This window comes from Oncorhynchus kisutch, linkage group LG5 (genome assembly GCF_002021735.2).
Source record: "Oncorhynchus kisutch isolate 150728-3 linkage group LG5, Okis_V2, whole genome shotgun sequence".
NCBI lineage: Eukaryota > Metazoa > Chordata > Actinopteri > Salmoniformes > Salmonidae > Oncorhynchus > Oncorhynchus kisutch.
This window is the reverse complement of record NC_034178.2, coordinates 5,776,634-5,848,087: the sequence shown is the minus strand read 5'-3', so window position 1 is coordinate 5,848,087 and position 71,454 is coordinate 5,776,634. Positions and strand designations below refer to the sequence as shown.

Below are 71,454 nucleotides of genomic sequence, written 5' to 3'. Positions count from 1 at the left end.
GAACCATCAAGCGCTATGATGAAACTGGCTCTCATTAGGACCGCCACAGGAAAGGAAGACCCAGAGTTACCTCTGCTGCAGAGGATATGTTCATTAGAGTTACCAGCCTCATAAATTGCATTCCTAAGAAATGCTTCACAGAGTTCAAGTAACAGACACATCTCAACATCAACTGTTCAGAGGATACTGCATGAACCAGTCCTTCATGGTCGGATTTCTGCAAAGAAACCACTACTAAAGGACGCCAATAATAAGAAGAGACTTGCTTAGGCCTAGAAACACAAGCAATAGACATTAGACCAGTGGAAATCTGTCCATTTGTCTGATCAGCCAAATTTTAGATTTTGGTTCCAACCGCCGTGTCTTTGTGAGATAAAGAGTAGGTGAATGGATGATCTCCGCATATGTAGTTCCCAGCGTGAATCATGGAGAAGGAGGTGTGATGGTATGGACGTGCTTTACTGGTGACACTGTCTGGGATTTATTTAGAATTCAAGCACACTTAACCAGCATGGCTACCACAGCATTCTGCAGGGATCCGCCATCCCATCTGGTTTGCAATTAGTGGAACTCTCATTTGTTTTCAGGACAGGACAATGACCCAACACACCTCCAGGCTGTGTAAGGGCTATTTGAACAAGAAGGAGAGTGATGAGTGCTGCATCAGATGACCTGGCCTCCACAATCACCCGACCTCAACCCAATTGAGATGGTTTGGGATGAGTTTGACCGCAGAGTGAAGGAAAAGCAGCCAACAAGTGCTCAGCATACGTGGGAACTCCTTCAAGACTGTTGGAAAAACATTCCAGGTGAAGCTGGTTGAGAGATCACCAAAAGTGTACAAAGCTGACATCAAGGCAACGGGTGGCAACTTTGAAGAATCTCAAATATATAATATATTTTGATTAGTTAATTATAGATAAAACGTATCGGTGCTCATTGGCCATTGGACATAAACATTAAGTTGGATATCGCAAACTCAACAATGAGTGGTTTGGAAGGAATCAGTGGCTAACTGCAAGCATTGCAATGCAATCATTAGCCTGCTATTCACTGGAGTGGCTGTGTAGTCCCAAGTCTAAGATTAAGGGTCTCTTTTCCTAGTTTAAAATCATAAACATTCAACATTGGCCATGCTGTCAATTAAGCATTATTTGTGCCGCGCTCAAAACAACTGTTAACTCGGAACTGCAAAATCTGACTTTAGTAAGTTCAAGACATCTGGGAACTTGGGAAAAATGAGCTACGACTGGGAAAATACGTTTTGAACTTTCATCCAGCTCGGAATTGTACATTCGGAACTTAGGCCTCATTCTAGAGCTACGACCTGAAGATCACTGACGTCATCATGATTCAAGCTTTTTGTTGTTGTTGAGTTCCCAGTTTTCTTGAAAGCACCATGAATCCAGAGGATACCAGACTTTGATAACAAAGTTTGATGACAAAATTTGCCCACGTTGGACAGCCGCGCCACCTTCCTGTTCAAGTGAGCACAGCACAACAAGGTGAGTCCAAAAAGGTATTGTATGCTGCTACATAAATGACGTAATATGGCAGAGAGATATATATACTGTAGCTAAGAAAGTAAGCTGTTAGCAGACCATGTGCCTCACCGAATGAATGAACTATTCCACTACCAGACAAGGCTTTGCTGATAGCCAGGTGCAGCAGTGGTACTGATGTTGGGACAGCTTTATGTAGGCTCTAACAGTATGTGGGCACAATCTTTCACTGTTATAGTGCAATTCATGTATTGTTTAGTGTTGTGTAGTGGTTTTGTTGGCATGCATCCAACATTTTTTCTTTTCTTTGCCCCAACAAGGTATACAAACTAAAATTGTCATTTATCATATCCCCTGTATCTTATCCCACTCTATCATATTCTGGGCATTATATTCCCCTCTATCATATTCCCCTCTATCATAATCCTCTCGCTCATATTCCCCTCTATCATATCCCCCTTTCTCATATTCTGGGAATTATATTCCTCTCGATCATATTCCCCTCTATCATATTCTCTCTTTCATATTCCTTCTATCATATTCCCCTCTGTCACGAGGGACAAGGTGTGTGAGGAAGAATCAGGCGCAGAGAGCAGAGAGTTCCACAGGAAGAAGTGCACTTTAATTCGGGACCACAGCACAGGGCGCGAAAAATTATGGACCAACCCAAAACACAGGGTACCAGGTCCAGAGCACGAACACGCCTAATAACACACAAACGTAACACAAGAATAATCCCGCACAAAACAAGGGCAGGTATACTAACTTTAAATAAGGAAGCCCATCAAGCAAACACAAATAGACACAGGTGCAACTAATAAGACAAAACAAACAGAAAATGAAAAAGGGATCGGTGGTGGCTAGTAGGCCGGTGACGACGACCGCCGAGCACCGCCCGAATAGGCAGGGGAGCCAACTTCGACGGAAGTCGTGACAGTACCCCCCCCCCCCCCCTGACATGCGGCTCAATGCAGCGCGCCGCCACCGGCCCGAGGGCGAGGCGCCGGGCGATCCGGGTGGAGGCGGTGGACGTCTCTCAGGAGTGAAGGGTCCAAAATGTCCCCCACCGGTACCCAGCACCTCTCCTCCGGACCGTAACCCTCCCAGTCCACGAGGTACTGTAGGCCCATCACCCGGAGTCTTGAGTCCAGAATGCCACTTACTGTGTATGCCGGAGACCCCTCAATGTCCAGAGGGGGCGGAGGGACCTCAGGCACCTCACCTTCTTGAAGGGGACCAGCCACCACCGGCCTGAGGAGAGACACATGAAACAAGGGGTTAATACGATAATACGTAGGAAGTTGTAACCTGTAACACACCTCGTTTATTTTCCTCAGGACTTTAAATGGCCCCACACACTGCGGCCCCAGCTTCCGGTTGGGCATGCGGAGGGGCAGGTTTTGTGTCGAGAGCCAGACCCGGTCCCCCGGTGCGAACACGGGGGAGCACGGGGGAGCACTGTGGTGCTGGTCAGCGCTCTTCTTCTGCCTTCCCCCCGCCAGTCTCAGCGATTCCTGGATGGCTTTCCAGGTGTCCTTTGAGCGTTGTACCCATTCCTCTACCGCTGGAGCCTCGGTCTGGCTCTGACGTCATGGGGCCAGGACCGGCTGGTAGCCCAACACACATTGAAGAGAGGACATTATTCGTTGAGGAGAGGCGGAAGGAGTTCTGAGCGAGCTCAGCCCAAGGAACATACCTCGCCCACTCACCTGGCCGGTCCCGGCAATATGACAGCAGAAACCTGCCTACATCCTGGTTTACTCGCTCCACCTGCCCATTACTCTTGGGGTGGAAGACATGGGTAAACAGGCCCTCCGCAGTCTGCAGGGCTGTAGGGAGACCGATCCACAACGACCAGGATCGTAGTACTTCCTTGGGACGGGGGAAGGTCGGTGAGGAAGTCCACCGATAAGTGGGTCCACGGCCGTTGTGAAACGGGGAGGGGCTGTAACTTTCCTCTAGGCAAGTGTCGAGGAGCCTTGCTCTGAATGCACACCTAGCAGGAGGAGACATATAATCTCACGTCCTTAGCCAACGTGGGCCACCAGTATCTCCCCCTAAGACTCTGCACTGTCCTCTCGATGCCAGGATTACCCGAGGAGGGTAGAGTATGGGCCCAACGTATTAGTTTATCACGGACCCCCCTCGGCACGTACTGAGCCCCTGCTGGACACTGAGGGGGGGCCGGCTCTAACCGTGATGCCCTCTCTATCTCCGCGTCCACCTACCATACTACCGGTGCCACGAGACATGAAGGTGGAAGGATGGGGGTCGGCTCGACGGACCGCTCCTCGGTATCATAGAGACGGGACAGCGCGTCGGCTTTAGTGTTTTGGGAGCCTGGCCGGTATGAGATGGTGAAACGAAACCGGGTAAAGAACATGGCCCACCTAGCTTGACGCGGATTCAGTCTCCTCGCTGCCTGGATATACTCGAGATTACGATGGTCAGTCCAGATGAGAAAAGGGTGCTTAGCCCCCTCAAGCCAATGTCTCCACACCTTCAGAGCCTTGACTACAGCTAACGACTCCCGGTCCCCCACGTCATAGTTTCGCTCCGCCGGACTGAGCTTCCTCGAAAAGAAGGCACAAGGGCAGAGCTTTGGTGACACGCCCGAGCGCTGGGACAGCACGGCCCCGACCCCAGCCTCGGACGTGTCCACCTCCACTATGAACGCTACAGAGGGGTCAGGATGCGCCAACAACATTTAAATTACTATTTTTATCATCAATAAAGTACCTGAAAACAGGGGAGAAATAATCACGAGAGTGATACGGTGTTGTATTCTCAATTTAACGTTTAGTTGAATGAGAAAAAGACCGCGATTTTCCCCAGGAATATGGGTGGAGACCAGAGCAATCGATCTCCGGCTCATAGATTAAGAGCATTTCGTAGATCACAGATTAACACTTTTAGGCACTACAAAATCAAGTAATCAATATAACATTTACACATTACTCTCACAATTCGTACCCTTTGACAGATTTGAACTTTAACACAATTATATGAATGTTATCAATCTTTATCAACTGATACTGAATGCATCTTTTTAACCTTAGATGTTTTAAGATCCTCACATACTATGAACTTACTAATACTTTTTAATGTATAACAGGCTATGACTATTTCCTTTAACCTGTCACACTCTCCCCGACACAATAAATGTTGTCCCAACATTACCAACATTGTCTTCTTCGACAGTCCGTATGCACTGGACCTAGAAAATCCTCTTCTGTAAGGTAGTACTTGAGCAGAGGTCAAGGGTCACAGTTCAAATATAACTAACAAGTTATATTCACAGTCCATATCTGTTGACCAGCTATATAACATAAGCAGTATTTTCTCATACTATTGATCAACAGTCCATACATTTTAATGATCTATATGCATAGTCTGCAAATTGTCTCTTTTGACAGTCTGTGAAATCAGACAGTAGTCCATGGTCAAACATGTCAACTCTGTAGTCTCATGTTTGCTGAAGCCCATACATGTAAGGTGGCTGAAAGTAACATTGCTGTAGTGATGGCAGCCATGGAACCAGTCCTGGTGCAGAGTAGACAGGGAACAACTGTGGCTGTACTGTAGCAGGAAGGGATACCAAGCTGATCATAGGTGATACGTCTTGGAGGGTGTCTCTCTCTTTGTGGCAGTGGGTAGGCTGGTTCCTCAGGTTCAGCAGCATCAGTATATGAAGGAAAGGCACTTGGTGGACGATCATCAGGCAAATTTTCATCAGGCAAGTTACTCTCCTCAGCAGGCAGGTCTTTAACTGTTGTTGTCTCCTCCAGCCGCTTTTCAACAAGAAGCTGTGCTGGTAGCGTATCAGGGACTGGCACTGCAACTGTCTGTTTCACTGTTGGGGGCCTGTGTTCCCACTCTCTCGCTGGTTCAGCATTCCTCTCCTCAGGTACTGTAGGAGATGTGGGAACCTGTAGCGGCTCATGATGAAGGTCATATTCATCCCCACTATCTTCATCAGAATCTAGAGTCTGTGATGCAGGCTGGTGTCTCCTCGTTTTCTGACTTCTGTCCACTTTGGTCATTTCTGGTTGTGTCTCAAAAGGTAAGTGGTCACAGGACATGAGCAGATTTCTGTGCAGGACCCTGGAGCGTCCCCTACCCTTTTCTGGTCTCAATTCATAAATCGGCAGGTCTGAACCCATTTGTCTCACCACTGTGTGAATTGTATCTTCCCAATAGTTACGGAGTTTTCCTGGTCCTCCTCTTGGTGTCAGGTTTTTAATCAGAACTCGCTCGCCAGGCTGTAGCACTGAACTCCTAACTTTAGTGTCATAGTACTTCTTACTTCTTTCAGCGGCTTTCTGAGCATTTTCATTTGCAATGGCGTATGCTTCTTCCATCCCTCGTTTCCAGTTCTCCACGTATTCTCGCTGGTTACTGGAACCTGCCTCTGTGCACAATCCAAAGAGCATATCAACTGGAAGCCTGGGTGATCTCCCAAACAGAAGATAAAATGGTGAATAGCCAGTCACTTCGCAACGGGTGCAGTTATAGGCATAAACCAGTTTGTTCAGAGACTCCTTCCAATTTGACTTTTGTGTCTCAGTTAGTGTCTTTAACATTTGCAACAATGTTCTGTTCATGCGTTCCGCTTGACCGTTTCCCATCGGGTGATAGGGTGTTGTCCTGGACCCCGCCATGCCACTGAGTTTCTTTAACTGATGGAACAACTGATTTTCAAATTCTCCCTCTTGGTCATGGTGGATGCGGGACGGGAACCCAAACTTCAGGGCAAAGTCATTGAAGATGAGATTTGCAGCAGTTTTACCTGACTTTGATGTGGTGGCGTAGGCTTGAGTGAACCGTGTAAAATGATCAACAATCACGAGGATGTACTCATATCCCCCTTTGCATCTGTCGAGATGAAGGAAGTCAATACATACCAGTTCAAATGGCTGTGTTGTCACAATGTTTGTCAGAGGAGCTCTTGTTGCATGGGCTGGCTTTTTCTGCTTGACACAGCTACAAGTTTTAGTCACATAGTGCTCGATGTCAGATTGCATATATGGCCAGAAGAAGCGGTCACGTACTAGTGATACAGTGCGGTCAGTACCTTGGTGTCCCATGTTATTGTGCAACTCTTCCATCACTTTACCTTTGTACTGCTCTGGTAGAACTAACTGCTTGCGGGCTGTAGTGATTCTGTACAGAATGCCATCACTGTCTATTGTCAATTTGTCCCATTCTCTGAATAGGCATTTTGTCTTTGGACTGAATTTCTTTTGCTCTTTAACTGGCGGTTTGGAACCAGACAGTTTGAAATTGAGCACAGGACGGATGACCGGATCAGATTCTTGTGCTTCTCTTATCCCATCTTTTGGGATCGAGCTGGTTGTTGCAGTGGTTGTCTCACCTTCAGCTGATACTGCCATAGATGCAGCTGAAAATGACCAAGGTACAACAGCCTCTTTCTGTACCTCAACTGCTTGTATCGTGGCGGCGATGGTGTCTGGTGGAAGCTCCTCAGAACATTCTCTCATCAGTGACTCTACATCCAGTGGCATCCTTGACAAAGCATCTGCATCACCGTTCTCTCTGCCTGGCCTGTACTTTATTGTAAAGTGGAAATCAGCCAAGTCTGCAACCCACCTGGAAGTGGTTGCGTTCAGTTTTGCAGTAGACAGAATGTAGCAGAGCGGGTTGTTATCGCTGTATACAGTGAAGGTCGGAGCATAGTACAAATAGTCATGGAACTTATCAGTGATTGCCCATTTTAGAGCTAGAAATTCTAGCTTGCTCGAGTGGTAGTGATAGTTCTTCTCAGCTGCTGTTAAGGTTCGAGAGCCATAAGCAATGACCCTAAGCTTCACCTCTTGCTTTTGATAAAGAACTGCTCCCAAGCCTTGGTGTGACGCATCAGTGTGTACAACAAATGGCTGAGTGAAATCAGGGAAACCTAAAACTGGTGGGTGAAGCAAACACTCAATCAGCTGTTCAAGTGCCTGTTGATGCTGGTCAGTCCACAGGATTGGCTTGTTTGAGGGCACCACATGACTTACTTTCTTTGTTTTTGTTTTCCGTGGGTGGTCAGGTAATTTCTCTGAATCTGCTTTCAGGAGGTCATACAGGCAGCAGGCACTCCTAGAAAAGTCTTTGATGTACTGTCTGTAGTAAGTGAGTAAACCAAGCATTTTTCTGAGCTGGCCCACAGTCTCTGGTCTGATTTCTTTCAATGCTCTTACTGCTTCAAAATCGGCTGGGTCAACTCGGCTGCCCTCTGCAGACACTATTCTGCCCAAATAACGGACCTGGGGTTTAAAGAGATCACACTTACTTGGCTTGAGTTTAATGCCATACTCTCTGAGACGCTGCAAAACTTTTCGCACATCATTCACATGGCTGTCGAATGTTTTACTGAAAACTAGCGTGTCGTCCAGATAAGGAATGCAGATGTTATCCCGGAGCCCTTCCAAACACTCCTCCATACACCGCTGAAAAGCTGCAGGAGCGTTCATGAGGCCGAATGGCATACGTATCCACTCATAGAGTCCCCATGGGGTCACAAATGCTGTCAGTGGTCTGCTCTCTTCAGAGATGAACCCCTGGTGATACGCTTTCCCCTGATCTAAGAGGGAGAACCAGGAATTACCCCCTAAACTGTCCATGATGTCTTGGACCCGAGGGATGGGCTGGCGGTCGGGATGTGTCTTTCTGTTCAGGTCTCTGTAATCTATACACAACCGGAGGGTCCCGTCCTTCTTACGAACGCACACGACAGGTGAAGAATATGAAGAGTTTGACTTCCTAACCCAGCCCTGGACTATGAGGTCATAAATGTAACCCTTCATCTCCTGATACAGTGGCCTGGGCACTGACATGTATGTGCGCTTTACTGGTTCAGAGTCCTTTAGAGAAATAGTCATTTTCAATCGTTCAATGCAGCCAATGTCATTGTCTGATCTGGAGAAGGAGTGACACTCTTCTCTAAGCATTTGCCTAACAACCTCTCTCTGTTCTTCGGTTAGGTGAGTAAAATCTACTGGTGGATCCCACTGTTCAGTAGCAGTACATGGGGTTCGAACGCTGGTGTGATTCACTGTGGCTGGGGTGACAGTTTTTTCAAAGACTTGGGCAGGTAACACAGTCATAATGGTTTGTACTGTACCGATTATTGTGCGTCCTAGCAGGGCAATGTCGTGGTCAGTGGGGTTAGAGACATCAAGCAGGATAACTGGAAAAACAGCTTTCCTGACTCTGACTAGTGTGTCAAAGAACTCAAGGTCGTCTGGCCACTGCGGGTTCAGGTCTGGCTGGAAAAGCATTGTCATGTCATCTTTGAAAGGCTGGGAAGCTACACGGCACTCAATCTGAATGCTACTGTGTTTTGGTACATCAACCTTCTCTTTCTTGGTTTTCACTGCGTATTCATCTGTCTGTTCTGCGCTAACAGCCTGTATAAAAGCTCTCACCTTGTTTCTATTGAGGCTTGGGAAAGCTGTTTTTACTGTACTGTATCGTTTAGTCTTTTCGGTCATTGTCAGGATGTGCTCGATAACATTGAAACCTTTGATGGGATGTGATAGGTGACAGCCTTTCATTACCAGCACCGGGATGATCAGTTCCTTTGTTTGGTCAGTTTCAGAGGCTAGCCGAAAAGTTGTTTCAATCCATCCCAGGTACGGCATTTCAGTCCCATTTGCTGCTTAGATCATCAGGTGAGTCCAGAATTTCTGAAACATCTCTCAGCCTTGCGTTTGGGAGAGATTCCTCTTTCCATCGTTCATCAATGACCGATACCTGAGAGCCTGTGTCCCATAGAGCTTGGAGGTGGTGGCGATTCAGGTGACACTCAATAAGGCACTGTCTGCCTACTAGCGAGGTGACCTTACGGGGGTGGCAACCTTGAGCTAGGGATGGTAAGGAGTGGGCATTTTCCTCTGTACAGGAAAACCTTTCACTATTAGAGTAAATTTTCAGGTGAGTGCATTTTTCCTTATGTTTAGTCCAATGTTGGTTTTTACATACTTTGGAACAGTACAGTGTCTCTTTACATGATGAACATTGTTTCAGGTTCTCAAATGAATCTGCTCTGGCACAATTTGCACATTCCTGGGACTTTTTGGTAGCTACGGTTAACACTCGTCCCTCAGCGGTAACCCGTTTCCGTTTAAAGGGGCCTCCCTTACATCCAGCTTGAAAATGTTCTCCACTCCCACATCGGAAGCAGTGTGTGCAGCGTGCATCTGTTCTGGCCTGCTGGCAGACAAAACACCTCCTTGGAGCTTGAGCAGAGTGGTTGGTATACCGGTTAGGTGCATATTGATGCTGCGCAGGGTCAGGTGCTTGGGACCGACTGTAGTTGCTGTAATACTGCTGCTGGGAAACAGGTGGCTGGGGGTCCCTATTTGGCCTCCTAACTGGGGGTGGGGCATAGGCACAAGGCGGTGACTGAAACATAGGCTGCTGTAATGTCTCTTTAATCTGAGCAATCTCTGCACTGAGACCTTTTAGAGAAGCTACACCTGTCTTAAGTTCAGCTAACTCTGTTAACAGTCCTGCGGATATCGTAGTTTTGGCTTCCTTCACAGGACACTTTGCAGATGGCGTATCTTCTAACTGGACTACACTTACAGTTGTAGCAGGCTGTGGGGCATTAAACCGCTTTTTGTTTCGTCTTTCTATCTCATTAGCCCAAGCAATGTTAAGCTTCTCTAGCAAAACCTCATCTGATGTTTTGCTCTCTAGCAGGAGAGGCTGCATGTCAATCCTGATACTGTCACTCTGGAGACCCGTAAGGACTGTGTGAAAACACATGCTCTGGACTAGAGCAGGGTCATACTTAAGCCCTGATTCTGACTCCTGGGATGCAAACAGTACTTTTTGCCTCAAATCTAAAACGCGCATCAGGAAACTTTGAGGGGTCTCCTTGCTATGCTGTGCTGCTGAAGCTAGCTGTTTGTAAAGCTCTGTTGCACTCTTCTCTTGGAAGTGGGAACGCAGGATACATCTAAGTGTGGGAAGAGTTAGCTGGGGTTTACCTTCCAAGTAGCTGCGTAGCTGTGATCCTGGAGAAATAGCCCTGACTACTGCGTCTACTATTTCTACCTCAGGATATCCTCTGTTAAGTCCATTTTCAATCTGATGGACAAGGCTGGAAAAAATTAGTTTTTCTTTCTGGCCCGGTTCACCTATCTGACCAGAAATTTTAAACTCTTTGCGCCAGTATGAGCTGGGCTGTGCATTGGGTGAGAGCGGCACGCTCCCCTGAAGATTGGCATGTTGTTGGGGCTGACGCAGAGAATCACTGGCTTTGGCTGCAATAATCTGCTCAGTTCCCACCCCTTGTTGTGGAGTTACAGTTCTCAATTCCTCTATTCTGTGATGTGTTCCGGCTGGTTCAATATCATGGTCAATTTGCCCTGTTTTGTTATCTATGCCACTGATCATCTCTGTCATTTCGTCTCTAAGTAGCAACAATTCCGACATGCCGCCATCTTCTAACTCTGCAACTTCCCCTCTTTCAAGGAACATCATAATGCGAGTCATTAATGCTATGCGGGATTTGTCTTTAATATCTCTTCTCTGTTCGCCTGATATTTCAAGGAAATCACATATCTCTAGTAATTTGTCTTTAGTCAGGGTGTGCAATTCTCCTACTACCTCTTCCTGTAGTTCTTCCAAGGCACTTGTCATGTTGACAGAACAGGAGGAACTTTTACTGTGCAGGAGTTGACTCTGAATTAGATGGTCCTTACTGTCTCTGATGGTCGATCAATGGCCTCAGTTGACACGTACTTAACCACTAACTTCCAACTTCCCTCGAACAGCAACACTTTCCTCACTGCAGCCTGCCTGAGTTGTTATGTGGAGATTTAGCTGGCTCGGAATTCAGCGACCAGGGTGTGGAAACTGGACATCTGAGCAGAAATCTCAGCGGAGCCTCCAAAAATGTTACGCCCCTGAAAACAGGGGAGAAATAATCACGAGAGTGATACGGTGTTGTATTCTCAATTTAACGTTTAGTTGAATCAGTTTCACAAAAGTAACACATTACAAAACAACAGAAAAACCATTATACAAATAACACAGCAAAATATCTTATTAACAACGTACATGTTCATTCACAATCGACATAAAATGGCAGCTACTCTCAGTACGATGCTATTCTTCACTTCAACCGAGCAGGGCTAATATTACTCTCTTCAAACTTAACTCTAACTTCCTCAAAACGTTACTAAGACACACCTTAAACACTCTTGACATGTTAGTGAGTTATAACATTTAAATTACTATTTTTATCATCAATAAAGTACCTGAAAACAGGGGAGAAATAATCACGAGAGTGATACGGTGTTGTATTCTCAATTTAACGTTTAGTTGAATGAGAAAAAGACCGCGATTTTCCCCAGGAATATGGGTGGAGACCAGAGCAATCGATCTCCGGCTCATAGATTAAGAGCATTTCGTAGATCACAGATTAACACTTTTAGGCACTACAAAATCAAGTAATCAATATAACATTTACACATTACTCTCACAATTCGTACCCTTTGACAGATTTGAACTTTAACACAATTATATGAATGTTATCAATCTTTATCAACTGATACTGAATGCATCTTTTTAACCTTAGATGTTTTAAGATCCTCACATACTATGAACTTACTAATACTTTTTAATGTATAACAGGCTATGACTATTTCCTTTAACCTGTCACACAGCCACCTGAACAAAAACACGGGTAAAACTCCGGTAGTAATTGGCAAACCCTAAAAACCGCTGCACCTCTTTCACCGTGGTCGGAGTCAGCCAATTATTAACAGCTGTAACGCAGTCACACGGAAACGGCCTGTTTGAAGAACACACATTTCTCAGACTTGACATACAGGTCATGCTCCAGCAGTCGCCCAAGTACCTTACGCACCAGAGACATGTGTGCCGCGTGAATAGCAGAAGAGATCAGGATTCTTCAACCCATATGGCATGACGCGGTACTCAGAATGACTAGATGTAGTACTAAATGTGGTTTTCCACTCATCTCCTCCCCGGATACGCACCAGATTATACGCACTCCTCAGGTCCAGTTTTGTGAAGAAGCGCGTCCCGTGAAATGATTCCACTGCCATAGCGATGAGAGGTAGTGGGTAACTAAACCCCACTGGGATAGAATTTAGACCTCGATAATCAATGAACGGCGCAGACCTCCCTCCTTTTTATTCACAAAAAAAGAAGCTTCAGGAGACGGGTGATGCGGAGGGCCGAATGTACCCCTGTCCCAGCGATTCAGCAACATACTGTATGTCTCCATAGCTGTCTCCTCCTGGGACAATGGGTACACGTGACTCCTAGGAAGTGTAGCGCCTTCCTCTTACTGAAGGCGATAGCCAAATCGGCATATTCAGAGGGAATGCGCACGGTGGAAACCTGGTCTGGACTCTCCACCGTAGTCGCACCAACGGAAACTCCTATACAACTGCCTGAACACTCCTCTGACCACCCTCTAAGAGCCCCCTGTCGCCAGGAAATCACCGGATTGTGATGAGCTAGCCAGGGAATTCCCAACACCACTGGAAACCCAGGTGAATTGATAAGGAACAGACTAATCCGCTCCTTATGAGCCCCTGCATTACCATGTCCAGTGGCACCGTGGCCTCCCTGACCACTCCTGACCCTAATGGTCGGCTATCTAAGGAGTGCACGGGGAAAGGTAGGTCTAACGACACCAGGGGAATCCCTAGCCTTAACGCGAGCCCACGATCCATTAAGTTCCCAGCTGCGCCTGAATTGACTAGCGCCTTATGCTGTAGAGAGGGAGAAAATCCAGGGAAAGAGGTTAACACAAGCATATGACCGACAGGAAGCTCTGGTTGAGTCTGGTGCTGACTCACCTGGGGTGACCGAGTAGTGCTCCGCCTGCCCTCCCGACTACCAGCTGAGTTCCTCCAGCACCGGTCGGCCGTGTGTCCTCGCTGACCACAACTGGTGCAGGAAGAAACTCCTCCTCCGGGTCCCCCTCGATGCAGCCCCCCTAACTACATGGGGATGGGAGCAGGAGGGCCTGGGGGTGGAAACAACAGGGCCTGTTCCGGACGCCCGCGGGCAGCCAGCAGGTTGTCCAGATGAATGGACATGTCTATAAGTTCATCCAAACTGAGGGTGGTGTCCCGACACGCTAGCTCCCTGCGGACGTCCTCCCTGAGGCTACATCGGAAATGGTCCATCAAAGCCCTGTCGTTCCACCCTGCTCCTGCGGCCAAGGTCCTGAACTCCAGGGCAAAGTCCTGCGCGCTCCTACGCTCCTGTCGCAGGTGGAACAGCCTTTCACCCGCTGCACGACCCTCTGGTGGGTGATTGAACACAGCTCGGAATAGGCGGGTGAACTATGGGTAGTGATCCCTCGCCGAGTCTGGGCCATTCCACACTGCGTTTGCCCACTCCAGGGCTTGTCCTGTCAGACAGGAGATGAGGACGCTCACGCTCTCCTCCCCTGAGGGAGTAGGACGAACGGTCGCCAGGTATAGTTCTAGTTGGAGGAGGAACCCCTGACACAGCCGCCGTCCCATCATACTCCCTAGGGAGCGCCAGACGCAGAGCCCCGGAGCCAGATGCTGAAGCAGGGGTAGGAGATGCTGGTGGAGGGGGTGCTGGAGATGAGGTAGGAAGGCCACTCCTCTCCCATCGGTCCATCCTCTCCATCATCAGATCCTTCGCAGATCCTATTTGGTGGAGAATGCTGGTGTGATGGAGGACCCTCTCCTCCATCGATGGGATAGGAGGTGCGGCTGCTTCTGCTGATTCCAATCACGGGATGCGGGAGTCTGTCACGAGGGACTAGGTGTGTGAGGAAGAATCAGGCGCAGAGAGCAGAGAGTTCCACAGGAAGAAGTGCACTTTAATTCGGGACCAAAAGCAATGCCCACAACACAGGGCGCAGAAAAATATGGAACAACCCAAAACACAGGGTACCAGGTCCAGAGCACGAACACACCTAACAACACACAAACGTAACACAAGAATAATCCTGCACAAAACATGGGCGGGTATACTAACTTTAAATAAGGAAGCCCATCAAGCAAACACAAATAGACACAGGTGCAACTAATAAGACAAAACAAACAGAAAACGAAAAAGGGATCGGTGGCGGCTAGCAGGCCGGTGACGACGACTGCCGAGCCCCGCCCGAACAGGCAGAGGAGCAAACTTTGGCGGAAGTCGTGACACGCTCTATCATATTCGCTCTATCATAATCATCTCTATCATATTCCCCTCTGTCATGTTCATCTCTATCATAATTTAAGGACCGACGCCGGAGATGAGAAGCAGGTACTGGGAGTTAAACATTTAAATGGGGAATAGACACAGAACAAGACAGGAACAGCTTCAGCACACTGGTAAACAAGGACAGATGACTCTTATTGCAGAAACAGGGAACAGAGAGGGGAACCCAACAGATATGGGCAAGGTAACGACAGAGGTGAGCTGGAGTGACACATATTCCTGTCTATCATTTCCCTCTATCATATTCCCCTCTATCATAATCCTCTCTATCATATTCCCTCTATCATATTCCCCTCTATCATATTCCTCTCTATCATTTTCCCTCTATCATATTCCCCACTATCATATTCCCCTCTATCATATTCCTCTCTATCATTTTCCCTCTATCATATTCCCCTATATCATATTCCCATCTATCAAATTCCTCTCTATCATATTCTTCTCTTTTATATTTCTCTATATCATGTTCCCCTCCATCATATTCCCCTATATCATATTCCTCTCATTCATGTTCCTCTCTATCATATTCCTCTCTTTCATATTACTCTCTATCATATTCCCCTATATCATATTCCTCTCATTCATATTCCTCTCTATCATATTCCCTCTATCATTTCTCTCTCTATCATATTCCTCTCTAACATATTCCCTCTATCATTTCCCTCTCTATCATATTCCTGTCTATCATATTCCTTAAATATCATATTACTCTCTATCATGTTACCCTCTATCATATTTATTATATATCATATTCTCTCTTTCATTTTCCCCACTGTCAAATTCCTCTCCATCATATTCCTCTCCATCATATTCACCTATATCATTTTCCTTGCTATCATATTCCCCTCTATCATGTTCACCTCTATCATTTTCCTTGCTATCATATTCCCTTCTATCCTATTCCTCTGTATCATATTCCGTTAATCATATTCCCCTCTTTCATGTTCATCTCTATCATATTCCCCTCTATCATATTCCCCTCTATAAAATTCCTCTCTGTCATTTTCCCCTCTATCACTTTCAACTATATCATATTCCCCTATATCATATTCCCCTCTATCGTTTTCCCTCTATCATATTCCCCTCTATCATGTTCATCTCTATCATATTCCCCTCTATCATATTCCCCTCTATAAAATTCCTCTCTGTCATTTTCCCCTCTATCACTTTCAACTATATCATATTCCCCTCTATCGTTTTCCCTCTATCATATTCCCTCTCTATCATTTTCAACTAAATCATATTCCCCTCTATCGTTTTCCCTCTATCATGTTTTAAGGACTGACACCGGAGATGAAAAGCAGGTACAGGGAGTCAAACATTTAATTGTGAACAGACATAGAACAAGACAGGAACAGTGTCAGCACACTGGTAAACAAGGACATATGACAATCAATACAGAAGCAGGGAACAGAGAGTGGAACCCGACAGATATGGGGAAGGTAATGACAGAGGTGATTGAGTCCAGGTGAGAACAATAATCGCTGACCCGCAAGATGGGGGACGGCAGGTGTGAGTAATGATGATGGCAGAAGCGATCAATAGTGGGGAGCTTGACGCCCTCGACAGACAGGGGAAGATAGGTAGCAGGAGTGACACATATTCCCTCTATCATTTCAATCTCTATCATATTCCTGTCTATCATATTCCTTAAATGTCATATTACCCTCTATCATATTTATTATATATCATATTCCCCTCTATCATATTCCTGTCTATCATTTTCCTTAAATATCATATTACCCTCAATCATATTTCTCTCTATCATTTCCCTCTCTATCACATTCCCCTCTATCATATTCCACTCTATAATATTCCCCTCTATCATCTGACTCTATCGTATGACTCATTTTCCCCTCTATCATATTCCCCTCTATCTTATTACATTCCTCTATATCATATTCCTGTCATATACGTCTCTATTGTATTCCTCTCTCATATTCCTCTATTTCATTTCCCCTCTATCTTATGACTCTAAATCATATTCCCCTCTATCATATTCCCCTCTTATTACATTCCTCTATATCATATTCCTCTATTTCATATTCCCTCTATCATATTCCCCTCTTATTACATTCCTCTATATCATATTCCTCTGTCAAATACCTCTCTATGGTAATCCTCTATCATAATCCTCTATTTCATACTCCCTTGGTCATATTCCCCTCTATCATGTGCCTCTATCATATTCCCTCTATCGTATGACTCTATATCATATTCCACTCTAGCATTTTCATCTGTATCATCATCCCTTTATCATATTTCCCTTCATCATATACCTCTCTATCGTATTCCCCTCTATCATATTCCTCTCTATCGTATTCCCCTCTATCATATTCCTCTCTGTCATATTCATCTCTATCAATTTCCTCTCTAACAAACTCCGCTCTACCCTCCATCTACTCCCCCTCCCTTTCCGTCCTCCTCATCTCAGAATAGCTCCGCTCCATCGGGTAGATTTGGAATTCCACATTTGAACAGTGCAAAAATCCCCAGATTTGTGAAATGTAAACATTGTGTGTTTATACTGTGTTATACAGTATGCCTTGACAAAAATCAAACAGAGAGTAAATCTTTTTTAGATTTTATTTATTGCATTTTTCATTGCAGGCAAAAATACAGTATCCCGCCCTGCTCTCTCTCTCTAATACCCAGTCTACTCATCCATCTTCAAGCTTTCATCCTTTCCCTGCTCTTCTATCACCCTCTCAGTTCCACCTCCAGCTGGCTCCCTCTTTTTCTTCTTCTCTAGTCTCTTCCTCTCCTCTTTCCTCATCTTTTCTCTCTTCTTCTCCTCCTTTTCTTGAATCTTTCTCTCCATCTCCAAGAACTCAGCTTGAGCTTTCTCTCTCTTTTTCAGCTCCTCAGAACACTTCTTCTCTTTCTTAATCCTGTCTTTCATCATGTCATTATGTATCTTCATCAGCCCCTCTAACCTCTTTTTCTCTGCCTTTTCCTTCTCTTTTCTTTCCTTCTCTCTCTTTTTCTGTTCTAACTTCTCCCTCTTTTTCTCAGCCTTCATGACTTTCTTCTGCTCTTTCTCTCTCTCATTCATCTCTTTCTTCTCCCTCTTTTTGTTCTCCTCCTCCTTGTTTTTCTTCTCCTTTCTCTCTTTCTCGTCATCTTTCAACTTCTTATGCAGTTTCTTATTTTTCTCTTTTTCCTTCATCTTCAAAAATGGGATTTTCTGCATGTGGTTCATGACCAGAAAGCCCACTCTTCCAAGGATGGTCTCTGCTCTCTCTGCTGAAACCATCCCATTGGAGCTCTTGGAATGGGCACAGTCCACCTCACGCTTCAATCCCTCCCTCTGTCTCACCTCCTCCTTGACGTTCCTCTCTTCACTCTCAATGCCTATCCAATAATCCTGACAGGAAGACATTGACTCTAGATGTAATATTGTTCCAATGTGTCACATTCAATACACATTTGAGTGATCGACAAACAATGATGACCTCATGGGGCACACAATTTGGAGGACAGTAATAAAGGTCCTTTGTTTTTTTGTATCCCCATTATATTTTACAATACCCATAGATGTTATTCCTGGGTCCATAATAAAAGTAATACAAATGTTAACTCTAGTGAGGGGTGATGTTTCATACTATGAGCAAAGAGGTTGTGGTCAATTCCAGTCAATTCAGAAGAACTCTAAAATTCCAATTCTCTTCAATGCTTTGAATTGAAATGGAACTGACCCCCATCCCTATAAAATAGTAGTGTGAAATAGGACACCTACCTTTGCCTCTTCCAGGGTCCAGGTCCTGGGTTCATCATTGTGGGTTGCCAGAGTTAAGTTAACATCTGGGTCCAGCTGGTGAGTGTGAGGGCAGAGATCCACCTCTTCACTAGGGCCCTTCACTTTCTGCTCTGGCTCCTTGTGGTCCTTGTCATGGATGCATCCCAGGATTGGAGGAATTGCTCGGACAGGGCTTTTATCACCTGTCAGTTCCTCTCTCTTGACAGTGGGTGCAACTGCACTTGCCTCGGTGTCAACTGAGCACTCTGTGTTGTCCTCAACTGTTTCCTCTGGCAGTTGGTGGTCATTGTTGTTGTGGATGCATGGCAGAACTGAAGGACTTTTATCTTCCCAAGTGTAAATGGCAACAGTAGCTGTGCCTGAAGTGTTCTCTGTAGCACCTGAGACCTCATAGGCATCCTCTACTGTCTGCTCTGGAGGCATGAAGTCATCGTCAAAGACTGGTGGCAGGCATGGAGGCAGCACTGAAGGAAGACTTCTGGCTGCCCATCGGTTCTCTCTCTTGACAGTGGCTGTGTCTGCAGTGGCCTCTTTGGCAACTTGGCACTCTGTGGCTGAAACAGCAGGCTGGGAGGTTTCCGGGACAATGAATGAATTGCCAACGAACCGCTGAGCCAGTGGTGGGAGGGAGAAAGGATAGAATCTGTCCTCTTCCTTTATATTAGATATTGCCACTGGAACTGAGAGCTCAGTGGTTCCCTCTACTGTCTGCTGTGGTGGAATGGAGTCATCGTTGAAGAAGTGTGGCAGGTATCGATGCAGCATTGAGGAAAGATGTGTATCTGTCAATAAGTCCTCTCTTTTACCAGTAGATACATCTGCTGTGGCCTCTGTGGCAACTGGGCACTCAGCAGGGACAAAGTATGAAAATACAATGAACCGCTGTGCATCCTGAGCGCGTATGGCCAATGGAGAGGGAGGATGTAACATGGTTGGTATAGGCCTCCGATTGGTGATAGCCAGCGGTGGGAGGGAGTCAATACAGGGAGCCATGAACTCAGTGAGTGGACGGTTGGTCACATCTCTCACATTCTGCGGGAGAAAAGAAACAGACATGTTGAAAGTGATCACATTCACGACATACATACTTTATGAGTCAACGCTATTTACTTATACATCACATATACAGTGCCGTCGGAAAGTATTCAGACCCCTTCACTTTTTCCACATTTTGTTACCTTACAGCCTTATTCAAAAATGTAATAAATAGTTTTTTCCCCTCATCAATCTACACACAATAGCCCATCATGGCAAAGCACAAACAGATTTGTTCCATATTCATTACAAATCAAATGTGAAATATCACATTTACATAAGTATCCAGACCCTTTACTCAGTACGTTGTTGAAGCACCTTTGGCAGCGATTACAGCATAGAATCTTCTTGGGTATTACGCTACAAGCTTGGAAATCTTGTGTTTGGGGAATTCTCCCATTCTTAGCAGAATCCAAGTTAGGTTGGATGGGGATATTTTCTGCACAGCTATTTTCCGGTCTCTCCAGAGATGTTTGATCAGGTACAAGTCCAGTCTCTGGATGGGCCAATAAAGGAGATTCAGAGACTTGTCCCGAAGAAACTTCTGCGTTGTCTTGGCTATGTACATAGGGTCATTGTTCTGTTGGAAGGTGACTCTTCACCACACTCTGAGGTCCTGATTGTTCTGGAGCAGGTTGTCATCAAGGATCTCTCTGTACTTTGCTCTGTTCATCTTTGCCTAGATCCTGACTAGTCTCCCATTCCCTGCAATTGAAAAACATCCCCACAGCATGATGCTGCCACCACCACCATGCTTCACCGAAAGGGTGGTGGCAGATTTACTCCAGATGTGACCCTTGGCATTAGGGCAAAAGAGTTCAATTCAATTCAGACCAGAGCATCTTGTTTCTCATGGTCTGAGAGACTTCAGGTGCCTTTTGGCAAACTCCAAGCAGGCTGTCTTGTGCCTTATTGTGCCTTCTCCTTCTGGAAGGTTCTCCCATCTCCACAGAGGAACTCTAGAGCTCTGTCACAGTCACCATCTGGTTCTTGGTCACCTCCCTGACCAAGGCCCTTCTCCCCCGATTGCTCAGTTTGGCTGGGCGGCCAGCTCTAGGAAGAGTCTTGGTGGTTCCAAACATCTTCCATTTAAGAACGATGGAGAACAGTGCGTTCTTGGGGACCTTCAATGTTGAGGAGAGGTTTTGTACCCTTCCCCAGATCTGTGCCTCGACACAATCCTGTTTCGGAGTTCTACGGAGAATTCCTTCAACCTCATGGTTTGTTGTTTGCTCTGACCTGAACTGTCAACTGTGGGACCTTATATAGACAGGTGTGTGCCTTTCCAACTCATGTCCAATCAGTTGAAAATACAACTGGTGGATTCCAGTCATGTTGCAGAAACATCTCAAGGATGATCAGTGGAAACAGGATGAACATGAGCTAATTTCCAGTCTCATAGCAAAGGGTCTGAATACTTACGTAAAAAAGGTATTTCAACATTTCTAAAAACCTGTATTTGCTTTGTCAATATGGGGTATTGTTTGTAGATATTCAATCAATTTTAAAATAAGGCTATTACGTAAAACATTTGACATTTTAGACATTTAGCAGATGTTTTTATCCAGAACGACTTACAATTAGTGCATTCAACTTAAGGTAACTAGGTGGGACAACCATATAATCCTGATATGAAGGTCTACGAGAGATCGCTTGGTCTAGTTATTTGTATTTATTTAAGACAACCATAAGAACTGAGGACTATGTCCATAACAATACTCAAACAGAGAGACAGACACGATAGAACACGAGAAAAGATGTCAGACAAAATATTGTTAGCTTACAATTCATGGCATATTGCACATTTTGCCCGTATATGGACATGTATATTTCCTTAAATCAATATTGTTCAATAGAACTCTAGTCAACGTTGTCAAAGTTGGTCTTGTTACCTCCTCAATCAGGCTTGGCATTTTCCTCGTCTCAAACCAAATCCTCTTCATCTCCTTCTCCTGCTCCCTCTGGATCTGTCTCACCAGAGCCAACCTGGCTCCCAGCTCCATCATGTAGTCTGTCTGGATCTCCCTTTCCTTCAACTGACACTCAGCCCTCCTCTGTGTCAGCGTTGAACCCTCCATGTCTTCCTCCTAGCTAACAATAACTCTGAAAAATACATAACGTTGTAGTAAGTGGCGTGTTGCTCACCAAAGAATAATGCATCTCTTTACAATGTGCACACATTTTCTTCCCATTTACTTACAATGAAGCAAGTGACAATCCTGATCCAGAGATGATTACGCAATAGGCCTATCTGAATTACTAGTAAAAAGTTGGCTACTGGAAACGCGACCAAGTTCAAATCAATCACATTTCTGCTGTTCCTATCATTATGTGCACAATATCCTTTATGACATCATCATTGTGATGCAAGGCGTTGCCATTGGAGATGACAAAGCACAACACAGACTTAAAAAATAAAACTTCAGTCTCTCTCTGTACGTTACTACTGAGGCTTATCCACCCCCCCCCCCACACTCCATATTGGGCCTGGTTTTCACAAAACACACTAATCACTTATATCATATCATTCAAAAAAGGTTTGGGGTAGAAAATGACTCTGTATCCATGCAGGACCTAACTTATTGTACAGTTTCATATATTGTATAAAACAAGGAGGTCAATACTCCAGTCTTCTCTTTGAGTGCCCCTGTGTGCACCTTCATGTAAAGAGGTCTATCAATTCAACCATTTGAAATGGATGACCATTCATTTAAGAAACACTGATTTTCATTAGCAATTTAGCAACTACAAATTAGGTAGGTCGACTTTTTTTTTTTACATAACCTTCCCTTTTGGTACATATTTATTCAGATAATTGATTACAATATCGGTTGTTATTAACACAGAGAGAGGGTTTACTTTCATCAATATAATGCATTTGCCATTAGCCTGGCTCACTACAACAACTAACATGTCATCTCAGGTGTCAGGATGAACCATTTACTCACAAAAATTGGATTCAAACAAACTGTCTCTCGTCAACAGTTTCACTTGTCACCATGATTGCATGTTAGGTTTAAATAAAAGGTAATATAAGTACACAAGTCATTTGAAAAGTAGTTATTCTACAGAAACATAGTTATACAGTAAGTTATATTACAACCTACCTCTCCAGTAAGCAGCGTGTTCTCTCTCTCTAATGAAATAGGACATTAATAATCTGTCAGTAGTTAGTTGAATCAGTACCTTTACACTGTTCTGTTTGTCTGTACAACAGCTAACCTCCCAGAATCAGAATCTTGTGATGTCACAATGAAGGCCTCATTGCCATGACTACCCACAGAAGCTCTCATGTGTAGTCAAATGCTGGAACAATTCACTTTTTTAGCCTATGCAGCACAGTCATAACTGATATTTGCATTGAATCCATGTAACCACATTTTTTATTCAAATAAAATGCTCTACCTCATATCAAATGGTTGACCATTCATAATACAGGTGTTTTGACTAATTCAAAGTCAATATGTTTTAGATATCACAACTAGCATCCAGGTTTACTTAGGTTATTTGTTTGATCTCAGCCTACCACTAATGTCAATGTTTACCAGTCAAACGTTTGGACACACCTACTCATTCAAGGTTTTTTTCTCTTTTTTTCTACATTGTAGAATAATAGTGAAGACATCAGGAAAATCAGGAAAATGTCAAGAACTTTGAAAGATCCCCCCCCCAACCCCTCTTGTACGCTGCTGCTACTCTGTGTTTATCATATATGCATAGTCACTTTAAATATACATTCATGTACATACTTCCTCAATTGTCCCGACCAACCAGTGCTCCCGCACATTGGCTAAACGGGTTATCTGCATTATGTCCCGCCACCCTCCACCAGTCAACCCCTATTTTACTCTACTGCTACTCTCTGTTCATCATATATGCACAGTCACTTTAATCATATCTACATGTACATACTACCTCAATCAGCCTGACTAACAGGTATGTAGCCTCGCTACTGTTATTTTTCACTGTCTTTTTACTGTTGTTTTATTTCTTTACTTACCTATTGTTCACCTAATACCTTTCTTGCACTATTGGTTAGAGCCTGTAAGTAAGCATTTCACAAGCTCAACACCTGTTGTATTCAGCGCACGTGACAAATAGACTTTGATTTGATTTGAAGAACCATCAAGCGCTATGATGAAACTGGCTCTCATGAGGACCGCCACAGGAAAGGAAGACCCAGAGTTACCTCTGCTGCAGAGGATACGTTCATTAGAGTTACCAGCCTCATAAATTGCATTCCAAGAAATGCTTCACGGAGTTCAAGTAACAGACACATCTCAACATCAACTGTTCAGAGGAGACTGCATGAATCAGTCCTTCATGGTTGAATTTCTGCAAAGAAACCACTACTAAAGGACACCAATAATAAGAAGAGACTTGCTTGGGCCTAGAAACACAAGCAATAGACATTAGACCAGTGGAAATCTGTCCATTTGTCTGATCAGTCCAAATTTTAGATTTTGGTTCCAACCGGTGTCTTTGTGAGATAAAGAGTAGGTGAATGGATGATCTCCGCATATGTAGTTCCCAGCGTGAATCATGGAGAAGGAGGTGTGATGGTATGGACGTGCTTTACTGGTGACACTGTCTGGGATTTATTTAGAATTCAAGCACACTTAACCAGCATGGCTACCACAGCATTCTGCAGGGATCCGTCATCCCATCTGGTTTGCACTTAGTGGAACTCTCATTTGTTTTCAACAGGACAATGACCCAACACACCTCCAGGCTGTGTAAGGGCTATTTGAACAAGAAGGAGAGTGATGAGTGCTGCATCAGATGACCTGGCAGATGACCACAATCACCCGACCTCAACCCAATTGAGATGGTTTGGGATGAGTTTGACCACAGAGTGAAGGAAGACTGTTGGAAAAGCATTCCAGGTGTAGCTGGTTGAGAGATCGTAAAAAGTGTACAAAGCTGACATCAAGGCAACGGGTGGCAACTTTGAAGAATCTCAAATATATCATATATTTTGATTTGTTAATTATAGATAAAACGTATCGGTGCTCATTGGCCATTGGACATAAACATTAAGTTGGATATCGTAAACTCAACAATGAGTGGTTTGGAAGGAATCAGTGGCTAACTGCAAGCATTGCCATGCAATCATTAGCCTGCTATTCACTGGAGTGGCTGTGTAGTCCCAAGTCTAAGATTAAGGGTCTCTTTTCCTAGTTTAAAATCATAAACATTCAACATTGGCCATGCTGTCAATGAAGCATTATTTGTGCCGCGCTCAAAACAACTGTTAACTCGGAACTGCAAAATCTGACTTTAGTAAGTTCAAGACATCTGGGAACTCGGGAAAAATGAGCTACGGCTGGGAAAATACGTTTTGAACTTTCATCCAGCTCAGAATTGTACATTCGGAACTCAGGCCTCATTCTAGAGCTACGACCTGAAGATCACTGACGTCATCATGATTCAAGCTTTTTGATGTTGTTGAGTTCCCAGTTTTCTTGAAAGCCCCATGAATCCAGAGGATACCAGACTTTGATAACAAAGTTTGATGACAAAATTTTCCCACGATGGACAGCCGCGCCACCTTCCTGTTCAAGTGAGCACAGCACAACAAGGTGAGTCCAAAAATGTATTGTATGCTGCTACATAAATGACGTAATATGGCAGAGAGATATATATACTGTAGCTAAGAAAGTAAGCTGTTAGCAGACCATGTGCCTCACCGAATGAATGAACTATTCCACTACCAGACAAGGCTTTGCTGATAGCCAGGTGCAGCAGTGGTACTGATGTTGGGACAGCTTTATGTAGGCTCTAACAGTATGTGGGCACAATCTTTCACTGTTATAGTGCAATTCATGTATTGTTTAGTGTTGTGTAGTGGTTTTGTTGGTATGCATCCAACATTTTTTCTTTTCTTTGCCCCAACAAGGTATACAAACTAAAATTGTCACTTATCATATTCCCTGTATCTTATCCCCCTCTATCATATTCTGGGCATTATATTCCCCTCTATCATATTCCCCTCTATCATAATCCTCTCGCTCATATTCCCCTCTATCATATCCCCCTTTCTCATATTCTGGGAATTATATTCCTCTCGATCATATTCCCCTCTATCATATTCTCTCTTTCATATTCCTTCTATCATATTCCCCTCTGTCACGAGGGACAAGGTGTGTGAGGAAGAATCAGGCGCAGAGAGCAGAGAGTTCCACAGGAAGAAGTGCACTTTAATTCGGGACCACAGCACAGGGCGCGAAAAATTATGGACCAACCCAAAACACAGGGTACCAGGTCCAGAGCACGAACACACCTAATAACACAAACGTAACACAAGAATAATCCCGCACAAAACAAGGGCAGGTATACTAACTTTAAATAAGGAAGCCCATCAAGCAAACACAAATAGACACAGGTGCAACTAATAAGACAAAACAAACAGAAAATGAAAAAGGGATCGGTGGTGGCTAGTAGGCCGGTGACGACGACCGCCGAGCACCGCCCGAATAGGCGTAAGTATTCAGACCCTTTGCTTTGAGACTGGAAATTAGCTCATGTTCATCCTGTTTCCACTGATCATCCTTGATTTGTTTCTGCAACAGGGAGGGGGGGCTGATGAAGATACATAATGACATGATGAAAGACAGGATTAAGAAAGAGAAGAAGTGTTCTGAGGAGCTGAAAAAGAGAGAGAAAGCTCAAGCTGAGTTCTTGGAGATGGAGAGAAAGATTCAAGAAAAGGAGGAGAAGAAGAGAGAAAAGATGAGGAAAGAGGAGAGGAAGAGACTAGAGAAGAAGAAAAAGAGGGAGCCAGCTGGAGGTGGAACTGAGAGGGTGATAGAAGAGCAGGGAAAGGATGAAAGCTTGAAGATGGATGAGTAGACTGGGTATTAGAGAGAGAGAGCAGGGCGGGATACTGTATTTTTGCATGCAATGAAAAATGCAATAAAAAAATCTATAAAAAAGGTTTACTCTCTGTTTGATTTTTGTCAAGGCATACTGTATAACACAGTATAAACACACAATGTTTACATTTCACAAATCTGGGGAGTGTTGCACTGTTAAAATGTGGAATTCCAAATATACCCGATGGAGTGGAGCTATTCTGAGATGAGGAGGACGGAAAGGGAGGGGGAGTGGAAGGAGGATAGAGATGAATATGATACAGAGGAATATGATATAGGGGAATATGATCTAGAGGAATATGATCGAGGGGAATATGATAGAGAGGAATATGAAAGAGGGGAATACGATAGAGGAATATGATAGAGGGGAATGTGATAGAGAGGAATATGTGTCACTCCTGCTATCTTTCTTCCCCCCTGTCTGTCGAGGGCGCCAAGCAACCCAGCATTGATCGCTTCTGTCATCATCATTACGCACACCTGCCTTTCCCCATCTTGCGGGTCAGCGATTATTGTTCTCACCTGGACTCAATCGCCTCTGTCATTACAGTGGAACCCATATCTGTCGGGTTCCACTCTCTGTTCCCTGTTTCTGCATTGAAAGTCATCTGTCCTTGTTTACCAGTGTGCTGAAGCTGTTCCTGTCTTGTTCTATGTCTGTTCACAATTAAATATTTGACTCCCCGTACCTGCATCTCATCTCCGGCTTCGGTCCTTAAATTATGATAGAGATGAACATGATAGAGAGGGATACTATAGAGTATATACACTGCTCAAAAAAATAAAGGGAACATTAAAATAACACATCCTAGATAAGAATGAATGAAATATTCTTATTAAATACTTTTTTCTTTACATAGTTGAATGTGCTGACAACAAAATCACACAAAAATTATCAATGGAAATCAAATTTATCAACCCATGGAGGTCTGGATTTGGAGTCACACTCAAAATTAAAGTGGAAAACCACACTACAGGCTGATCCAACTTTGATGTAATGTCCTTAAAACAAGTCAAAATGAGGCTCAGTAGTGTGTGTGGCCTCCACGTGCCTGTATCACCTCCCTACAACGCCTGGGCATGCTCCTGATGAGGTGGCGGATGGTCTCCTGAGGGATCTCCTCCCAGACCTGGACTAAAGCATCCGCCAACTCCTGGACAGTCTGTGGTGCAACGTGGCGTTGGTGGATGGAGCGAGACATGATGTCCCAGATGTGCTCAATTGGATTCAGGTCTGGGGAACGGGCGGGCCAGTCCATAGCATCAATGCCTTCCTCTTGCCGGAACTGCTGACACACTCCAGCCACATGTGGTCTAGCATTGTCTTGCATTAGGAGGAACCCAGGGCCAACCGCACCAGCATATGGTCTCACAAGGGGTCTGAGGATCTCATCTCGGTACCTAATGGCAGTCAGGCTACCTCTGGCGAGCACATGGAGGGCTGTGCGGCCCCCCAAAGAAATGCCACCCCACACCATGACTGACCCACCACCAAACCGGTCATGCTGGAGGATGTTGCAGGCAGCAGAACTTTCTCCACGGCGTCTCCAGACTCTGTCACATGTGCTCAGTGTGAACCTGCTTTCATCTGTGAAGAGCACAGGGCACCAGTGGCGAATTTGCCAATCTTGGTGTTCTCTGGCAAATGCCAAACGTCCTGCATGGTGTTGGGCTGTAAGCACAACCCCCACCTGTGGACGTCGGGCCCGCATACCACCCTCATGGAGTCTGTTTCTGACCGTTTGAGCAGACACATGCACATTTGTGGCCTACTGGAGGTAATTTTGCAGGGCTCTGGCAGTGCTCCTCCTGCTCCTCCTTGCACAAAGGTGGAGGTAGCGGTCCTGCTGCTGGGTTGTTGCCCTCCTACGGCCTCCTCCACGTCTCCTGATGTACTGGCCTGTCTCCTGGTAGCGCCTCCATGCTCTGGACACTACGCTGACAGACACAGCAAACCTTCTTGCCACAGCTCGCATTGAGGGGAATATGACGGAAGAAATATGATAGAGCGGAATATGATATATAAGGAAAATGCATATTCCCAGAATTATATTCCCCTCTAGCATATTCCCGGAATTATATTCCCCTCTAGCATATTCCTTAAATATCAAATTATCCTCTAGCATATTCCCGGAATTATATTCCCCTCTAGCATATTCCCGGAATTATATTCCCCTCTATCATATTCCTTAAATATCAAATTATCCTCTAGCATATTCCCCTCTAGCATATTCCCCTCTAGCATATTCCCCTCTAGCATATTCCCCTCTAGCATATTCCCCTCTAGCATATTCCCCTCTAGCATATTCCCCTCTAGCATATTCCCCTCTAGCATATTCCCCTCTAGCATATGATAGTTAAATGTGACAGACTAAAGGTCAGTGACAACTTTCAGTGTGGGAGTGGGGGGAAAAGCTACAACACAACTGAATAAAGGATGGGTTTTATTATCCATACAGTATAGATAGGAAATATCTAATAAACAAATGATTCGAACTAATTATTTGGATTGGAGATTACGGCTTTAGACTGTTGATATGAATCCACACATTCAGGTCAGCAAGCACTAAATAAGTGTCCAGCATGCTCTAGAGGTTATTACAAGTAACTACACATATCACACCATAACAGCTAACATAGGTTCTCACTCCCGCTCCTCCCTTCCTCCTCTCCCTCGTCTCCTCTGTTCTTCCTCTATTCCTCCGCCTCCTCTCAGCGGCTCCAGCTGGATAGTGACGTCGAGGTGACCTCTCACTGGGAGGGAGGGAAAGGGGGAACAGAGGAGGATGAGATGGAGAGCAGGAATGGAAGAGGTAGAGGAGGCAGAAAGCCTGGTCTAAATATTGTTTTAAAGGGAAGAGAAGGGGGGGGGGGAAGAGGGGGAGGGCAGCTGTGTCCGACACCCCATACCTACACCTGCAACAGGTAGGCCAAGGGGCGGGACCTGAGGGTGAGACTCATAACATGATAGGGGAGGCAGATGAAGAAGGGGTGGAGCTGGAGTCAAGGATGGGAGGGTGTTCCTACAAGCCCCCTGCCAGCAAGAGGAAGAGCAGGGAGGAAGTCTGTCCACAGAGCACTTCCGGGTCATTGGGTCGCATCCGATGAGATTAGATCCCCCTCTATAATGTAAAGCAGTTTGAGTACTGGGGTGTTCTTTGTATAAATCCAAGGTGGAACCTCCAGGGGCTAGCCTCCTCTCAGGGGACAGTCTGCTCTGGGCTGCCTGGGAAAGGTGTTCCTCTGTGGGACAGAGGAGAGAACAAGAGGCCCCGGAAGAGATCTCCTTATGGTAGAGATGGACAGATCGGCTCTCCTTATCATCTCCCACCTCTTCCTCTAGCTCGGCCTTCTCCCTCCTTTCCTTCTTAAAGTCATGATGAAGAGAACCTTTTTCTCCCTTTCCTCCTTCCCTCTTGGTAGACCTTGTTAAGTCAAGACAGATTGTGAATAGCTAGCCATGGTTCAGACCACTGTCGCTGTCTGGGAGGGGGGATACAGGACTGGTCCACTGGACTCAGCTCACATGGGGAGAATCTGCTGCTGCTGCCACTCCCCCTCTTACCTGTGATGAGATAAGAAAGTATGAGACAGGTTCCTGAGATGTTTAACACCTTCCTTCCCTCCCTCCCTCTAACCTGATCCTCTGAAATTGAACACATTCTCTCCCTCAAGTGAGTTGGGTGAACCCGTCTTGATGATGATGTCAGAGGGTGACATGCAGGTGATGCGTCGGGAGACGGCAGAACGTTCAGGTAGCGCCTCGTCACCGGTCCTCCGCTCACACCCATCTCCATAGTGATGATGATGACGACACGGCCTTTGGCGCGGCATGCGTCCAGTAGCACCTGGGGTATGTAATGGTCAGTTATAATCATTTCACCACACACACGGTCTTGTATAACTAACCTTTTGGGGGGACACAATTCACCCCCATTCAAAATACTATTTTCCCTAACCTTAACCCAAAAATCTAACCCAAAACCTAATTCGAACCTTAACCCTAGCATTTGACCTTGTGGGGATCAACAAAATGTCTCCATTTGGTCAATTTTTTGTTTGTTTACTATTCTTGTGGGGACTTCTGGTCCCCACAAGTATAGTTAAACACATCCACACACACACCCCTCCTCCCTCCTGACCTGTAGTGTAGGCTGGTGCTGTGCATTGATAGTGTAGACCATAGCTGAAGCTCCAGAGTAGTCCTCCATACTGGGGTCAGCTCCAGCTGAGAGGAGAGTAGAGGCTAGCTGAGCTCCAGCCCTCTCCATACAGGAATACATCAGAGTTGTACGGCCTGACCGGTCCTGGGCATTAGGGTCTACCTGGGTGGGGAAAGATAAGATGGGGTTAGGATGTAGGTAGGCACACACACACACACAGTGGGTGTTTAGGACCCACCTGTTTAGAATAGAGTAGGATAGAATCCCACAAGGGAAAATTAAACCTACAGAGCTCTCCTTTAAAAGCAGACACAGACCTGGTTGTCTAGTAGGTATCTGAGCAGTTTCAGGGTTCCAGGTTCAGTGGGTTCCCCTCTCAGGGCATTACACACGGCCAGGAGAGGAGTCTCTCCTCCTGGGTTTCTCTCGTTGACCTGGGCACCCCCTCCAGGAGCAGCCTAACGAGGCAAAGCTTCCCCAGCCTCGCTGCTCCAATCAGGGGACTGCCGTCTGGCAGGAGGTCCTGGGGGACCGACATGGTCTGAAGGAGAGGAAAAGGTAGAGAGAGATAGTAAGAAATAGAGAGAGAGGCAGTCAGACAGGCGAAAGTCAAATAGTGAGTTAGCATCTAAACGTACCTGGGTTGTCTGAGGTCCTGGGTTGATTGTTAAGGTTTCACTCCAGACCAAGTGGAGATCCACACATCACATATTGGCAACAGACAACTTCAGCCGACTGGACACTGATACACATCCTCTTCGCTCCGTCTCACTCCGTTCTACCTCTCTCCTGTACGAGGAGCGTGGGTCCTGTCTCAGGTGAAGGGCAGGCGTGGGTAACGGTGAGCGTTCAAAGTTGTCAATGGTTTTCAGCTCTAAAGGTCACCTGTTGCTGAGTCTCCACACTACAAAAGGCTCTGGGAAGGACTGATAGAAGTCAGCTTTGAACAGCCTTCATCTGGCAGACCACCGCCTGAGTTCAAACAGCCTAGAGGGGTGTGTGTGCAGAAACGGCACTCGAAATCAAATTTTATTGGTCACATACACATATTTAGCAGATGTTATTACGGGTGTAGCGAAATTCTTGTCACACACACAAAAAAATAAATAAAAAATACTGCAAAGTTGCTTAGGAGCTAGAAGCAGAGCTGCCATGTCTGTCGACGCCATCTTGTCAGAACACAGACTTGTGGAAAAAGACCTGTGGATATGGAGGAATGTTTGGAAGCACTCTGGTAATGACTTTACAGGCTGTTCTGCCGTTGGATAGGCCTGTAGACACACACACACACACACACACACACACACTTCCTTTGCCTTCTTCGTCAGCAGTGTGAGAGAGCAAACTAATTGAGGTCATGGAACCAGAAGCCTCGAATAAAATGTGTTGAAAGAACTAAATGTCTTGGCAAAAGCAGTGAAGTAGTTTTATTTTGATGTATCTACAACGAGAGGGACACAGAAAAAAAAAACAGATGACTCGATGAAAAACCTAAAACAAATTACATTTATTGATGCAAGACTTCCCACCTTTTTCTCAATAATCAACTTTTTAATCAGTCTCTAAAGAAACGTTATTACAACATAAAACGTACAAATAGGAAACGTTTTATTACTACACTAGACATTTAGGAGCGGAAACTAGCCTATCGGGAAATACAAAGCAAACCCAGGAGGCAGTTCCTCACAATGTTTCATCCAGATTGGCATGATACCGTGTTGTCCCCTTAGATTATGGTCCCCCTGCTTTTGAAAAGAACCTGAATATAGCAATGTTCCAAACAAATGGAATCATTTATATACACAGCACTGCAAGAGATCGGTCAGTTTTCTCTTTCAGTTGGATCTTCAAATCAACGAGGCACCCAATCCAAAAAGGGGTTAACAGAATTTAAAAACACAGGATCATTGTAATGGACTAAATGTTCTGAAATACTGGCACCGGGAAACAGACTGCCTCGTCTTCAATACTGCTTTGTCACCAGAGAAAAACATGGTCTGCATCTCAGTCCAAAGTGGCTTCCTCTCCTCACGTCATCTCTTCTTTCACATCAGTGCAGGTGAAAGGAGAGGAGAAGACTCTCCTTTAGACTTTCGAGATGGATACACCCCAAGGAACAGAAACATGTTTCCTTACCCTCCGTCCCCCCCTCCTTTCAACCCTCCCAGAATGAAACAGTATTACACATCACCATAGAAACACAGAAATGACCAACAATGTGACAACGTTGATTTTACATACAGGAGAGGCGTTTGCACCGGTGCAGAGTTTGACACCTCATGATCAGAAGGGACAAACTAGGGCCAGGAGGTTTGCCTGAACAGGTCACATGGTCAGGGAACACAACTTGAAAAAGGTAGCGCCATAGAGAATGATAGAGGCCTATAGTGGCCAAAATGCTGTGTTAGTGTGGGCAGCACCATTTAGGGCTTCCACCATCTTAATGTAGGCAACTGGATGGGGATTCTTATGGGTTGTAGCCACAATGGTACTGCCCATGCTGTCACATATATAAAGGAGTCCTCGATCGGTATGGGCAAAGCAGAAAGGTCAAATGAAGGTCATGAGTAGGGCCGTGAGTTTTTCCTGAGCACATGAAAAGACAAGGACCACAGGAGGTCAGTGGGACACCTTAATTGGGGACGGCAGGCTTGTGGTAATGGCTGGAGCAGAATCAGTGAGATGTTATCAGACAGATCAAACGTGGTGGTTCCACGCTCCATTCCAGACATTATGAGCCATCCTCCCCTCAGCAGCCTCCACTGACAAGGGCACATAAAAAGTCATAGCCCTAGTTATGGTAAGTAAATATATCTCACATTTTAGAAACAGAAACAGTTTCACGGTTTGTTTTCCTAGAATTATCCTCTTCCAACAATAACAGAAACACTTTGCACTGGTGCCAACTAGGGCACATCCTAAATGGCACCCTATTCCCTATGTAGTGCACTACTTTTGGCTTCAGTAGGGCACTATATATAGGGAATTGGGTGCATTTCAGAATTGCCCTTAGTGAATATGGTTCAGAGTTGAACCTATACAGCAGTATCTCAAACTACACCAGAAGCCCCCTCCTTAACACTCTGCATCTCATTAAGAACCTGCGTTTTTACATCCTTTCTCAATTCAAATACACAAAACAAATCCTTAATAGAAAACCTTATTTTCTTTTCATCTATCGTTACTAGGGACAGGAGATTTCCCTAACAGCTTGACCTGGTCAGGAAACACTCTGGACTCTAACGTTAGTTGTAGCTCCCTAAGTAATGATCCAATATAGAGGGTTGCTCCTGGCCCTAGTTGTGTCAGAGATAAACAGTGAGGTACTGTAAAAACACACACCGTCTCTTTTCATACCCAGTTGGTCTGAATCAACTCATTTCTCATCAGTCATCGGTTGTGACGGAAATATCAAAACATGTCATGATATCAAAATTCCCTTTACAGTATTTACAACAAACCAAAAGACAGACGGAGACGTCACAAAGGGAGAGAGAGAGCGGTGGTTGGGGAGGGGGGTGGCGTAGGTAGGCCGACTGGTTGGTTGGGGGGGGGGGGGGTGGCGTAGGTAGGCCGACTGGTTGGTTGGGGAGGGGGGTGGCGTAGGTAGGCCGACTGGTTGGTTGGGGAGGGGGGTGGCGTAGGTAGGCCGACTGGTTGGTTGGGGAGGGGGGTGGCGTAGGTAGGCCGACTGGTTGGTTGTGTGTGTAAGGACAAATGTTGTCCTTTTGGGGGATCTTAACAGGCAGTTACCATGGCAACTGCCAAACCGCCTACTGATTGGCTCAGCTCTGTTACAAGAGTCCTTTAAGCATCCAATCAGAATAATTTCACAGAAGGTCAGAACTGCCCTCTGGGTAAAAAATACAATCAAAACAAAAACCAGACACTTCCAAGATGTCTTCCTCTAGGAGATGGATGCTGATTGGTGCAGAGTGTTTCCAGAGTGTGCAGACAGAACAGGTTGACAATAAGTCTGTCTCAATGGAAAATTAAACAAATAAATACAACTGTGCATCCTCTGCATGTTCAGGGTCACTTAGTCTACTACAGAGAATACACCTTCTCAGGGGGATGGAGAGGGACATTACTATGAGAGTTACAATTTAAAGTACCATGATGGACCAAGGTGCTGCCCTCTGACTGGGCAAAGAGGGGGCAGTAGATCGTGTATATCCTGTGGGATTTTCCTTAAGGAGACTAGCGAAGGTTCACCATCCTGTGAAGTTACTAACGAAGAGGTCATCAAAAACTCCAGAAATTAAATCCTACATTTTAAAATAACCAGAATCATCATAACAATATTATTAATCAGAACAATAAAATATTATAAAAGAATAGCAATAATACATTACATACAGAGTAATGGAAAACATCACAACACTTGTGTTTTTTAAATGTATACAGAGTGAACGGGGGGTGGGGGGACGACACTTCCATGTCTAGGTCCCAAATGACACCCTATTCCTCTAAAGTAGTGCACTACATAGGGAAAAGGGGATCATTCGAGATCCTGTTCCACTACATAGGGAAAAGGGGATCATTCGAGATCCTGTTCCGCCCCTGTATCCATTAGAAACACATAAAAACATCAAAATAAAAGCGAATGCCAATGTAAATGTTTGTCGAGCTTCCAGACAGTTACTGACAGAACCCTACCATGCTGTGTCCTGAAGGGTGTCCATGTTATCCAGTCTCTCCATCATCCCCTCTCTCATTGTCCAGAGCCTGACAAGAAGTCAGAGAGGCAGGGGGCGGGGTTAGAGAGTAGGGACTTCCTGTGTCTCTGTTTCCTGTCTATGCCACAGACAGCGTCGGGAAGCTCCGCCTTCACTAGAGGCCCAGCATGCCCCAGGGCTGTCCTAGAAGCCTGGGTAGCGGTGAGAGTTCCGGGGGGGGGGGGGGGGGGTGAGGTGGGAAAGGCAGAATGAGTCCGATCCAAGGTGAGGGGTTGGGAAATCCAGGTGGAAAGGTACAAAAACAAAATAACCAAAAGAAAATACAAAAATAAAGAAATTAAAATTACACACTCATCGTCATGTTGGGTGAATACTGTGAAGAGAGAAGGGGGGGGGGGGGGGGGGGGGAGTGGTAGACATGAGTGAAAAATGTAACCTCTACAACATTACATACCAGGTCACCCACCCTGGTTCTTGTGGGGTCAAGGTACAAGGGTCAGGGTTCATCGGCCAGCAGTACTCACACTTTCACTTTGGAATGGGTTGAGGAAGTTTCCACCCATCTCCCCATCGTCCCGCGGCGTCCCGGGAGGGTTGCTCATACCCCCCATGTTGTTAGGAGAGTTCTGGATAGATAGATAGAGAGTAAGATAACTCTACAAATATGTTGTACCACAAGTTATTTGCTCAGCAGCACCAAGACATGTCCCCTTGACTGTAAACCCTGTCGGTTTGAGAGATTCAAGTCAAATGTTGTAGAAAAGGGGATTTATATTCACCTTTGGCAACCCGTCCATGTCCCCAGAGCCTGAGAGAGATGAGATTCAAAACAGTTAAATCCATGCACTGAACATTATGTCACCCTTACGACTGCATTATAACAGGTGTTCATAACCCTGTCACCCACCTAGTGAGCCATTCATGTGGTGAGGTTCCATGGCTCCCATAGCTCCCATCGGTCCATCAGGCCCCGGGCCCATAGGGAACTGGAAGAGACACACACACACACAACATAACATAAAGATGTCTCAGTGACTGGACCTTTAGTCTGGTTTTATTGCCCTCTCTAATCAGCAGGGGGATAAAGTCATACTGTATCGTGGTGTCACGCTGCGTGACGTCACGCGGTGGAATACGACGTGTAATGTGACTCACGTTGGGTCTGTTTCCTCCTGGTCCTATAGGGTTCATCATAGTGTAGATGTTTTCACTGGAGTTGTTGGAGTCTGGGGGAGACGAACACAATAGTACAACATTAGTCCACAGAGAGAGAGAGGCAACACACATAGTGTCTAAATATAGTACTGGGGCTGGGGGGGGAGGCTTATTTAAGGGACGCACCACCTGGGCTGGGCATGATGGGAGTTCCGGGTGGCCCCCCTCCTCCTGGAGGACCCTGGGAAACAGTTCAAAAAGGTCAATAAGAACAGTGCACACAATTTCCCATTTCCACAGCTAAGGAACAGTTTTATAAGTGACAAGTTATTGAAAACACTGACGGTTGGCTACTCACCACATAGTGGCCGGGAGATGAGGAGGAGTATTGTATCTGTGATGAGAGAAGGGAAACTAGAGGTTAGGGGGTCATAGTTACCGCCAGGAGAGACTCAACTAACCAGTAGTTCTTTCCTCCAGCAACATGAGGTCAGTATAGTACCTTTTCAGGCAACATGTTCAAATAATAACAATCCTTTTAATGAATCATCTAATCTATGACAAATTGAGCTAGGAGGAAACAACTTACTGAGTTAGCATTGGGACCAGGCCACGGCCCTCTACCACCAGGTCCCCTGAGAGACAGAGAGAAACTGTAAGTATAGGAAACACTGCCATAAACCAAGAAAACAACAGTTCAACATTCATGATGTCGATATTTAACCATGAAGCTGGTGCTATGGGATAGACTGTATTTCTCCCTATGGAGGGAACACTTACATGTTCATCCCAGGCATAGGACCACCCATGGAGTTAGGAGGGGGTCTCATACCTCCGTAGTTCTACATAGAGAAGAGATACAGTGTCAAAACTATAGAGTGTGTGTGTGTGTGTGTGTATGCGTGCGCACGCACTTACCTGTGGACCCATGGGCCCCATTCCTCTTGGAGCGTTCATTCTCATTGGCCCGCCCATATTAGGATGTCCTACAGGAGAAAAGATGACAAGAACACAGTCTTAACTACCAGTGTGTGTTGGTGTTAACATGAAGATACTATGTGATGGTCTAATGGATAATTCGATTCACTTAGCAAACGCTTTTATCCAATGAAACGGTCACCTCCACACCTAATCCACATATGGCCAGTCTGAACCTGGAAGGCAGGGTTTATGGTAGGCAACAGACTAAACTCTCCTCTAACCTCATTAACTGGGACCCCTGTTAGGTTAAATGGTCATCTCTTAATTTGAACCTGTAATCTCAAGCCAAAACACACACAGAGACCCACACTATCCTATCTTCCACCCAGATGACCCCCTAGATCTGTAAGGTCCTGGGGGCACCGTCATTCTCAGAGAGGAACGACACTTGGAAAAACTGCAAGCTTCCATAAAAACACAAGCATGAATAATGTGTACACACACACACCTTGTGGTCTGGTGGGGTCCATGCTGTTTGGCAGGAGAGGCTGAGAACCAGGGATTCCCCCGGGAGGCTGAGGGAAACAGATGGTCGAGAGAAAGGGCGATGGTGAGTATGGACCACCAGCACATACCTACCTGGAAGTTGCATGTTCAGCTGTATAGGTGAGCGTGTGGTCCATACCTGATTTGGCATTCGGAGTGAGGGGCGGGGTCCACCTGGAAACCGTGGTGACATGAAAGGCTAAGAGAGACCGAGAGAGAGAGTTTGTCATTCCGACTGAAAAGGAGCAGAGCAGACAGATGATGGACAGAGTGTGAATGGAGGATGAGGAGGAAGGGGGGGTGAGAACACAGAAAACTAAAACAATGAGCCGGCTCATTAACAAGGTATTTTACAGAGGATTAGCTCTCCTCCTTTAGCCTTACATGTAGATCAGTGTGTGGGTTTTGTCTGTCCTGTGCACATGCTCAGTGTGTAGGTCCACAGTGGCTCCTCTTGTTTTATTGATGAGGTGTTGGTGGAGTGTGTCTGTGTGGAGGCTAAAGCTCCCTCCCCCAGAACAGCTCCAGAGGAGAGAGTCAATTATTAATCTCTCTCTCTCTGTGTGTGTGTGTGTTACCTGTCCATGTGGTCCCATGCCGTGGGGGGGCTGTGCGTGAGGAGACTGCTGGGAGCCTGGCGGACCCTGAGAGATGGGAAGAGTGACATCAGAGAGAGGGAGGAGCTAACACAATTACACCTTCAGGAGCAAGGGATGGGATGTGGCAGAGAAGCTAGGCAGTAGCCAATCAGAACACGGAGAGGGAGAGGAGGCCGTTTTTCCTAATCCATGGTAAGAGGGTGTCTTCACCACTAGAGGGCAATGTTGACACAGCTAAAACGCACAGCTCAGAACGAGTGGATCAAAGGAGCCTACAGCATGATTGGTCGCCGTCCATCTCACACTGTTCAACATCAGGACATGCAACTAGACTGACGAACTGCAGAGACTGCATGTATGACTTCAGGTTTGTTTTGTGAGTTATGTGCATCTTCTATTTAAAAATAATTATTGGCGAACACCAAAACACACACACGATAATAGCAACACAGGCATATTTGCAGCAAACAGCTCTTGCTAATGATAAGGCCACTTGTACAAAAAGGACAACACAGGCGCACACACACCCTCCTCCCTCACTTGTGTTATAAATAGCACTTCCGTGCCTCTCCTCTCTTTTCTCGCTCTCTCACTACTCTTGCCATCTCCCACTCTCACCTACTTCCTCCCTTGCATTATTTCATTCCAGCTCTCTCTCTAGTTCTCTTCCACTCTCTCTCGCTCTCTAGACAAACAATGAAGTGGTAGCCACAGAAACAAACACATTGAGGCCCCTCTCTCTCCCCCTCTCTCCGTTCCACCTTATCGTCGCTGCTGCCAAATGCCAGTGCTGTCCATCACACTGTCTGGCCGTGTGTGTGTGTGATATATATATATATATATATAGAGCGAGAGAAGAGGAGTGTGGGATCATTGGAGGTGGAGAGAAAGAGGTGAAAAAGTGTGAGGAGATGTAAGAAGAGATGGAATAAAGTAATGGTTGGTGTAGATGCTTGGAGGAGTGGAGGGAGGGATGACAAGAGGGAGTTTAACTATGCGTAAAGTGGGGGGGCGAGGGAGGTAGCAGAAGAGAGGGATGAAGAGGTGTACTACCTGGAAGAATCCAGGCGGCATGGGTCCTCCTGGCATACCATCATTAGGAGGCATATTCCCCATCACAGGACTGGGGGCTGCTGCCGCACTCTGCAACACACACGCGTTAAAAGATGAAGCACACAATCACACACACACACACACACAAATAGATGCATTGGGTCTCCCTCCATCTCGCTCCTTCTCATTCCCCTTAAACCCCTCTCCCTCCCCAAACATCTGTACTCCTCCTTCTCACCCTCTCCCCTCCCCTCGGCCCTAACCTCCCCTCCCTCCCTCCCTCCCTCCCACGGCCCTAACCTCCCCCCCCCCTCGGCCCTAACCTCCCCCCCCTCGGCCCTAACCTCCCCTCCCCTCCCACGGCCCTAACCTAACCTCCCCTCCCTCCCTCCCTCCCTCCCTCCCACGGCCCTAACCTCCCCTCCCCTCCCCTCCCTCGGCCCTAACCTCCCCTCCCCTCCCTCCCTCGGCCCTAACCTCCCCTCCCACGGCCCTAACCTCCCCTCCCCTCCCCTCCCTCGGCCCTAACCTCCCCTCCCCTCCCTCCCTCCCTCCCACGGCCCTAACCTCCCCTCCCTCCCACGGCCCTAACCTCCCCTCCCTCCCTCCCACGGCCCTAACCTCCCCTCCCACGGCCCTAACCTCCCCTCCCTCCCTCCCACGGCCCTAACCTCCCCTCCCACGGCCCTAACCTCCCCTCCCCTCCCTCCCTCCCTCCCTCCCACGGCCCTAACCTCCCCTCCCCTCCCTCCCTCCCTCCCTCCCACGGCCCTAACCTCCCCTCCCTCCCTCCCTCCCTCCCTCCCACGGCCCTAACCTCCCTCCCTCCCTCCCTCCCACGGCCCTAACCTCCCCTCCCTCCCTCCCTCCCACGGCCCTAACCTCCCCTCCCTCCCTCCCTCCCACGGCCCTAACCTCCCCTCTCTCCCTCCCTCCCACGGCCCTAACCTCCCCTCCCCTCCCTCCCTCCCACGGCCCTAACCTCCCCTCCTCCCTCCCTCCCACGGCCCTAACCTCCCCTCCCTCCCTCCCTCCCACGGCCCTAAACCTCCCCTCCCTCCCTCCCTCCTCCACGGCCCTAACCTCCCCTCCTCCCTCCCTCCCTCCCACGGCCCTAACCTCCCCTCCCTCCTCCCTCCCTCCCACGCCCTACCCTCCCTCCCCCCTCCCTCCCTCCCACGGCCCTAACCTCCCTCCCTCCCTCCCTCCCTCCCACGCCCTAACCGCCCCTCCCGCCCTCCCTCCCTCCACGGCCCTAACCATCCACTCCACCTCCCTCCCTCCCTACCCACGGCCCTAAACCTCCACCCTCCCTCCCTCCCTCCACGGCCTAACTACCTCCCATCCCTCCCTCCCTCCCACGGCCCTAACCTCCCTCCTCCCTCCCTCCCTCCTCCTCCCACGGCCCTAACCTCCCCTCCCCTCCCTCCCTCCCTCCCTCCCACGGCCCTAACCTCCCCCCCCTCCCTCCCACGTCCCTAACCTCCCTCCCTCCCTCCCTCCCACTGCCCTAACCGCCCTCCCTCCCTCCCTCCCACGGCCCTAACCTCCCCTCCCTCCCACGCCCTAACTCCCACGGCCCTAACCTCCCTCCCTCCCACGGCCCTACCTCCCCTCCCTCCCACGGCCCTAACCTCCCCTCCCTCCCTCCCCTCCCACGGCCCTAACCTCCCTCCCATCCCTCGGCCCTAACCTCCCCTCCCTCCCTCCCTCCCCTCCCACGGCCCTAACCTCCCCTCCCCTCCCTCCCTCCCACGGCCCTAAACCTCCCCTCCCACGGCCCTAACCTCCCCTCCCTCCCTCCCACAGGCCCTAACCTCCCCTCCCTCCCTCCCACGGCCCTAACCTCCCTCCCGTCCCTCCCCTCCCACGGCCCTAACCTCCCCTCCTCCCTCCCACGGCCCTAACCTCCCCTCCTCCCTCCCACGGCCCTAACCTCCCCTCCCTCCCACGGCCTAACCTCCCCTCCCGCCCTCCTCCCTCGGCCCTAACCCTCCCCTCCCTCCCCTCCCTCCCACGGCCCTAACCTCCCCTCCCTCCCTCCCTCCCTCCCACGGCCCTAACCTCCCCTCCCTCCCTCCCTCCTCCCACGGCCCGAACCTCCCTCCCTCCCTCCCTCCCTCCCTCACCACGGCCCTAACCTCCCCTCCCACGCCCTAACCTCCCCCTCCCTCCCTCCCACGGACCGAACCTCACCTCCCTCCCCTCCCACAGCCCTAACCGCCCCCTCCCTCCCTCCCACGCCCTAACCTCCCCTCCCTCCCTCCCTCCCACGGCCCTAACCTCCCCTCCCCTCCCTCCCTCTCCCACGGCCCTAACCTCCCCTCCCTCCCTCCCTCCCTCCCCTCCCACGGCCCTAACCTCCCCTCCCTCCCTCCAGTCCCTCCTCCCTCCCACGGCCCTAACCTCCCCTCCCTCCCACGGCCCTAACCTCCCCTCCCACGGCCCTAACCTCCCCTCCCCTCCCTCCCTCCCTCCCTCGCCACGGCCCTAACCTCCCCTCCCCCCCTCCCTCCCTCCCCTCCCCCCTCCCACTGCCCAACCTCCCCTCCCTCCTCCCTCCCTCCCTCCCACGGCCCTAACCTCCCCTCCCCCTTCCCTCCCTCCCACAAGCCCTAACCTCCCCGTCGCCTCCCTCGCCTCCCACGGCCCTAACCATCCCTCTCTCCCGCCCTCCCAACGGCCCTAACCTCCCTCCTCCCTCCCTCCCTCCCACAGCCCTAAACCTCCCCTCCCTCCCTCCCACGGCCCTAAACTTCCTCGCCTCCACGGCCCGAACCTCCCCCCCTCCCTCCCTCCCTCCCACGGCCCTAACCTCCCCTCCCTCCCTCCCCTCCCCGGCCCTAACCTCCCTCCCTCCCTCCCTCCCACGGCCCTAACCTCCCTCCTCCCTCCCTCCCATCCCTCCCTCCCACCGGCCCTAACCTCCCCTCCCTCCCTCCCTCCTCCCTCCCTCCCACGGCCCTACCATTCACCCCTCCTCCCACGGCCCTAACCTTCCCCTCCCACGGCCCTACCTCCCCTCCCCTCCCTCCCTCCCCCTCCCTCCACGGGGGGGGATGGGCCCTAACCTCCCCGTCCCGCCCTGCCCTCCCTCCTCCCACGGCCCTAACCTCCCCTCCCGCCCGCCCTCCCTCCTCCCACGGCCCTAACCTCCCCTCCCTCCCGCCCTCCCACGCCCTAACCGCCCCCCCCTCCCTCCCCTCCCACGGCCCTAACCTCCCCTCTCTCCCTCCCTCCCACGGCCCGAACCTCCCCTCCCCTCCCTCCCGCCCGCCCTCCCTCCCACGGCCCTAACCTCCCCTCCCTCCCTCCCTCCCACGGCCCTAACCTCCCCTCCCTCCCCTCCCGCCCACGTCCCTAAACCTCCCTCCCTCCCACGGCCCTAACCTCCCCTCCCTCCCTCCCTCCCTCCCACGGCCCTAACCTCCCCTCCCTCCCTCCCTCCCACGGCCCGAACCATCACCTCCCCTCCCTCCCTCCCTCCCACGGCCCTAACCGCCCCTCTCCCTCCCTCCCTCCCAACGGCCCTAACCTCCTCCCCTCCCTCCCACGGCCCTAACCTCGCCCCTCCCTCCCACGGACCCTAACCTCCCCTCCCTCCTCCCCTCCCACGGCCCTAACCTCCCCTCCCCCCCACGGCCCTAACCTCCCCTCCTCCCTCCCACGGCCCTAACCTCTCCCTCCCTCCCACGGCCCTAACCTCCCCTCCCCCCCTCCCTCCCACGGCCCTAACCTCCCCTCCCTCCCTCGGCCCTAACCTCCCCTCCCTCCCTCCCTCCCACGGCCCTAACCTCCCCCTCCCTCCCTCCCTCCCTCCCTCCCACGGCCCTAACCTCCCCTCCCCACGGCCCTAACCCTCCCCTCCCTCCCTCTCCACGGCCCTAACCTCCCCTCCCTCCCTCCCCTCCCACGGCCCTAACCTCCCCTCCCACGGCCCTAACCTCCCCTCCCTCCCTCCACCACGGACCTAACCGTCCCCTCCCCTCCCTCCCTCCACAGCCCTAACCTCCCCTCCCTCCCTCCCACGGCCCTAACCTCCCCTCCCTCCCTCCCACGGCCCTAACCTCCCCTCCCTCCCTCCCTCCCACGGCCCTACTAACCTCCCCTCCCTCCCTCCCTCCCTCCCTCCCACGGCCCTAACCTCCCCTCCCTCCCTCCCACGGCCCTAACCTCCCCTCCCTCCCACTGCCCTAACCTCCCTCCCTCCCTCCCTCCCTCCCACGGCCCTAACCTCCCCTCCCTCCCTCCCTCCCTCCCTCCCACGGCCCTAACCTCCCCTCCCTCCCTCCCACGGCCCTAACCTCCCCTCCCTCCCTCCCACGGCCCTAACCTCCCCTCCCTCCCTCCCACGGCCCTAACCTCCCCTCCCTCAGTTCTTCCCTGTTGCTCTCACTTCCTTTTGCTCACTCCTTCTCCCTCATCTCTTGCAGTAGTTAGTCGAAGCTGTTGCTATGGAGACGAGTCCTTTGCTCCCTGTCCCTCTAGCATCCCCCTCTCAGAAAGAGAGAGAGAGGTAGGGGAGAGAGACAGAGTGACAAGTTTTCCGTAACAACCTCTAACCAGGATCTAGCCACCCTATATATGGTATAGTGGTGAGAACTCCACCTATCATACCAGAGGGCAAGGTTAGTTTCGAAATACCACTAACCAGGCTACTGGCATCATGCTTGACATCGACAAAACACGGATAAATCCTAAATATCAATGACAAAGCTGTACATCAATACAGCTACATGGTTGACTATCACCCACACAAACAGAAATACATGTCAACACACACACAGAAATACATGTCAACACACACACACACAGAAATTCATGTCAACACACACACACAGAAATACATGTCAACACACACACACACAGAAATACATGTCAACACACACACAGAAATACATGTCAACACACACACACACAGAAATTCATGTCAACACACACACAGTGACAATCATCAAGTTTGCGGACGACACAACAGTGGTAGGATTGATTATCAACAACGACGAGACGGCCTACAGGGAGGAGGTGAGGGCCCTCGGAGTGTGGTGTCAGGAAAATAACCTCACACTCAACATCAACAAAACTAAGGAGATGATTGTGGACTTCAGGAAACAGCAGAGGGAACACCCCCCCTATCCACATTGATGGAACAGTAGTGGAGAGGGTAGTAAGTTTTAAGTTCCTCGGCGTACACATCACAGACAAACTGAATTGGTCCACCCACACAGCCAGCATCGTGAAGAAGAAAGGATGCTGAAGAAATTCGGCTTGTCACCAAAAGCACTCACAAACTTCTACAGATGCACAATCGAGAGCATCCTGTCGGGCTGTATCACCGCCTGGTACGGCAACTGCTCCGCCCACAACCATAAGGCTCTCCAGAGGGTAGTGAGGTCTGCACAACGCATCACCGGGGGCAAACTACCTGCCCTCCAGGACACCTACACCACCCGATGTCACAGGAAGGCCATAAAGATCATCAAGGACAACAACCACCCGAGCCACTGCCTCTTCACCCCGCTATCGTCCAGAAGGCGAGGTCAGTACAGGTGCATCAAAGCTGGGACCGAGAGACTGAAAAACAGCTTCTATCTCAAGGCCATCAGACAGTTAAACAGCCACCACTAACATTGAGTGGCTGCTGCCAACACACTGACTCAACTCCAGCCACTTTAATAATGGGAAATGATGTATCACTAGCCACTTTAAACAATGCTACCTAATATAATGTTTACATACCATACATTATTCATCTCATATGTATATACTGTACTCTATATCATCTTTATGTAATACATGTAACTATGCCACTTTGTTTACATACTCAACTCATATGTATATACTGCACTCGATACCATCTACTGCATCTTGCCTATGCCGCTCTGTACCATCACTCATTCATATATCTTTATGTACATATTATTTATCCCCTTACACTTGTGTGTATAAGACAGTAGTTTTGGAATTGTTAGCTAGATTACTTGTTGGTTATTACTGCATTGTCGGAACTAGAAGCACAAGCATTTCGCTACACTCGCATTAACATCTGCTAACCATGTGTATGTGACAAATAGAATTTGATTTGATTTGAGGAAGCACCACAGGGGAAGGTTAATGTCTGGCTCAGCCTATAGGAATCCACCACCATGAATAATTAATCCACAAATAAAAAAACTGATGATTTGATTGGGTGATGTGGCTCACCGATACTGAATGGAATTGATCTATCCAGCCCCCCTCCCCTCCAAAGATGGGGGGGGGGGGGGGGGGGGGGAAGAGTGGAGGGGAGAGAAAATAGGAAATAAAGGGGGGAGAGAAGAGTGGTAACCCCCCCCCCCCTCAAAAAAAGAGATGAGAGTGAAGGGGGCAAAATGAGAGAGGGAGGAAGGCAAAGAGAAAGTTACAGGAAAACGAAGAGGAAAAAAATCTATGAACTTAGAAAACAGCATATCTGAGCCCCCTGCCACAATGCCAGACATGGATATAGACACAATGCCAGACATGGATATAGACACAATGCCAGACATGGATATAGACACAATGCCAGACATGGATATAGACACAATGCCAGACATGGATATAGACACAATGCCAGACATGGATATAGACACAATGCCAGACATGGATATAGACACAATGCCAGACATGGATATAGACACAATGCCAGACATGGATATAGACACAATGCCAGACATGGATATAGACACAATGCCAGACATGGATATAGACACAATGCCAGACATGGATATAGACACAATGCCAGACATGGATATAGACACAATGCCAGACATGGATATAGACACAATGCCAGACATGGATATAGACACAATGCCAGACATGGATATAGACACAATGCCAGACATGGATATAGACACAATGCCAGACATGGATATAGACAATGCCAGACATGGATACAGACACAATGCCAGACATGGATATAGACAATGCCAGACATGGATACAGACACAATGCCAGACATGGATACAGACACAATGCCAGACATGGATACAGACACAATGCCAGACATGGATACAGACACAATGCCAGACATGGATACAGACACAGACACAATGCCAGACATGGATACAGACACAGACACAATGCCAGACATGGATACAGACACAGACACAATGCCAGACATGGATATAGACACAGACACAATGCCAGACATGGATATAGACACAGACACAATGCCAGACATGGATATAGACACAGACACAATGCCAGACATGGATATAGACACAGACAGAATGCCAGACATGGATATAGACACAGACAGAATGCCAGACATGGATATAGACACAGACAGAATGCCAGACATGGATATAGACACAGACAGAATGCCAGACATGGATATAGACACAGACAGAATGCCAGACATGGATATAGACACAGACAGAATGCCAGACATGGATATAGACACAGACAGAATGCCAGACATGGATATAGACACAGACAGAATGCCAGACATGGATATAGACACAGACAGAATGCCAGACATGGATATAGACACAGACAGAATGCCAGACATGGATATAGACACAGACAGAATGCCAGACATGGATATAGACACAGACAGAATGCCAGACATGGATATAGACACAGACAGAATGCCAGACATGGATATAGACACAGACAGAATGCCAGACATGGATATAGACACAGACAGAATGCCAGACATGGATACAGACACACACCTTGTGTGTTTGAGTGCCCATCTGGTCCTCAAGACTTACAAACTGGCACTTCACTCAAACAGTTGCCAGCCAAGGCAGACAAAACAAAGCACACAAAGCATGCACACACACACACACACAGTTAACCAGCTCTCTGGCACTGAGGATGTGAAAGCCCCCCTTGCTCTGGGCCGGATGCCAGGGCTGCAACACACACACACAAATCCCTGGCTTAGCCCCGGCCCAGTGCTGGGATTACTGGATTAAGACCTCTATTCCATTATCTCCACACACACACACACACACACACACACACACACACCTAGGCCAATGGAAGAGGCGGGACGAAGACGCACACAAACACACACTTGGGCCTGTCACTCACGTAATCATGGAAGGCCTTGGCCTCGCTGGAGTGTTCGCAGTTCTCCCGTCTGTCTGGCGCAGCGCAATACAAATCCCAGAATACACTGCAACGGGAAATAGAGAAAGAGGGTTCATGTCCGGGAGCACCTGATGAGCCAATAGAGGCGGTAAAGTGGTCAATCGAATGCCACCAAAGCAATTGAATTGCCATGGAAACGCATGAAGGACCGTGGGGGAAAGATTCATTGCCCCCCCAGCTAAATTAGCCTACATCTGCGTTCCACCGACATCTATATACAGTACATCAGTTATTCACCATACTACTCACTTGCCATCTATCACACTGACATGTGCGCTCTCTCACTCACACGTACAGTTGAATTCGGAAGTTTACATACACCCTAGCCAAATACATTTAAACTACATTTTTCACAATTCCTGACATTTAATCCTAGTAGAGTCCCTGTCTTAGGTCAGTTAGGATCACCACTTTATTTTAAGAATGTGAAATGTCAGAATAATAGGAGAGAGAATCATTTATTTCAGCTTTTATTTCTTTCATCACATTCCCAGTGGGTCAGAAGTTTACATACACTCAAATAGTATTTGGTAGCATTGCCTTAAATTGTTTAACTTGGGTCAAACGTTTCAGGTAGCCTTCCACAAACGTCCCACAATAAGTTGAGTGAATGTTGGCCCATTCCCCCTGACAGAGCTGGTGTAACCGAGTCAGGTTTGTAGGCCTCCTTGCTCGCACAGACTTTTTCAGTTCTGCCCACAAATGTTCTATAAGGATTGAGGTCAAGGCTTTGTGATGGCCACTCCAAGCCATTTTGTCACAACTTTGAAAATATGCTTGGGGTCATTGTCCATTTGGAAGACCCATTTAACACCAAGCTTCAACTTCCTGACTGATGTCTTGAGATGTTGCTTCAATATATCCACATAATTGTCCTTCCTCATGACACCATTTATTTTGTGTAGTGCACCAGTCCCTCCTGCAACAAACACCCCCACAACATGATGCTGCCACCCCCGTGCTTCACGGTTGGGATGGTGTTCTTTGGTTTGTAAGCCTCCCCTTTTTCCTTCAAACAGATCTATGGTCATATGGCCAAACAATTCTATTTTTGTTTCATCAGACCAGACGACATTTCTCCAAAAAGTGTGATCTTTGTCCCCGTGGGCAGTTGCAAACCGTAGTCTGGCTTTTTGTGGCGGTTTTGGAGCAGTGGCTTCTTCCCTGCTGAGCGGCCTTTCAGGTTGTGTCGATGTAGGACTCATTTTACTGTGAATATTTACTTTTGTACCCATTTCCTCCAGCATCTTCACCTTTGCTGTGGTTCTGGGATTGATTTGCACTTTTCGCACCAAAGTACGTTCATCTCTAGGAGACAGAACGTGTCTCTTTCCTGAGCAGTATGACGGCTGCGTGGTCCCATGGTGTTTATACTTGCGTACTATTGTTTGTACAGATGAACGTGGTACCTCAGGTGTTTGGAAATTGCTCCCAAGGATGAACCAGACTTGTGGAGGTCTACAATTGTTTTTCTGAGGTCTTGGCTGATTACTTTTGATTTCCCCATGATGTCAAGCAAAGAGGCACTGAGTTTGAAGGTTGGCCTTGAAATACATCCACAGGTACACTGCCAATTGACTCAAATTATGTCAATTAGCCTATCAGAAGCTTCTAACACCATTACATCATTTTCTGGAATTCTCCAAGCTGTTTAAAGGCACAGTCAACTTAGTGTATGTAAACTTCTGACCCACTGGAATTGTGATACAGTGAATTATAAGTGAAATAATATGTCTGCAAACAATTGTTGGAAAAATTACTTGTGTCGTGCACAAAGTAGATGTCCTAACTGACTTGCTAAAACTATAGTTTGTTATAAACAAGACATTTGTGGAGTGGTTGAAAAAGGAGTTTTAATGACTCCAACCTAAGTGTATGTAAACTTCTGACTTCAACTGCATGCATCTGAATGTAAATGATATTCTAATGGAATACACAAACGTGTGAACACAAGAAGATGCAAGGGGCTGAGATACTCACCACCACCACGAGTGCAGGAATCCAGGAGGCTCCCCTAACGTAATATTCTTTTCCCATCGTATCTGAAAGAGAGAGAGCAACATGATGCCTAGTTCTAAACTCAGCAGGAGAGGAGACTGTCAGGGTGGGTGTGTGTCTAGAGTACATGTGAAACTCATTCCACTGAGGGCTGAGCGTCTGCGGGTTTTCACGCCTCCTTTGTACTCGAATAATGAATTAAGGTCACTGATTAGTGAAGAACTCCCTTCACCTGGTTGTCTAGGTCTTAATTGAAAAGGAAAAACCAAAAACCCTTAGACACTCGGCCCTTCGTGGAATGAGTTTGACACCCCTGGCCTAGAGGTTAAGAACACATAATCAGTGTCTCAGCAAGTCGACGCTGTCCCTTTTTCTCGACCACGCTCTCTCTCCCACTCGCCTCCTTTCCTTACCTCTCAGTCAATGCCCTCTGAGATAGTTACACCACGTTCTAACTCTTCGTCAACACAGTCCTTCCCGCTCGTGGTCTCCCTCTACCACTGCCTCCATCTAGGCTACCGCTACCTGTCCACATCTCTACCTCAGTCTCCCTCTCTTTTCCTCTCAGTCAGTCTACCTTTCTCCCACTGTCTCACTCTAGTCCCTTACTGGGAAGGAGCAAAGTAGGACAGAAAAGTGTGTGCGTCTTACCTCCGACAAGAAGGTCTGTGCAGACTTCTGTGCTCCTACATGCAGCAGGTACTCATATACGTACAGCGCTAACCTGCAACACAGAACAGGACATTGCATTAGCAAAATTATAGAAAAAGCCATAGGAGTTAGCATTAGCAAAGATCTGGATGAGGATTACGCGAACCTACTAGAACAACAAGGCTGACCGTGTAAGCAGGGCCAGCTCCAGGCATAGGCAGTCGCTTAGGGCCCCAGGCCGCTAGGTTGTTTTTGGGAACTCAGTCAGGGTCTCAACTTACTGTTGCGATAGTAGTAGAATATACAAGGTGCAAGTTCGAAATTTGGTTGTGCATCAGCAATTTCTCAATTTCATCCAACAATTCTTTTGATTTATTTACCAATCTAAACTTGTAGTAATCATGGCAAAATACCGACCAGGTATGTGCCTAGGGTCCCCAATTGATTTGGTTAGTCTTTGTCACTCAGATATCATTGAAACCCTTTCCATCCGGAGCATTCTAATTTTGTAATAACAGTTAAACAATGGTTTAAAGCCTTAATAACACTGCCGTCCAATCACTAAATGTATTTCTGTAAACTGCCATTTACACATGACAACATGAGCTACAAATAGATAGAATTGGTTTAGGGATTTATGGGCGGGAACCTTTTTTGACTTCAATGAAAGGTCACGGCGCAAATCCTCCATTTGCCTCAGTGCCCTGGTAGATGACTGGAAGGAGAGTGGATCGAGTGATATTTTGACAGCGTCAAAGTGAAAACCAGCAGGTGGATCAGATGAGGAAAGAAAGTTGCTACTCCCTCCGTCTCTGAATTTTTTTGGGCCATTTCTTTCTAGCTGGCAAAACAAGTGAGCTAGATTTTCTGTGTACTGTCAATAACATAGCTAAGTTTGCCGCTGATATGGGCTACTAAAAAAAAAAATGGCAGGTAGACGAGCGGTTAAGAGCATTGGGCCAGTAACCAAAAGGTTGCTGGTTCGAATCCCTGAGCTGACTACATGAAAAAATAATCTGTTGATATGCCCTTGAGCAAGGCAATTAACCCGAACGGCTCCTGTAAGTCGGTCTGGATAAGAGTGTCTGCTAAATGACTCAAATGTCAATTAAACCAGATTGACCACTGTGCTCACACTGGTTTCACTTCACTTGCAGTGAAATATGTGAGCTTGCCAGATCAGGCTGGTTTAGGGAGGTTAAGGAAATACAGTATTCTTGATGCATGTCCCCCTGCCCCCACAGGTCTAAGACACTTCCCAGCGTTGCTCCCTGGCCTCCCAACGCCCCTCCCCAGACCGCTTCCACCCTTGCCTCTCCCCTTCTGGTCCCCCCAATGGCCTTGCTTCCTAGTCCTACCAGACACCGGCTGCATACCAGCCTCCAGGTCCACCTGGGTACTCTGAGACAGCTGACTCTTCTGCCCACCAGAGGCCCCCACCGTGGCTCCTCCATGACTTTCTCCTGTATGTTCCTCACCCTTGTATGTTGTCCTTTCCTTTCCCCATATATCCTGCCTACCAGCCTGCCTACATGTTTGAGTCAGAAGTCTCATGGCCTTGGAGATGTAAAGGACATGTAAAGACTAAAATAATGTTGGGCTTTTAAATGGTTCCCGTTCTGATTCCTCACGTGATAGGCCTAGTGTAATGAATGTACAGAAGCAATTGAAGGTGTAAAAGCCGTTAAGTCATTACAAATATATTTTGATGACAATATCTCTAAGGTGGTTGTATTTAATGGTCTGGCTATGATGGAGATCTTTTTTTTACAGGTTTGAATGAGACAATGTCCCCCCTAATGTTATTCTTTCAATAACATTCTTAAATGATTCATATTACATTACTTGTTTATGACTTTCCTTATCATATGTCAGACTAAATGCTATTTGTATTTTTTTTGGTGCAGATGTGTTGAATATACTATGCAGATAAGTGTTCGACCAAGGAACATTCCATATAAAAAACGTATTCACAGCAAAAAGGTATTTCTATTCTGATTTTCAATTCTTACGAAACAAGACTCAATATGCTCTAAGCTTTTCTCGATCTTCATTAGAAAGTGTTGTAAATTGCAGTTATTTGGGGGGAGCATAGATTATCATATAACATAGATTTTCATAGGTGTTCTTTCTTGACTGATTGTCATTTGAAAGGGCAGTTTCTCAGCTTTCAAAATAGGTATCATGTATTCATTATACTCATTCATGCACGCCAAGGTCATGATCCGGTGGAACATTCTACTCAGGCGGGAAAGGGATAACATGGCATAAGTCAAAGTGTAGAACTGCTGGAAATTTGCTTCAAAAGCTACAATATGTCACTTTTTGGGCGACCTGACAAAAGTAATAGAAAAGTGAGTTACAGATCTGTGTGTGCAGATTCTATGTGCTCTATTTCTATGCTTCCCATTTTTAAGTTTTGATTTTGTACACCAGCTTCAAAACAGCTGAAAGTGAAATACTTTTGTTTATGGAAACAATTTCACAGCAGTTTAGATGGTACAATGATTCTCTACACTAAACTTGCTTGTTTTGTCAGACGGAAATTAGGCGAACTATTCGAATTTTAAGAGAAATTTCTGCATAGTGCCTCTTTAAAACTTCAAACATTTCACCCCATGACAAAATGCAGGAAAGGAATTGAATTGCAGGAAAGTAACGAAGAAAATGTTTTCTACCACATGGCAAAATTTGTAGAATGGCATGAAATTTGTTATAAAATTGCTAAAATGTTTCTTCGCAAAATATGTAGAACTGCAGAAAAATTTCTTTAAAACTGCAGCACTTTCTACACCACATTGGTAAGTGTCCACGCAAATGTTTTGCCCGCGAGGTGGGCCCCCCCCAATAAAATCTCACTTAGGGCCCCCAATAGGCTATAGCTGGCCCTGTGTATGTCAGACCTGGGTTAAAACACTATTGCAAATATCTGAATTACCTTCACATTTCAAGTAAATATTCAGATAAAAGACAAGTAGTTGAATATTTGAATGCTGTGGGGAAATACATTTGGAAGGTATTGGCATGTATTGGAAAATAAGGTAAATACGTTTGAATGGAATCACTTTCACCATATCACCTTTAATTGAAATGTTTTAATATTTTTTTAATTATAAATTCACATACATATTGGACCATGACACAAACGGTCAGAAAGTGACTTCTTACACCTGAATACAAAACATCCAGGAGATTATGGTGCTCAATGTTGACCCATTTTACATACCACGAGACAGCCATGTCTTCATCATTGGAAAAGATAAACGGTTGACTGATGTTTAAAAAAAAATGTACATACAAAAACAGGGTTGTCAAACTATTTTATAATTTCATGAAAACGTATTTTATTTTTTAATTTGCATATGTTGTAGCTTAGACCTTTCATCATCTGAGGTTTGTGTTGTGCCTGCCATCAGTTGATAGCAGGCCACAGCTCGTGAATAAAATAGAAGTAGTTGAGTCAGCCCATATTATTTGAAAATACACAGAAAATAAGTACTTAAATAACAAAATACACATGTATTTGAACCCAGGTCTGATGTGTGAGTCGTAAGGGCTGTCTCACAGGACCATAAATAGCTGAGGGGTGTTCCCACCCTGTGATCACAGATAAAACAACTGGTGAGACAGGACAAACACACTGCCAGAGAAGAGTACGAATCCTCTTAAGAGCAGGAGGCAATTGTGAGGTTGCAGCTCTTCAGACAGGTGAGTCTGTGATTTATGAGCCAGGATGTCAGAGGTAGTGGTACACACACACACACACACACACACACACACACACACACACACACACACACACACACACACACTGGTGGTGTAGTAGAGTTTACTGTCTGTCTTGGGTCAGCTAGGCCTCCCTCTCACAACTGACCAATGTGACCACGGCACTCAATGATTTGAAAGTCACTTAGCTCTTTGAGACTGCTGGTTTAGTGTGGGTCTCTCAGCACACACACAAGCACAAACCTTAGTCAATGCTGTAGGGGTAAAAAATAATAATAATTAACAGGCGGGCAAACTGATCAGCAGTCATGGTGAATAAAGTAACACTGCCTATACTTTCAATGCATTTTCCCCCAAAAGGTGGGGAAATGTAGCCAGAACACCAGGGTTAACACCCCTTCTCTCATGCTACGTGCCATGGGATGTTTTAGTGTCCACAGTCAGGACACTTAACATCCCACCCGAATGACGGCACTCTACACAGGGTAACATCCCCAATCACTGCCCTGGGGCATTGGAATTTCTTTTTTTTTTAGACCAGAGGAAAGAGTGTCTCTGCTTAGCTTCAGAGGCAAGCCAGAAGTGGGATGCATGGTGGGTAAACTGCTTTTACCCTCCACTACACCACTGACTTTAGTTAGTGTAGGTCTACTCTCTCACATACACACCATGTCTTCTCCTGACTGTTTACAGAAGGCTACGGTTAACAGAAACTACTGATCTCCCCCACAAGGGCACCGATGAAATGTTTATGTGTGATGGGAGGCCTGTCTGTGTGTGCGCGGGGTGGGGGGGCTATGTGCACCTGGTCTGCTGCATTATTTAAGCTCACGCATTGAGAGGAAGATAGTTTCTTGAGCTGCAACACTGGGAGATGTTTTGATGGGAAGGTAGTGTCTGCACACACGCACAATTACTCAGTCAGCAAAGGGACAGCTCACGCCTCCCTCAGTCCCTTTCTCTCTCACACAAACTTCCCCCCTGATGTTCGCCACCAGTATACCTGACATCCTGCCTGCGGCTGCAGACAAAACCCCTCTTTAAACACGGATAAGCCAGCCCACCGACACACACACTCTCTCTCCCCCTTCTCACAGACCGAAAAACACACACATTATTCTAGCTCAGAGCGACCGCACACACCACTCCAACTCACAGCACAGAGCAACCGCTTCAGTCAGACACTCAATAATTCAACACAGAAGAGGGAGATGAGGACTTGGAAGAGAGGAAGGGAGAACTGAGCATTGGAGAGGAGGGGAAGAAAGGAGAGGAGACAGAGCAGGAGAGGGAGGAGAGGTGAGGAGGCAGAAGAATAGAGAGAGGGGAGGAAAATCAACAAAAGTTTGCCTTCTGAGCAAAGCTATGGTCTGCCCAGAGCTCAAGTGCTGAGGTTGATTCATAAAATCAGTTAGGCTAGATTGTAGAGATTAACATACTATTTTCAAGCACAACAGCGACATAGACATTAGGAGCAGATAAATGTTTTGACAATTTAATTGCACATATAAGGGACAAGGCTTAGAACAGTTTTTATTGAAATATGGACTGAAGTGTGAGGAAAAGCATGGGCAAATAATGAGGTATTGGCTTTGTTGACATTTGGAAAGAAACAGGGAAAAAAGAGCCACCGACAGCTTGTCAGTAAAGTTCAAATAAATCAGTATGAATAGCCTAGTAGTTGTGTTGTTCACGGTGCATAATTTTGAGTATCTGGTTCTGCAGGTCATAACAAAAAAAACTAAAAAATCTCTTTAGAAACCAAATAACACATGTTGAGACAAACATGTTCAGGAACTAAACATAAATGCAACACAGTAGCACTAGGTGGATAAGATAACGTTTCTGTCGTACTAGCAGCCAGTTCAGTGGAACAGCATCCTTCACGGACAAAACGGCACCCGTAGCTAGCAGACAAAGGGATAGGTAAGCTACCGCTAACTGAGCTAGCACACTGCCTAGAGTTTAACTCAACTATTCGGCTAAATGCTCAGCATAGTGGCCAATTTTAAAATTACAGAAAACCTAGTTTTATAAAAGGACACGTATTTTACTCTTTAATAAGGGCTAAACAAACTGTTTGGACACAAAGTTGTCATACTTGCCGCTAGCTAGCTCCTAGCCTACCTAGCAGTAACTCGCGTATGAAGGTACACATTCATACAATGTAGAGTGAGTTCGAATAGTTCCTTTTTGGAACGTTGGACACTCCTTTGTTACATTGAAACCAAACCGGTTACATTGGTTTCAACTTTGTAAAAGCTATCAGTCGGCTACGTTATTTCCCCATAAACTAATCCCAGGCTTCCTGAAACACACAAGCATCTTCACGAATGCATTGTTCCCAGAGAGGTAGGGATGCTCTTTTCCACTCAATTCTAAAATGCAACATATTGCACATACCGCTTTAAAACAAACGAATTTGTCAATGTTGTTTAATATCTCCAATGTTATTATGCTGTACCGGATGAGAATTAAACTAGTAGGAATGGATACCTTAGTAGTAAGCTAACGTTAGCTAGGCTAGCAATAACTGATTGCTTGTTAGGGAGGGCTACAAGACTTCACCGATGCAAGAAAACCTGAAAAACAAAGAACCAAAACTACGAAGAGAGCATATCGTATCCTGTTCTGCACCCTTTCTATGACAACAAGCGAGGTGGTGTATGTGAGCGTTGGAGATAACAGTAGATATCCTAGCATTAGTGTCTCTAGCTAGTGTTTTTGTGACATTGCACTATTCCCACTTACTTTTCTCTTGCTTGGTTATCTGAGGGCACAACAGCACCTTTCCCCTTGGCGTACATCCTTGAAGCTGGTTTCGATACTTTTATTCAGTCCGGTTCCGACACCTGTCAAAGAAAGCGACCACTTACGATCTCCATAGCTACACAGCAGTAGTGTTCTCTCTCTCTCACTGTGCCCCGGTGTCTTTTTTTTCTAGCAGGCTACATCCATCCTCATTGCCGATCCGAACAGGGGCTGCTGCCGTCGCGGGGAGCTTGAAACCGTCTGTTGGTGATGGGTTTTTTTTTTGTCGCTGTTCCAGGGTTTTACACACGCTCCCCCTGTTATAGAATGGTGGGGGCTTCTTAAAGGGATAGATCCCTTTTGGGGGTTATTTGCCAAACTAAATTATGATAGACTGGTCAGTGTTCTTCATTCCTGTGCCTGGAGACCCACATGGGTGTGTGCAGGGTTTTGATATAGCACAGCACTACTTTTAACAGTACCCTACTGTGCCCACATGGAACTGTGTGCTCTGTAAGGTATGTTTTCCGGCCAGGAATGGTATATAACAGCTCTGTGTGTCCTGTTTAGATATAGTTCTATGGCTGTGTTTACACAGTAAGCTAAATTCTGATCATTTTGCCACTAATTTGTCTTTTTACGAATCACATCAGATCTTTTTCAGAGCTGATCTGTTTGGTGAAAGGACCAATTTAGTGGAGAAAAACAGATCAGAATTTGGCTGCTTGTCTAAACACAGCCCATGTGTCGTGTGAGGGAATAATTAATAAAATGTGTATATGTATACCAAGTATGAAGTTGAGGGATGTGTGTGTGTCCTGTCCCTTTAAGAATGTGTGTGAGCCGGTGCAGTGCAGTGGCTGGGTGTGTGTGTGTGTGTGTGTGTGTGTGCAGGAGCGAAGTGATCTGCTTAAATGTTGCTCATCTGTGGGAAGGACACACTGACTGCATGCATGTGTCATTCTTGGGGTTAGCCACCTCCACTGTTTTCTACAGGACACACAGAAGCAAACACATTGTCCAAAAAAGGGGTAAAGAGAAGAGAGAGTGCAGAGCTAGGACACACAAACACCGTCTAGCTAGGCAGAGCTGTCAGCGTGCTTGTGTTGCTCCAATAGGGAAGAGAGTGAGGGAGAGTGTGTTTGTATCTACTCAGCTCTAGACCACAAACTCTATCACTGTCTCATCATAGCATCAGTATCGATTGGTCTGAGCCCACATACCTCTCAGAACACACACACTGTTGAGCGTGTGTGCCTGTGTGTATGTGTATATTTCTGATAGGGTAGGATGATTCGTTAGGGTAATTATAAATCAACTCCACTCCTGGAATTCAGAGGTATTCACCCTAATGTATACACGCGCACACACACACATCTCACACACACTCCAAACAGGTTGTGTTCAATCGAGCCAGACCTGTATTTTCAATCACTCCAGAAGAGGACCTCTCAGAATATTACATTCACATGTTTCATTGCTAATTGAATGAGGCCGTTTGACTCAACAATTAGGCTGTTTGTTGGATGTCTGGATCAGTACTCACTGGATTCCTATAGATGGCTGAAAGACATGGGCCCCGTTTCAATGCTGTAGTAAGAAAGAAGGAGGTTACTGGAACATGGCTCTCCGTGTGTCAATACCACAACCTAGCTAGTAGAGAGTGTGGTGGTTTCAGTAGTAGCACATTTAATCAATGTGGTTAACTATTTTGCTTCTCACACTTCCTGATACCTGATAGTTCTACTATCTCTCAGAATAGAAGTTAGCACTTTAACCTCAGATCTAGGATCAGGTTACCAGACCTCACATTCTAATCATAACCATTAACAGGATTGAACAAGTGTTTGACCTGGGATCAGCTAGGCTGCGTTTACACATGCAGCCCAATTCAGATTATTTTTCACTAATTGGTCTTTTGAGCAATCAGAAGAGCTCTTTTGTAAATAATTGGGCAGAAGATCAGAATTGGCCTGCCTGTGTAAACACAGCCTTAGAGTTAAGGGAAATGTCTACCTTCTCCCGTATCTCTCTAATCTCTGTTTTCTCTGAATGCGTTCTATCTCTATAGAAATGTAATCTCTCTAAAGATCATACTGCCTGGTTTCTCTACGCCCCTATTTTCACTCTGTCTGAGGGGAAAACAACAGACAACCACTGCCTCGGTATGACGCTGCCTCTCCTTGCTTTTTCAGCCTCTTTTTCTCTCCTCTTCTTTCCTCTCCCCTTGTCTCCCATTCATTAATTCTTCCACCCATCTTCTCCATCCTCCCCACTCCTTGTGCAAGCTGCAGACAGGTATATATCAGTTGTAGGTGTTTTTCAACAATGTGTACCTGGACTGTATTCACACCCTGCCTGCTCATGCTCATTACTCGCTAATGATTACCTGCTAATTACCATGTAAGTACATGGTTTTAGCACCACAACATATAGGTGGACCATATTTCCAGAAACTAAAATGGCAGGTTGCTGTTTTATACTGAACAAAAATATAAAATTGCAACATGCAACCATTTCAAAGATTTTTCTGAGTTACAGTTCATATAAGGAAATCAGTCAATTGAAATAAATGAATTAGGCCTTAATCTATGGATTTCACATGACTGGGCAGGGGTGCAGCCATGGTGTAGGCCTTGGAGGCATAAGCCCATTCACTTGGGTACCAGGCCCACCTAATGGGAAACCAGGCCCAGCCAATCAGGATGAGTTTTTCCCCACAAAAAGGGCTTTATTACAGACAGAAATACTCCTCAGCTCCTTCTCCCCTCAGACGATCCCGTAGGTGATGAAGCCGGATTTGGAGGTCCTGGGCTGGTGTAGTTACACTTGGTCTGCGGTTATGAGGCCAGTTTGACGTACTGCCAAATTCTCTCAAACAAATTAACGTTGAATTCTCTGGCAACAGCTCTGGTGGACATTCCTGCAATCTGCATGCCAATTGTAGGCTCTCTCAAAACTTGAGACATCTGTGGCATTGTGTTGTGTGACAAAACTGCACATTTTAGAGTGGCCTTTTATTGTCCCCAGCACAAGGTGCACCTGTGTAATGATTGTGCTGTTTAATCCGCTTCTTGATATTCCACACCTGTCAGGTGGATGGATTATCTTGGCAAAGGAGAAATTCTCACTAACAAGGATGTAAACAAATTTGTGCACAACATGAGAGAAATAAACTTTTTGTGCATATGGAACATTTCTGGGATCATTTATTTCAGCTCATGAAAATTGGCACCAACACTTTACATGTTGCGTTTATATTTTTTTACGTATCCACGTGGTTGTAATCAGCCAGTGGAAAACAAAGGGGATGTAGAGGGAGAGAAGAGAGATGTGGGAATTTGAGCGAGTTGACTAATATTCTGAGAAGATTAAAGGAGAGAAAGAAAGAGAGGGATAGAGAGATTGTGTGTGTGTGTCTGTATAAAGAGGTCAGACTGGGCTTATGAAACTGTCTATGACCTAACCTGCCCTATTTCTGACAGAACACAACTCTGTACAGTCATATCATACCCGTAGGCACACAAACACACACACATACATGCATGTACGTACAGGCTTTAGGATCAGAATGTCAAATATCACCACTTCAATCTAAGTAAAGTTTTGATACTGTGTGTCAATAATGGCAAACTTTTAAACAGTTGGAGCAGAGTCAAGTACATCTGACCTAAGAGTCCTGAAATAAAAACACATGGATGTTAAATAGGATCCAGATTGCATGTCCTCTTAAAGAAGGGTTTTAACAGTGGCACGCACTCACACATACATACACATGCTCGCTCACACACACACACCCGGAACACAGATTTTTCATTAAAGGAACACAGACTGTGGTGTGATCTGCTACTACACAGACAGTACACAGTTCTCAGCTTTTAACACTATTTTATTTAAATGATGAATTCAATCAAACTCTTACTGCAATGGTTATCTGGTAATGTCTTTAGTGCTTTATTCCCAAAATGTCTAAATGGTTTTAGGTAAAATGACCATATAACTACTTTCCCAGGTATGTTTGTTGACTGAATAAATAATACTCTATTCTATCCCCCCTCCTAATCTCTCTCTAAATGTTCTCTCTATTTACCGCTTCCCCTCTCTCCCATCCCCCTCTCTCCTTCTCCCTCTCCCATCTTTCCATTCTCCCTCCCCCTCTCTCTCTCCTTCTCCCATCTCTCTCCTTCTCCCTCCCGTCTTCCTCCCCCTTTTTATCCTTCTCCCTCGCCCATCTCTCTCCTTCTCCCTCCCCCTCTTCCTCCCCCTTTTTTATCCTTCTCCCATCTCTCTCCTTCTCCCTCCCCCTCTTCCTCCCCCTTTTTATCCTTCTCCCTCGCCCATCTCTATGCTTCTCCCTCCCCCTCTTCCTCCCCCTTTTTTTATCCTTCTCCCATCTCTCTCCTTCTCCCTCCCCCTCTTCCTCCCCCTTTTTTTATCCTTCTCCCATCTCTCTCCTTCTCCCTCTCCTTCTTCCTCCCCCTTTTTTATCCTTCTTCCTCCCCCTTTTTTATCCTTCTTCCTCCCCCACTCTCTCCAGTAGAGAAGGTTATGCTTGGCATTATGTTTGTCTTACCTCTGCTCTTGGTGTCCCATGCAGTGTTATGTACGTACACAAACACCAAAAACGGGCTGTGTGTGTATATATGGAGTGTGTTGTCTGGGGGTTTTGATACATGCGTTGTTGACAGTCTTGCCCCTCGGCCAGAACTACAGGGCCCCTCTACCCCTCTGTGGGCCTCTAAACCTCTCTTTCTTTTCTCTCTCTGTCTTTCTAGTTCTTTACCGCTGTCCCTCTCATCTGCGCACTCCATACCTCCTGGTCTCTCTCTCTCCTCGCCTCTCCCTCCATTCACCACCACATCCACCTATCTCTAACACACACGGTGGCAGGGCTGTACTCTACCTCCCCAAGGAGTAGTGTTTAACTCACTGACGAGGGGTTTAAGGCCGAGGATGTTTGTGTGTGTGGTGGTGGGGAAAGTAAATTGTTTAGTGTTTCTGTGCTGACTCCACATATGATCCCCATTAGCTAACGGGGGTACAAACACACACTCACGGTGAAGGATGACGTTAATCCAGTGTTAGCCATAATGGGTCCATTCTAGCTGTTCAGCAGTATCTACTGCAGACATCACAAAGCACTTGTACATACCTGCTCTATTCTATCAGGTTCTGTTATGTACTATTCAGATGTTGTGAATAAAACATTCATCTTTATATTTTGAATGTTCCAACTATAAACGTGTGCATTTCTTTATTTAAAACCTCTTGAGGCTAGGGGGCAGTATTTTGATGTTTGGATGAAAAACGTGCCCAAAGTAAACTGCCTATTTCTCAGGCCCAGAAGCTAGAATATGCATATAATTGGCAGATTAGGAAAACACTAAAGTTTCCAAAACTGTCAAAATATAGTCTGTGAGTATAACATAACTGATATTGCAGGCGAAAACCTGAGGAAAATCCATCCAGGAAGTGCTGTTTTTCTGAAACCTCTCTTTTTCATTGCAAGCCTATCCTCCATTTAAAGGGATATCAACCAGATTCCTTTCCCTATGGCTTCCACAAGGTGTGAACAGTCTTTAGACATAGTTTCAGGCTTTTATTTAGAAAAATCTGCGAGAATGATCACATCGCGTCAGTGCGCGCCACTGGAGCGAGACCTTTTCTTTCTCTCTTCTATTGAAAAGGTTACCGTCCGGTTGAAATATTATTTATTGTAAAAACAACCTGAGAATTGATTATAAAAAACGTTTGACATTTTTCTACGAACTTTACGGATACTATTTGGAATTTTCGTCTGCCCGTCGTGACCTGCACGAGCCTGTGGATTACTAAACAAAACGCGCCAACCAAATGGAGGTTTTTGGATATAAAGATAATCTTTATTGAACAAAACAAACATTTATTGTGTAACTGGGAGTCTTGTGAGTGCAAACATACAAAGATCAACAAAGGTAAGCGATTCATTTTATTGCTTTTCTGACTTTCATGACCAATCTACTTTGCTGCTAGCTGTTTGTAATGTTTTGTCTGCTGAGAGCTGTCCCCACATAATCACATGGTTTTCTTTCACCGTAAAGCCTTTTTGAAATCTGACACGCCAGGTGGATTAACAACAAGCTAAGCTGTGTTTTGGTATATTGCACGGGTGATTTCATGAAAATGAAATAGTTTTAGTCATTTAATTTGAATTTGGCGCTCTGCAATTCACTGGATGTTGATGAAAATGATCCCGCTAAAGGGATCGGTGCGCCAAGAGGTTTTTAAACGTTTTACTGCAGTAGGCGAAGTTAAGGTCACAGAGTGTTTCTTGGCAGTCTCATACAAATCTTCTTTGAAACAAAAGTATACACCTCACACAAATGGTTGTGGGCTTAAAAATAAGAAGACACTTGTACCATGTCGGATATAGAGTTGAAATGTATTACATTTTGAGTTTGCATCCCAATATTAGACTTTATATACATCACATAAGAATGAAATAGAGCAAAACCGTTTGACATAGAAACACCGGATTTTCGTGACAAATTTTATCATGTTTATTAATTATGAAAAATATGAATAACATTCCACCCATGAAGCGACTAGAGGGTGCTTCAACTGCAATACTATATACTTATTTTGGGAAAATATAAACCATTTACTTGTGTGTGTTTAAACTATTTATATTTGTGTTACTGCTTGACAGACGGTGTCTCTGCAATCATTACAAATTTGGGGTCAAAATGAGCCTTATTGGCGCGTTTTAAGCTAAAAATATGTTGGAGCTTTTAAGGTTAGCACTGTAGCAACATGAAAAACATAATCATCAACCACCACAGATGCCCAATAGGGGATAATCAGATCTTAACTACACTAATGCTTGATTGGTCCTGGGGATTCACTGTATTGTTTTAATAAACACACACACACAGTGAGTATGTATGTTATCTTCCAGATCTTGACCTGTGTTAAAGCATTATGATTATTGTATGAATTGCACTCCACACTGCCCTTTTTTCCCCACTGTATGTGAGAATGCTATTCATTGACTACAGCTCAGCGTTCAACACCATAGTGCCCTCAAAGCCCATCAATAAGCTAAGGACCCTGGGACTAAAGACCTCCCTCTGCAGCTGGATAGTGAACTTCCTGATGGGCCGCTCCCAGGTGGTAAGGGTATGTAACAACACATCCACCACATTGATCCTCAACACAGGGGCCCCTCAGGGGTGCTTGCAAAGCCTCCTCCTGTACTCCCTGTTCACTCATGACTGCACGGCCAGGCACGACTCCAACACCATCATTAAATTTGCCAATGACACAACAGTGGTAGGCTTGATCACCGCCAACGACGAGACAGCCTATAGAGAGAAGGTCATAGACCTGGCCGTGTGGTGCCAGGACAACAACCTCTCCCTCAATGTGATCAAGACAAAGGAGATGATTGTGGACTACAGGAAAAAGAGGACACAGCACACCCCCATTCTCATCGACAGGGGCTGCAGTGGAGCGGGTTGAGAGCTTCAAGTTCCTTGGTGTCCACATTGCCAACAAACTAACATGGTCCAAGCACACCATGACAGTCGTGAAGCGGGTGCACGACAAAACCTATTCCCCTTCAGGAGACTGAAAATATTTGGCATGGGTCCTCAGATCCTCAAAAGGTTCAACATCTGCACCATCAAACTAATCTTGACTGGTTGCATCACTGCCTGGTATTGCAACTTCTTGGCCTCCGACCGCAAGGCACTACAGAGGGTAGTGTGAATGGCACAGTACATCACTGGGGCCAAGCTTCCTGCTATCCGGGACCTCTATACCAGACAGTGTCAGAGGAAGGCCCTAAAAATGGTCAAAGACTCCAGCCACCGTAGTCATAGACTGTTCTCTCTGCTGCCACATGGCAAGTGGTACCGGAGCACCAAGTCTAGGTCCAAGAGGCTTCTAAACAGCTTCTACCCCCAAGCCATAAGACTCCTGAACGTCTAGTCAAATGGCTACCCAGACTATTCACATTGCCCCCTCCCCTCTCCACACCAGTGGCACTCTCTGTTGTCAACTATGCATAGTCACTTTAACTCTACCTACATGTACATACTACCTCAACTAACCGGTGCCCCTGCACATTAACTCTGTACCGGCACCCCCTTGTATATATTGTTATTTTTTTACTGCTCCTCTTTAATAACTTGTTACTTTTATCTCACATACTTATCCGTATTTTTTAAAACTGCACTGTCCGTTAGGGGCTCGTAAGTAAGCATTTCACTGTAAGGTCTACACCTGTTGTATGCGGCGCATGTGACTAATAGAATTTGATTTGATGAATGGCTACATTAGAGCCTGTAGAGTCAAGTATCACTAGTCCTTCTCCCTTAACTGCTACCACTGATCACTTACCAGTCATATGTACAGTACTGGATATGGGGAGAGAGAGTTTTCCATTATTGAGAATAATTGTCCAACATGTTATTATTCAATCTCTTCTGTTTGTCTTTTCTTTTTTTATTCTGGAGAAAATAAAACAACATGACAATCATAGTTCCCATCACTAAGATGTGCACTGGCACGGAATTACTCTATTATAATATATTTATGATAAATGTGTTACAGCATAGACAGGCCTACATTTTCACAGCGAAACTGATCCAAAATGGCGCAGCAGTAAGATGTATTTTTTTTCCATTTTCGGATTAAATATACCTTCCTGCAACCCGCCTCACCCAATGTGGTACGGATCTGCTATTTTTTTTGACCTTATAACTGGAACCTCCATCAGAAGCTAGCCAGCTAATTAGCTAGTGGCTATTTAGTCATTGTTAGCCAGTAATAGCGGTCTTTACCTTTATCTCAGACACGATAGCCCGGATAATACCTGCCAGTCTGCACAGCGCGACACAGTTTTTTTCCACCACATCACCGGAGTCCTGCGGCAAGCTCTGGACCATTACACCGGATCTTCGCAGCTAGCTAGCTGCTACCGAGTAGCTATTGTGGCTAACACCCTTATCCAGAAGCAAGCACCAGTTAGCCTCGATCTAGGCCCATCTCTCGGCTAGCAAATGAAGTACACCAACTACAATACCTCTCTTGCCAATTGGCCTGGACACTTTGTCAACACGGAGCCCTGCCAATCCATCACGACTGGTCTACTAGTCTGCTGACGTAATTCGGCTGATGTGCTCTCAACCAGCCTCTGCGACGTGGATGTCGGTGAAGCATAGCTCAGATAGCTCCTTTGTCCCAACCCCCACACATGCGGAGACCGCACCTAGCTTAACTGGCACCTGCAGAGATGCAACCCCTAACTGTAAAAGCCTTGGGTTCATGCATGTTAGCATCAGAAGCCTCCCCCCTAAGTTTGCTTTATTCACTGCTTTAGCACACTCCGCCAACCCTGATGTCCTAGCCGTGCCTGAATCGTGGCTTAGGAAGGCCACCAAAAATTCTGAAATTTCCATCCCAAATTACAACATTCTCTGTCAATATAGAACTGCTAAAGGGTCCGGAGAGGCAATCTACTGTAGATATAGCCTGCAGAGTTCTGTCATACTATCCAGGTCTATGCCCAAACAGTTCGAGCTTCTACTTTTAAAAATCCATCTCTCCAGAAATAAGTCCCTCATAGATATCATCCTGACCAACTTGCCCTCTAAATACTCTGCTGTTTTCAACCAGGATCTCAGCGATCACTGCGTTAAATGTCCACGTTCAAACGACCACCTCTCATCACTGTCAAACGCTCCCTAAAACACTTCTGCGAGCAGGCCTTTCTAATCGACCTGGCCTGGGTATTCTGGAAGGATATTGACCTCATCCCGTCAGTAGAGGATGCCTGGTTGTTCTTTAAAAGTGCTTTCCTCACCATCTTTATAAGCATGCCCCTTTCAAAAAAAGAAAAGATATAGCCCTTACTTCATTCCAGACTTGACTGCCTGTTACGGATACAGGTATCCTGTGTCTGTGTGTGTGTGTATCCTGTGTTTCTTTTCTCTCCTTCTCCCCTCACAGGTGAAAATCATCACTCCCCAATCAGTCAACAATCAATCATCAATCAGAAGACACACCTCCTCCTATTTCCTACCCTATCACAGTTCCTTCCCCATGGTTTAAAAACCCCATCATTTGTTTGCTCTAGAGCTCAATCTCTCTGTAAATGCCATGTCTGTAGGTCTCTGTGTTTCACTCTCGCTTTGTGTCTTAAACTCTCTTTTGTTTGAGCACCTCCATAGCACTTTGTCATCACCTGTGAGTATTGTTTTTGGTTATGGTGTTTGTTTGTTGCTGGTGGGAAAAGGGGGAAACCAAGACAAGTCGCCCATGGGCATACACTACCAGTAGGTGAACTTTGTTAAATACACTAGTTAGAACTGGGCGGACCACCCACTGTATTTTTGGTTAGTTAGCTGTTGTTAAAGTAGGCTAGTCTAGCTTAGGGGTGTTTTTGTATATTTATTGTTTCTTTCCTTGGGTCCAGCTCAGCCCCTTTTCCTGCTTCCCCCCCCATTACCGTGTGTTTATAAATAAACCTGGAGTTTGACGGTAGATTTCTGTTGTCGTGGTTATTTCGTTCACACTTTTACTTTGTCACAATAATAATTTGCATGAGTTATGTTACGGGTCTCATTACCATCCCCCCCTAGACTGTCGGGCCAAAAGGGGATTCGTAACACTGCCCTTGACCAGCACAAAAACATCCTGTGGCGTACTGCACTAGCATCGAATAGTCCCAGTGATATGCAACTTTTCAGGAAAGTCAGGAACCAATATACAGTACACAGTCAGTTAGGAAAGCAAATGCTAGCTTTTTCAAACAGAAATTTGCATCCTGCAGCACCAATTCCCATAAGTTTTGGGTCTCTGTAAAGTCCATGGAGAATAAGAGCACCTCCTCCCAGCTGTCCACTGCACTGAAGCTAGGAAACACTTTCACCACCGATTAATCGAGAATTTCAATAAGCATTTCTCTACGGCTGACCATGCTTTCCATCTGGCTACCCAAACCCCGGCCAACAGCTCTGCACCCCCCACAGCAACTGCCCCAATCCCCCCTCTCCTTCTCCTTCACCCAAATCCAGACAGCTGATGTTCTGATAGAGCTGCACTGCAAAATCTGGATCCCTACAAATCAGCTGGGCTAGACAATCTGGACCCTCTCTTCCTAAAATTATCTGCCGCCATTGTTGGAACCCCTATTACTAGTCTGTTCAACCTCTTTCATATCATCTGAGATTCCTAAAGATTGGAAAGCGGCCGTAGTCATCCCCCTCTTCAAAGGGGGAGACACTCTAGACCCAAACTGCTACAGACCTATAGCCATCCTGCCCTGCCTTTCTAAAGTCTTCGAAAGCCAAGTGAACAAACAGATCACTGACCATTTAGAATCCCACCATAACTTCTCCGCTATGCAATCCGGTTTCAGAGCTGGTCACGGGTGCACCTCAGCCACGCTCAAGGTCCTAAATGATATCATAACCGCCATCGATAGAAGACAATACTGTGCAGCCGTCTTCATCGACCTGGCCAAGGCTTTTGACTCTGTCAATCCCTGTATTCTTATCGGGAGACTCAACAGCCTTGGTTTCTCAAATGACTGCCTTGCCTGGTTCACTAACTACTTCTCAGACAGAGTTCAGTGTGTCAAATCGGAGGGCCTGTTGTCCGGACCTTTGGCAGTCTCAATGGGGTGCCACAGGGTTCAATTCTCGGGCCGACTCTTTTCTCTGTATATATCAATGATGTCGCTCTTGCTGCAGGGGATTCTTTGATCCACCTCTACACAGACACAAGTCTGTATACATCTGGTCCTTCTTTGGACACTGTGTTAACAAACCTCCAAACGAGCTTCAATGCCATACAACATTTCTTCCGTGGCCTCCAACTGCTCTTAAATTCTAGTAAAACTAAATGCATGCTCTTCAACCGATCGCTGCCCGCACCCGCCCGCCCAACTAGCATCACTACTCTGAACGGTTCTGACTTAGAATGTGGACAACTATAAATACCTAGGTGTCTGGCTAGACTGTAAACTCTCCTTCCAGACTCATTAAGCATCTCCAATCCAAAATTACATCTAGAATTGGCTTCCTATTTTGCAACAAAGCCTCCTTTGCTGCCAAACAACTCATGCTGCCAAACATACCCTCGTAAAACTGACTATCCTACCGGTCCTTGACTTCGGCGAAGTCATTTACAATATAGCCTCCAACACTCTACTCAGCAAATTGGATGCAGTCTATCACAGTGCCATATACTACCCACCACTGCGACATGTATGCTCTCGTCGGCTGGCCCTCTCTACATATTCGTCGCCAAACCCACTGACTCCAGGTCATCTATAAGTCTTTGCTAGGTAATGCTCCTCCTTATCTCAGCTCACTGGTCACCATAGCAACACCCACCCGTAGCACACACTCCAGCAGGTATATTTCACTGGTCATCCCCAAAGCCAGCACCTTCTTTGGCCGCCTCTCCTTCCAGTTCCAAAAATCACTGAAGTGATATAACTTCAATCTCCCTCGCTAACTTTAAGCATCAGCTGTCAGAGCAGCTTACCGATCACTGCAGCTGTACACAGCCCATCCAACCAACTACAGTGCCTTGCGAAAGTATTCGGCCCCCTTGAACTTTGCGACCTTTTGCCACATTTCAGGCTTCAAACAGAAAGATATAAAACTGTATTTTTTTCTGAAGAATCAACAAGTGGGACACAATCATGAAGTGGAACGACATTTATTGGATATTTCAAACTTTTTTAACAAAAAAACTGAAAAATTGGGCGTGCAAAATTATTCAGCCCCTTTACTTTCAGTGCAGCAAACTCTCTCCAGAAGTTCAGTGAGGATCTCTGAATGATCCAATGTTGACCTAAATGACTAATGATGATAAATACAATCCACCTGTGTGCAATCAAGTCTCCGTATAAATGCACCTGCACTGTGATAGTCTCAGAGGTCCGTTAAAAGCACAGAGAGCATCATGAAGAACAAGGAACACACCAGGCAGGTCCGAGATACTGTTGTGCAGAAGTTTAAAGCCGGATTTGGATACAAAAAGATTTCCCAAGCTTTAAACATCCCAAGGAGCACTGTGCAAGCGATAATATTGAAATGGAAGGAGTATCAGACCACTGCAAATCTACCAAGACCTGGCCGTCCCTCTAAACTTTCAGCTCATACAAGGAGAAGACTGATCAGAGATGCAGCCAAGAGGCCCATGATCACTCTGGATGAACTGCAGAGATCTACAGCTGAGGTGGGAGACTCTGTCCATAGGACAACAATCAGTCGTATATCGCACAAATCTGGCCTTTATGGAAGAGTGGCAAGAAGAAAGCCATTTCTTAAAGATATCCATAAAAAGTGTAGTTTAAAGTTTGCCACAAGCCACCTGGGAGACACACCAAACATGTGGAAGAAGGTGCTCTGGTCAGATTAAACCAAAATTGAACTTTTTGGCAACAATGCAAAACGTTATGTTTGGCGTAAAAGCAACACAGCTCATCACCCTGAACACACCATCCCCACTGTCAAACATGGTGGTGGCAGCATCATGGTTTGGGCCTGCTTTTCTTCAGCAGGGACAGGGAAGATGGTTAAAATTGATGGGAAGATGGATGGAGCCAAAATACAGGACCATTCTGGAAGAAAACCTGATGGAGTCTGCAAAAGACCTGAGACTGGGACGGAGATGTGTCTTCCAACAAGACAATGATCCAAAACATAAAGCAAAATCTACAATGGAATGGTTCAAAAATAAACATATCCAGGTGTTAGAATGGCCAAGTCAAAGTCCAGACCTGAATCCAATTGAGAATCTGTGGAAAGAACTGAAAACTGCTGTTCACAAATGCTCTCCATCCAACCTCACTGAGCTCGAGCTGTTTTGCAAGGAGGAATGGGAAAAGATTTCAGTCTCTCGATGTGCAAAACTGATAGAGACATACCCCAAGCGACTTACAGCTGTAATCGCAGCAAAAGGTGGCGCTACAAAGTATTAACTTAAGGGGGCTGAATAATTTTGCACGCCCAATTTTTCCGTTTTTGATTTGTTAAAAAAGTTTGAAATATCCAATAAATGTCGTTCCACTTCATGATTGTGTCCCACTTGTTGTTGATTCTTCACAAAAAAATACAGTTTTATATCTTTGTTTGAAGCCTGAAATGTGGCAAAAGGTCGCAAAGTTCAAGGGGGCCGAATACTTTCGCAAGGCACTGTACCTACCTTATCCCATATTTGTTTTTCTGCTCTTTTGCCCACCAGTATTTCTACTTGCACATCTTCATATGCACATCTATCACTCCAGTGTTAATTGCTAAGTTGTAATTACTTCTCCACTATGGCCTATTTATTGCCTTACCTCCTTCATTTGCACACACTGTATATAGACTTTTCTATTGTATTGTTGACTGTATGTTTGTTTATTCCATGTGTAACTCTGTTGTTTGTGTTGCACTGCTTTGCTTTATTTTGACTAGGTTGCAGTTGCAAATGAGAACTTGTTCTCAACTGGCCTACCTGGTTAAATAAAGGTTAAATATAAATATATATATTTTTTTTTTAAAGGAAAGGTGGATGTTGTAGACTAGAGAATAACATTAAAGCCTTTTAATAAAGATGGAAAAATACTTTTCATTCGGTAGAAATGGGCAGACATGTCAACATGCTTTCTCCCTCAGTCCACTAACCTTTTCGTTAT

The 71,454-nt window shown here is 46.3% G+C and overlaps 4 protein-coding genes across 7 annotated transcripts in view; all 4 read right to left on the bottom strand.

The window, feature by feature from the left end:
• The window catches only part of LOC116374159 (protein split ends-like), a 9,127-nt gene extending 6,374 nt beyond the window's left edge, over positions 1-2,753 (bottom strand). The window contains exon 1 of the mRNA XM_031824256.1: positions 2,666-2,753. The gene's annotated coding sequence lies outside the window, so the exon portion shown is untranslated. The remainder of the gene's footprint in view (positions 1-2,665) is intronic.
• Positions 2,754-13,495: 10,742 nt separating this feature from the next.
• On the bottom strand, positions 13,496-21,614 carry LOC116374075 (uncharacterized). Its single transcript, XM_031823852.1, has 5 exons — positions 21,429-21,614; positions 18,481-19,533; positions 17,738-18,108; positions 13,940-14,034; positions 13,496-13,803 (listed from the first exon to the last, which is right to left on the bottom strand). Exons 1-5 carry the CDS (start codon positions 21,612-21,614, stop codon positions 13,496-13,498), a joined length of 2,013 nt encoding a protein of 670 aa, XP_031679712.1.
• A 7,224-nt stretch (positions 21,615-28,838) lies between these two features.
• LOC109890087 (ankyrin repeat domain-containing protein 34B-like) lies at positions 28,839-31,031 on the bottom strand. Its single transcript, XM_031824255.1, has 3 exons — positions 30,892-31,031; positions 30,554-30,736; positions 28,839-30,259 (listed from the first exon to the last, which is right to left on the bottom strand). The coding sequence occupies exons 2-3, from the start codon at positions 30,692-30,694 to the stop codon at positions 29,846-29,848; spliced, it is 555 nt and encodes a 184-aa protein (XP_031680115.1). The 5' UTR covers positions 30,695-30,736; positions 30,892-31,031; the 3' UTR covers positions 28,839-29,845.
• A 952-nt stretch (positions 31,032-31,983) lies between these two features.
• LOC109890086 (single-stranded DNA-binding protein 3-like) lies at positions 31,984-57,072 on the bottom strand. 4 transcript variants are annotated; one of them, XM_031824254.1, is made up of 19 exons: positions 56,775-57,071; positions 50,298-50,370; positions 49,629-49,690; positions 47,589-47,673; positions 39,528-39,617; positions 38,454-38,519; positions 38,015-38,074; positions 37,838-37,904; positions 37,327-37,394; positions 37,189-37,250; positions 36,998-37,043; positions 36,767-36,802; positions 36,595-36,649; positions 36,409-36,479; positions 36,161-36,239; positions 36,033-36,061; positions 35,778-35,879; positions 35,605-35,626; positions 35,327-35,444 (listed from the first exon to the last, which is right to left on the bottom strand). In XM_031824254.1, the coding sequence occupies exons 1-19, from the start codon at positions 56,828-56,830 to the stop codon at positions 35,437-35,439; spliced, it is 1,137 nt and encodes a 378-aa protein (XP_031680114.1). In that variant the 5' UTR covers positions 56,831-57,071; the 3' UTR covers positions 35,327-35,436. The 4 variants fall into 4 exon arrangements, with proteins under 4 accessions (XP_031680113.1, XP_031680112.1, XP_020337626.1 ...); XM_031824253.1 differs by lacking the exon at positions 35,605-35,626 and having other exon boundaries at positions 31,984-35,444; positions 36,598-36,649; positions 56,775-57,072; XM_031824252.1 differs by lacking the exon at positions 35,605-35,626 and having other exon boundaries at positions 31,984-35,444.
• Positions 57,073-71,454: the final 14,382 nt, after the last annotated feature.

What these genes read in the sequence shown, in the direction of transcription:
- LOC116374075 (XM_031823852.1), bottom strand. Translation starts at nt 21,614, where the DNA reads ATGGAGGGTTCAACGCTGACACAGAGGAGGGCTGAGTGTCAGTTGAAG. An exon ending in GCTGAGAAAAAGAGGGAGAA is followed by an intron (nt 14,035 to 17,737) that starts GTTAGAACAGAA and finishes GGCGCTCCCTAG; the next exon opens with GGAGTATGATGGGACGGCGG. An exon ending in CTCCCTCAGGGGAGGAGAGC is followed by an intron (nt 13,804 to 13,939) that starts GTGAGCGTCCTC and finishes ATCACCCACCAG; the next exon opens with AGGGTCGTGCAGCGGGTGAA.
- LOC109890087 (XM_031824255.1), bottom strand. Translation starts at nt 30,694, where the DNA reads ATGTATTCCTGTATGGAGAGGGCTGGAGCTCAGCTAGCCTCTACTCTC. An exon ending in AGCACCAGCCTACACTACAG is followed by an intron (nt 30,260 to 30,553) that starts GTCAGGAGGGAG and finishes TACATACCCCAG; the next exon opens with GTGCTACTGGACGCATGCCG.
- LOC109890086 (XM_031824252.1), bottom strand. Translation starts at nt 56,830, where the DNA reads ATGTACGCCAAGGGGAAAGGTGCTGTTGTGCCCTCAGATAACCAAGCA. An exon ending in TTCCTGCACTCGTGGTGGTG is followed by an intron (nt 47,674 to 49,628) that starts GTGAGTATCTCA and finishes TTCCCGTTGCAG; the next exon opens with TGTATTCTGGGATTTGTATT. An exon ending in CAGGAGGAAACAGACCCAAC is followed by an intron (nt 36,240 to 36,408) that starts GTGAGTCACATT and finishes TGTCTCTTCCAG; the next exon opens with TTCCCTATGGGCCCGGGGCC.